The 72,089-nt window shown below is 32.2% G+C and overlaps 1 protein-coding gene and 3 long non-coding RNA genes across 4 annotated transcripts in view; 3 read left to right on the forward strand and 1 right to left on the reverse strand.

Annotated features, from left to right (window-relative positions):
* Nucleotides 1-4,808: 4,808 nt before the first annotated feature.
* Nucleotides 4,809-37,649, forward strand: LOC127718480 (uncharacterized). Its single transcript, XR_007989859.1, has 3 exons — nucleotides 4,809-5,087; nucleotides 12,416-12,622; nucleotides 37,520-37,649. It is a non-coding gene; the product is annotated as an uncharacterized LOC127718480 (long non-coding RNA).
* LOC127718479 (uncharacterized) lies at nucleotides 16,490-28,676 on the reverse strand. Its single transcript, XR_007989858.1, has 3 exons — nucleotides 28,544-28,676; nucleotides 24,456-24,657; nucleotides 16,490-16,837 (listed from the first exon to the last, which is right to left on the reverse strand). It is a non-coding gene; the product is annotated as an uncharacterized LOC127718479 (long non-coding RNA).
* A 19,510-nt stretch (nucleotides 37,650-57,159) lies between the features above and the next one.
* On the forward strand, nucleotides 57,160-65,565 carry LOC127718481 (uncharacterized). Its single transcript, XM_052224525.1, has 4 exons — nucleotides 57,160-58,107; nucleotides 62,576-63,142; nucleotides 64,201-64,367; nucleotides 64,561-65,565. The coding sequence occupies exons 1-4, from the start codon at nucleotides 57,801-57,803 to the stop codon at nucleotides 64,750-64,752; spliced, it is 1,233 nt and encodes a 410-aa protein (XP_052080485.1). The 5' UTR covers nucleotides 57,160-57,800; the 3' UTR covers nucleotides 64,753-65,565.
* A 6,261-nt stretch (nucleotides 65,566-71,826) lies between these two features.
* LOC127718482 (uncharacterized) overlaps nucleotides 71,827-72,089 on the forward strand; it is a 5,946-nt gene continuing 5,683 nt past the window's right edge. Inside the window, exon 1 of the long non-coding RNA XR_007989860.1 lies at nucleotides 71,827-72,089. This exon is cut by the window's right edge and continues 586 nt beyond it. This is a non-coding gene — a long non-coding RNA (uncharacterized LOC127718482).

A 72,089-nucleotide genomic window follows, 5' to 3' on the forward strand; every position in this document is an offset into this window, starting at 1 on the left:
ATTGTCTACATTTTCTTTTTTTCCATATTGTATTTCAATGTAACTTCAATGTAAGTTAAATTCTATTGGTACACAAGTTCTGCTGACAAATGGCTGATAAACCCCTCTTGTATGTAATTATTTGGCATGAAATGAAATATGTTTTTTCTGTATATGGAAATTAGGAATAATCCACCCTCTCTTTATAAAAGACCTGGATCTGCTTAAAAGCTCTTGCTTTTCTCAGAATTTTCCAATTTTTACACCAGGAATAAAGGCTTCCGATAATCATGCTTGACGATCATTTAGATCACACATAAAGAACCCATCTCTTTGCAGATAATAGTAGAAAAACAAAGATACAATGTAGTTGGTAACATAAATGTATTGTTTAAAAATATCAAGAGAAACATTCCCATACAGAATCTCTGTCAATAAGTTATTTTTCCACTCTTAACAGTGAAATCTTAAATATGTAAATTGATCGGCAAGCCTCGCATCTTGAAAAATAAAATGTCTGTAGGAGAGAACTATTGTTTCACAATTGATGCTGTGTTAGAATTTATAATATCACTCTTTTTTCCCCATATGATCAGCATAAAAAGTGACAATCTATAAGTTCTTCAGTCTAAATAACTTTGTTAAATCTCATTTCTGATGGAACATTTTCAGTGCACCAGATTAACAACTTTCTATAGCTATGTTAGATACTTATTTAAATAAAAAAATTCAAGTCTAATTTTAGAGTGAAATTTTAATATATTTAAACAAACTGTTCTATGAACAACCAACATGTACAAACACTGAGTTTATTTTCATATCCTTTCTAAGAATATTGATACGAAGAAAGTAAAACAAAGACTTGTATCATTCCATCTTCCAAAAGGGTGTTTGAGAATATACAAATTAGTCCAAGTTTCAGAGAAAAGTCAGTTATCTAAATTTTCTTCTTAGGAAGTTTTCAAAAACCTGTTTTAGGGTACTTGAAAAAATGCCATATTCAACCATTCCATGACTATTTTAATGTTACAAGAGTAGAGGAACATGAAATATTGAATGGTTATTCAAGAAAGTGTCGAAATATAACTACAATCATTAATTTTACTCGAATTTACTGTTGTGAACTTGCATTTTCCTACGACGCGTGTACGGAGTTATCTCCCTTTGATCTCCACTTCGCCACGATTAAGCTGACACAATTTCGTATCCAGTGAATTTAGGATCGATTATCATCAAAATTTAACGTAAAAAATGGTTTTGCTTCATATTTTATACCCCTCAACACGTTACCATACCTATTTAAGGAATAATTAACGATTTTCAGTGGACCTACGCAAATTTTCAGAAAATAAGTTTCACTTCACTCGTGAATTTATAATACTTTAACAACACTTTTTAATAATAATTATAAAGAATAATGAAGCTTATTCAATCTAGAATTGAACACTTTTATTTTTATTGATGTACGAGTACAAATAAGACGATACGAGTCAAAAAACCACCAGGCATGCACGTTTACCAAAAAACCGTAAACTCTGACCTTTTGTCACGTGACCAATGTCTTGACCTTAGAAGCCATTAAATCGTTTGCCGTCCAACTGTACCTATTCGTGTGTCCATATCGACAGGCATATTTTTATAGTACGAGGTTTCCTCTCGGATTATATATGATGTAGTCGCCAAATGCATTTAATGAAACACCTGAGTACACTTATGTGTGGGTCTCGTTTGGGTAAATAGAGTAGAAATGATTTAGATATAAATCGATTAAGGTAGATAGGGTGTCTTCCTCCATCTTGGATTTTGAAATACCAGAAAACAATCGGTTTAGATCTTTAAGAAAATGTGCAAATTTTGAGAATAGTAGTTAATTCATGTGTAAGAATTTTCATTTCAATATAGAAAATGACATGTTTTATCATATTTATGGTTGTATTTTACAAAAAACAGAATACTTTTGTTTGATTAAATTTTTTCCAACTTTGCCACATAAGGGGAGGCAACTCAAATGTAAGGGCAGATAATTCAGATAAAGTTACTTTTACAATAGAATGTGTTAGGAATTTACCTATTTTATTATGTAGCAAGAAAACGGGTCCCGTGACCCCATTTTTTCTTTTTCTTATCTGAAAGCATAAAAATAGAGCTATCTTCTCATATTTTATCTCAAAATTCTATGGTGTAGTTTTCGTTTTATAGCAGAAAATTGGGTTTTCCATGCATAATCTATACAAAATCTGTCAATTTTGTACAACCTGTAGTGAAAATAAGCCCCGTGACCCATTCTTTTTATTATTTTTTTTAAAAAAGCTTGATATTAACTACATTTTGGCAAATTATTAAAAAATTCTATGGATTATAATTTAGACACCCCATCTACCTTAAGAACTACTGAAGTGAATAAAAATACGACATTCAAAGTATGTGTATAAAGAACCCTCACTTGACTTATTTAATGGAGAGAGATAGATAAGTTTATTTTTGAAAGTGAAAATTTAAATGTATCCGGAAATTCTTTAGAATAGAGAACATTTTGACGGAAGATCAGGTAAGTCATTCATACAATAACATACTAACATGCTGTCGATTGGCTTAACTATAGGATTTGAAAAATCTAAACACACTCCTACAGTGACACATACACATTGAAAAAGGGTAATGACAAAGTAACGTCTTATTAATCAATGAATCAATGAATGTGAAATATGCCTTTTCTGTATACGTTATGAAACTAAATCAATCAATCTAACATCATTCAGTCAGGCAAACAAACCATCCAAGTATTCAATATCAAATTGAATATAATTTCTTCAAATTTGACAGTATACAAAATTTAGATCACTCAAATAAACTACCAATGATTCAAATTAATAAATATATATGAACAACCTGGTGTTTTACACGTATATATATATATATATATAAACAGAACAACTTAGCAGTTATTTTGTTCAAAAAAGTGGAAAGACCTTCAATCATGGAAAGCAATGTTAAAAAAATCAATTGGTGTGTCAGGTAAATTAAAGATGATATCTCATTTAAATGTCCAATCTCTCGACTTTCAATAGTCAAATGCAAATATTTATTACATGTCTACTCAACACACACACACACACATATAAGATAAGGGAATACACGTTTTTCATTATGAAATCGTTCCCGTAATAGAACATTTCTAAAATTAGATAAAATGGAAGAAAATATTGTAAATGATTAATTTTCAAAGGTAGATATATGTCTTGACCTATAATGGTTTACTTTTACAAATTGTGACTTGGATGGAGAATTGTCCCATTGGCACTCATACCACATCTTCTTATATCTGTATAGTTCGAAATAATAAATGTCATCGGTCATGCATCTTTCGAAATTATATTAATTTAGATATTTATTTTTTTGGTTGATTTAATATATATATTCAAACATCTTTAAGGGTCGTTTAACATTAGTTCATAAGTCAATCATCGATTCTTATATCATATATTCAATGCATATGAACAGTATATACATGATATAATGGATAACCCTTTTATATAAGAATTGGTGGTAAATTTCATCAGCATTAATACATGTAATATGTTTTAACATAACAAACGGGAGGCAATCACGCTAGGTTTAGTGTCCATTTTAATCGGTCCGCTTTTTTTAGTGTGGACCGGGGTTCATCGAGTGAAATGAGGAGTTAATGGCCTATTTACACAAAATCCATTTAGATTTGGACGTGAACTGTTTATTATAAATATTTTTAGATACATGGTTTTAGTATGTGTTATTGGCTTTTAATAGCGTTCATTTCAAATGTAAACATAATATTTTCTAGCTACGCCAATGGAAATGGAATGTTTTAGCTAAAATACAGACCTTTCTTCGCAGTATATTATTTTTTTTAAGTTCTAATTATGTAAGCATTTCCTGAATACATCCCCTTATCCATATCATCCAGATCTTAATTAGATTTCTCACAAAATTATGTAAGCTTATTAAAAAAAGAGTTTTACAATATCTTTAATATCTTCAATCAAATCAATCAAATCTGATTTTTCGAAAGAGGTACAACACTAAAGAGGTATTAATACTAATATTTCGAAAAGAACTGACAACGCCATGGTATAAAAATGCAAAACGACAAAAGACAAGCAACAATTCAAGACACACAATAAAAAAACATACTACTGCACCGGACTACTAAACACATCAGATGCTCAGATGAAATAAGCAGATCCTGCTCCACCTGTTGCACCTGTCATGTCGAGTGTGTAAAATAAATCCGTTAATAAATTATTTGCAATCAGAATAATCTATTGTCACTTATACTCACATATCTGATGACCATGTTTAACAGCTAGAATAATTTATAAGTATTTTTCTTTATCCCACTGTTCATTCAATGTTGAAGTCGACTTTGAATAAGCATTATTCGTCTTGCTTCTTTTATAGTAAATTGTATATTAGTTTTCTCAGCTGAAGCGATCAACAACATGTTTACTCTGTTTTCCTTACTCTTGTTGTTTATTAGATTTAGTGATGTATGTCGCAATGACCATTTCATTTATAACCTAGAAATAAAAACTGCCAATCGTGTTATAGATGAATCAATACCAGACATGAAATATACGTTTGGTTCTTAACAAGATTCAAAACAATTAGTCATAAGTTTTAATTATCAGTTTAGATATCGACTTAGTTATTCAATTAATGAATTACTCAATTTAAGGATAATCTGGTTCAGATCGAATTCCAAATGAACCATAATTGTATTAACTGGTATATACAATTATTTTTTTTGTAGGTGAAGCATAGCAATGGAAGAATTCCAATATATCATGGTAGCATCTCTGAATTTTGAAACTACTAAATGCCGGTATACCTTTTCGACGATATCTGAATTTATGGAAGATCCATTAAAAATGCACATCATCGTTGTTTGGAATACAGGTTCTAGAAATTTTATGTCAAAAAGTAATTCCATATGTCTGCTTCTTGATATAAACAAAGACTTCGTAGCTTTTGGTTATGATGCTGAATCTCGGTATAACGACGTTCTTTTGGATGGTTTAAAAGATGATTATTACTTTTTCTGTGGTTTAACGTTACTTCACAGCAACAAGGTACTTATTTCAATAGTGATTACTTTGGTTGATTCACCTTTTACACTCATTATATTTACTGATACTCTGCTTTATGAAACGGGTGGCTATCTTATGATGGGTATGTCTTTTTAATACAGTGTTTTTTAGGCGATATATTTGTTTAAATATGTATCATATTTTAGATACTGAAAAACAAATTTTACAAAAAATTGTCATATGGAAACTGAGTGACAAGAGCATGTTAAAATTCTATCTAATTGTCGTGAATTTTAGCATTAATTTGTAATTCAGTTTCTATATAATAACACTTTTTCTTTATATCTAAAATTTCAGTATCTCAACAAACGTACATTGCAATAAGAATTAACATAAGTAATTGACATAACTACGTGGAAGTACATGGAAATATTGTGGTTGTCAAATTATTGGGAAAATAAATTTGTATGTGCATCTTGAACTAAAGTCTCCAATTGGGCTCGATTTCATGTTATAACTACAATTGATTTGGTCTGAATCTTTCAAAATGTTTTATAATAGAAAAACAAAGGATATGGGGTATTCATCCATGACACAAAATCAGTACATGCACAGAAATTAAACACACAAAAAGCAAAAGAGTAGCGCTTTTATTGCTGTTCTTCATCTCAAAGTCACAGTGAGGCCTTCAACACGGAGCAAAACAACTCTTACTTCACTCCAAGTTTAAGACGGCCCTAGAACTGGAATTCAGTGTAAAAATAATATGGATAGACTTAGTAAGATTTAACATTTGTGTAACCTTTCGACAGGTCTGCTCCAAACTCGACATTTGGAGAGGTCTGCCTTTGACGGGTGGCGATAATAGGTCAGCACATGACAAGAACTTAGAACAGGTTTGCTTTTGACCTGATCATTGATTATATAAACGTTAATGAAATTGTTCTATTTTCCAGAACAATAAAATTCAATACTCTTAAGTGGTTGTAAATATACAAGGCGCTGGCTATGAGTACTCACAAAAAGAAACAAAAAGAATGAATTATTGTTTCTTCCAAGACTAATTGTCGAATATTTCCGTACATGGACCGACTTCATTCCGAGATTGCAAGTAACAATAATATCGTTTTTTTTTGTTTCATACATGTTGAACTCTAAATTGTTGCAGAAAAAAATAAACAGTAAAAATGTGGGCACTCTGAATTTAGCCGACCAAAAATTCAAGTAACTGTACACAAACATTTTCTTTCATTTATCATGTTTCTATCATGTATTAATTGACAGCTAGTTCAAAACCAATAACAATTAATAAAAAAACATGAATCTCAGACTAGATTATCAATCAGTACACATCCAACATCCAATGGATTTAGTGTAAATACGTCATAAACAGTCAGAGAAAAACATGACCTTGTGCAATGCCAAGATACTGGTATCGAAAGATTATAGAGCCATGAATGTGCATATGTATATAACAATAATATTTAGTTTGCTTTTAATATACTGATGACAGAATCAATATTAATTCCAATAAAAATAATATTCAAAGATCTAATTAAAGTGTTGAACTGGTAACCTTTTATAATAAGTTTATTTAAAGGACCGATAAGTTTACCAGGATCGTATCTTAATTTTCGGGCACGGTGAACAGCATCTCCGTAAAAATCAGGATGTGCTATCCCGTTCTAAATAAGTTTTCTACAGGTACAACCAACCTTCAAAGCCAAATCTTTATATCTATGGAAGAATTTAGTAAAGGTTTTACGAGTTGTGATGTATAAACACCGTAAGATGGTGCCAAAGGAAAATCACCATCCAAAAAAGAAAATTAACAATAGGAACGAAAAATCGTCCCTTTTGTCGTAAATCTTAGTGTGGAGTTTCTTGTGTAAAACTGAAATATATAGATCTGGGAAAGGACAGTTATTACCGTTTATATTTGATTTATTTAAAGTAAGTTCCTTTTGATAAATGTCGGCATCATATTTAGAAATTTCAATGGGGACTAAATGTGCAACACTTATTGCGAACCTGTTTCTATATTGTAACGAGTTACAATTTATGACTAAAATCAATAGACCCATCGAAACAACATCTGATACAAAAATTTAATAACACTTTTAAATATTTGGATGCTACATTGACTCTCAATAATGACGACTTCAGTATGTGAACTAAAGAGATTTTTCCGGCGGAACTGACTTTAAATAAAGCTTATACTAACAATGATCACTGCCCTTTCCTGGATCTTGATATCCATATCTTTAACGGGAAGCTTTATACCTAAATTTATGATAAAAGAGATGATTTTTCATTTCCTATTGTTAATTATATATTTTTAAATGGTGACGTTCCCTTGTCACCATCTTATGGTGTTTATATAACTCAACTTGTTCGATTCGTGCGTGTATGTAACAACGTATTTGATTTTAACGAAAGAAATGTCTGTATTACTGAAAAATTATAACACCAGGGTTTTCGATACAACAAACTAGTCAAGACATTAAGTAAATTTTAACATCGGTACAAGGACATCATTCGTAAATATAAATCAACATACAGACATTTTATACGTTCAGGTATTTCACATCAAATCTTTTATTGTAATATTCTTTACAAAGCACAACATTGTCGGCATTCACATTGAAAGCTATAAACAGACTTATTCAGAAGGGATGTAGTTACGATACTGTTGTCAGGTCATTAAATAATACAAAATTTAGTGACTATGTTGAACGAATCTATCCCATCGAACTAGAGATAAAGGATACTACAGATACAGTTAAGTCTGCCTCATATCTTGACTCACATCTAGAAATTGACAATGAGGGTCGGTTGAAAACAAAACTTTACGACAAAGAGATAATTTCAGCTTCCCAATTGTGAACTTTCCAGTTCTATGTAGCAACATTCCAGCAGCGCCTGCATACGGAGTATATATATTCCAATTGAAACGATATTCCAGGGCTTGCATTTCCTATCATGATTTCCTTGATAGAGAATTGCTGCTCACAAGGAAGCTATTAAACCAAGAGTTCCAAATGGTGAAGTTGAAATCATCCCTTCGTAAATTTTACGGACGCCATCACGAGTTGGTTGACAGTTATGAAATAATCGTTTCACAGATGATATCGGATATGTTCCTTATGTCCTAACTACAATACCCTTCCCTTTTCACGACTGTGACCTACCGAATTAGACTATTTACCGGCTTTGTAATAACATAAGCAACACGACGGGTGCCACATGTGGAGCAGGATCTGCTGACCTTTCCGGAGCACCTGAGATCACCCCCAGTTTTTTGTAGGGTTCGTGTTGCTTAGACTTTAGTTTTCTATGTTGTGTCATCTGTACTATTATTTGTCTGTTTGTCTTTTTATTTTTGGCTATGGCGTTGTCAGTTTGTTTTCGATCTATGAGTTTGAATGTCTCTCTGGTATCTTTCGTTCCTCGACTCATCCGATAAGTTTTGTTGATTTTATCAATTTAATGCAATTTAGACGGGTCTTTACTGAGTTTGGTCATAAACTGGGATTCATAACAGAACAAGAACAAGTCTTTTATTAATATAAGGGGCGCAATTATTGCTCATAGGAATACCTACAACATGTCGATAAAATTTGCTGCTGAAACGTACATAAATATTATCAAGGAGAAAGTTAATAGCTTCAATCATCTCATAACACCTCCAGTAAGTATATCTAACATTTTTACCTTTCTCATTAGAGAAGAAGGCTTTAAATGAGTTGCAGCAAATATATTTGGATTCAGATTTACCAAAAAACTATTCAATTAAATAGGACAACTTTTGTTTGATAAGATTGTGTGGAAGTGTAGTGTAAAGAGTTGTAAAGTCAAATATATCAACGGAATCAAAAGGACCATCAAAAGCACGTTATTTATCTAAAACATCCAAAGAAATATTTTACATTCCAAAAATAGTTAATACTACTTTGTCTATATATTTTATTACAAAAGTTAATGATAAGTTCTTTGATAGTAGTTAAAGAACTAGTTAAAAGCACCGAAAGATTAGTTGTAGAACACTTACTAGAGGTCGAAAAGAAACAATATGTTACTGGTTTTTTGTTTAGTTTAGGTTACCAATACAAAGTAGGGAGTTAGAAACGAAAATTGTAAGAAAAATATGTTTATTTTAGTAGTTAGTTGGCGAATAAAAATTGAAAGTGGCGAAAAATATATTGATTTGGCGAAAGAGGTGGCGAAAAAGAAAATTGACCCAGGGGAAACCCTGTTAGGGACCTTCAAATGTTCAGAGGAGGTCTTAAGCTGTGATGTGGTTATGATATGTTTGTTTACTATAAAAAAAAAAGTCTATATAACTCTCTGTGGAGCGCACGGACTTGAATGTATATGACTTTAAAATTTCATTCCTAAGATCGTTCGTGTAGTATTTACAGCATACCACCACCACATAATGGGCTGCTCTGTCGGCCGGTACAAACACAAACCGCTTTGAAATTTCTTGAAATTTATTTCTTATTCTAGAAATAAGCGTATTATGTACTCTTTTATTTATTTCTGAAATATTTTTAAAATGTGATATTCGAATATCCACAACATTCATACATTTATCTAAATAAGAATCAAAAGATTTTTTATCAGATTTTTTCCGTTTCACCATTTTTTACAATACGATGAAAGAGCGTCTTTTGTGACCTGATGACACTGTTTCTAATCTAGTTTAGATGGAGGACGATATGTTTGTCCTTTTGTTAACCTCTCTGTCTAGAACGATATTGAGGTCCCCCGTAATGACATTGCCATAGGGATCATATCTAAAATTCGACGATTCACAGTTTCTAGTTAGAATAGTATTATTTTCTACATTGACGTCTGATGTTACTTACCTATAATTGAAAATTAAACTTCTACTGGGTTTTTGTATGTGTACGAAATAATAGGTGGTTTTGTAATTGGGAGGTATAAAGTTTTGAATGGTAGAGTCATTAAATATACTGGATAAGTTGATAAGTGAGAGGTTTAGCGCTAAAAAACCAGGTTCAACACACCATTTTCTACATAAGAAAATGCCTGTACCAAGTCAGGAATATGACAGTTGTTATCCATTCGTTTGATGTGTTTGTGCTTTTGATTTTGCCATTTGATAAGGTACTTTCCTTTTTGAATTTTCCTCGGAGTTCAGTATTTTAGGGATTTTACTTTTTGATAAAATCAATACCTCTGTTAATATATTAAATTTTCAGAAAGTGCCGTTTATGATCTTCAGACATGTTTTATGCTCATCTAGACTAAATCGCTTTAAATGTTTGTCATCTAACTTGAGGTTTTTGAGAACTGTTGTGTAGAAAACCAGGTACAAGAAAGAACACAGAAAAATATCTATAATCAAATTTCAACACGATCTTGTATTTTTCACGGTTGTAACAGCAGCCACTTTTAAATTTCAAACTATTATTGCAGATATTTTTAGGACAGGTCACATTTTCCGAAGATTCAATCCAGTTTGGAACATTTTGTTTTTCAATTGTTCATCTTAATGGACAACAACATTGCGTTTAAAAAGTTAATGTAAACTCAAGCTTTGGGAGGAAATGTATTGTTTTCATTTTTAAGTTTCCCGTTGGATTTGTGACCATTTTCAAACTTCAATTACAGTTTGCACATTAACACATGAGTCCAATTTAATAGGGTTTGGTCTAATTACTACTAGGGAAATTCATAGGACAATATATATAAGAAGATGTGGTATGAGTGCCAATGAGACAACTATCCATCCAAGTCATGATTTTTAAAAAGTAAACAACTATAGGTCAAAGTACGGCCTTCAACACGGAGCCTTGGCTCACACCGAACAGCAAGTAGTGCAAATAATATCTTAGTAGTAATAACAACAATAATTAAATGACATATCGTCACGTCGTTCTTACACTACTTTTTCATTTTCTAATCAATCAATCAATAAATCAGTTAATGGCCATTTAATTGTGATTGTATTCCATCTACTTTCTAACTTTTTTTATGAACATTGCCTACATTTGCATATGCATTTTTTTTGAAGACCTTTGTAAGTCCTCGATGATCATATTTACACGGAATAACACATGGAGTTTTACCCTTATTTTTACAAACGTTTTACGTGGTAACATGTAAAAAACAACAACCAAAATGTTAAAAGGAATTTCCAAAGTACAACTTAAACTATTCTTTTGAATTGTTTCCTGGTGACTCATAAAATGTTCTTTTTATCGCCGATTTAAGTGTCAACTGGTTTTGAGTATTGTAAATTATTTATAAAACACAAAATGTAATACACATGTAAAATTGGTTTCTGGTCGTTAGTCATAAAAACCAATCATCACAGCGGACACTTTCACAAAGAGATAGACCCGAAGCCGCATCCTCTCTGTCCCCTTCAGCTCTCATTTAATAATAGTATTTGTCATTCGCACATTTTCTATTACTATGAGTTTTTCGTTTTTAAATAACGAGTTATTAGTAACCTCTGATGATATATGAAAATATGACTATTCAAACGTCTTTATATATTATCTTATCTTAATTATCAAGTAGATGTTATCATTTCCTCTTCACCCAATTTTCAATTCAAGTAAGCATAGACTTATTATTCAGATCGCTATGTTACAAACTTATACAACCTTGTCTACCTTTAATTTTACTTTTTTAATTTTAAGATAATAAAAAAACGAAAAATACTTCCGCCTTTTATTTTTCTTTTAAGATATAAAATACTTTTAATTTTTGATTTTTGTATTTTATTTCCGCAAAAAGAAAACTAAAATTGAGGAAGACAAAAATCGGACCGAGATATATGTATAGTGTATTTATAAGTTGTGATGGAACGTATTGTGTATTTAATTTTTTTATGTTATTTGGTAAATGGTAGATCACCCTATTTGAAACCTGTTTCAATAGCCATCACAAATGCAGAGACTTAAGCCATTGTAAACTTACATTGGGATCTTCCTAAAATTTTTTATTGTTTGTAGTAGTTTGTCCAGACGACTGTATTAAATCTGGATCGACGTATTTAAATCGCATGCTAAATCTAAAACGAGTTAAGATCTGTAATCACGTATGTGATTTGAAGAGAGTGGCGATCTTTAATCCTAACTGATTCTGTATTTCGTGTGTATCTTGACAATCTTTAATTATTTCAAGAATTACGTAAATGTCTAGTTATGGTATATAACGTGATCGTGCTCACGTATTATGTGAACACCTTTGACGAGTTGTGATCTTTCATTAGCTCATTAACTGGATTTGGATTTCATATAGACTATTAGCAGTACATACTTACAAATTCAAAAGCAGAAACTCATATTGGAACCAATAACATTCTTATTTTCTACATTTTAACATTTTAGAATGTCACTGGCGACATGATTATTGAAGATGTGACTGGAAAAATTCTACCTGCTTTTGACGTATTAAAATATGCTGTTAAATACTTAGTGAGTCATCTGATGGATATTTTGGAAAATGTCGGGCATAATGAAGTGAAATGGGTTCTGACTGTACCATCATCCTGGACAAAGACTGGCGAAGATATTATGAAATTAAGTGCAGAGTGGGTGAGTTGATAAAATAAGCTGTGAACTCCGAGTAGAACATGTGACCAATTACAGTGATATGTCTTCCTTTCGGCTCTGATCGTCTGACCTAGCACGATTAAATGGTCATTTGTATACAATCATGTAATTAGCAGTGTACCGTCAAATGTATGAAGGCTGAATTTGTCGTTGTATGTTACGCATTCATCAATATAATACTGTACATAAAATATAGTTCTAGGGTAAACATCTATGTAACAGAAAGTTTGGCATTGTAGAAAACAAATATAACTGATCTTCATGCAAATGATATTTTAAGGGAATGATATTTATACTTGATTCCATAGAAATAAAAAAAAATCCTATGATAAGTCAATCAGAGGTATATCTTAAAACCATTTAAAACAGTATAATTAAAAACCAATTGTTCAGAGAACAATTGAAGGTCTTTCCACATCAATTTTCAAAGTTATTGAAAAATAGCTAGTTCCGGTTTACTCAAAGTTAAAATTGGTATCCAATCATAAGTTTCTTCAAACTGATGCGATAAATGAATGGTTTCTATATACTTTTGAGTGAAATAAGGGAGATAATGTGCTACTTCCGGTGAAGTAAACGTCACTTCCAGTCTCATATGATACCTTCTTTTACACTGATTCCAAAAATACATAGTTTCTATATACTTTTGTATGTAAAACAGGAGATAATTGGCCACTTCCGGTTTATCGAAAGTCACTTCTGGTCTAGTGATAAGTTTATGTATTTATATTACAAAATATATTGATTCTGAGTACTTTTCCATGAAAAAAGTGCAAAAAAGGCTACTTCCGATTTTCTCAAGGTCACTTCCGGTTGACATCTTTCAAGGTCATATGTCACCAAACCTTTTGTAAAATGTCATATATATGTCTTTATAATGAACCAAGTTGAAGTAATAATCAATTAACCTTATTATTAGACATTTCAGGGGCAGTCACTCCTATAAGATGCCATTAGATTGTTTCAACCCAAATGTAACATATCTTCATTACAATAATTTTTTCATATATATCTTTAAAAGTGTTGGAGAAAATGCAAAAACAAGGAAAAGTCAAAATTAAGAACTTGACCTTGACCTTTGACCTTGACTTTATTTTCTAAGTTAGGAACTACGGATCTCAAATAAAAAGATTCCAGGGTTATACGGTTAAAGGTTTATGAGTTAAAAAACATACCGACAAATTTATTTGGTAAAGGTAGATAACTCCTTTAAAATTTCATCGAATCGCTTCGATCCAAATTAGCCAAAAATTTCTAAGGATGTAACGAACAATTTAGAAAAAGAATTTTGTCAATATCTTTTTTTGTTACGAAGGAGATGCACACACTTGATAAACAGTGAATAGGGAGATAACTCTTACAAAGATAATTGTTCGGCTTAGCAGGGTGAAATTTAAAGTGCATACACTGAACGATACAATGTAAGAAATATCTAAGCGACATATTGCGAAACAAATATTTATCGCAAGAAAAAAGTTTGGCGGAAGAAAAAAAAAAATTAAAAACCAATTGTTCAAAGAACAATTGAAGGTCTTTCCACATCAATTTTCTAAATAATTGATGAGAAGCTAATTCTGGTTTACTCAAAGCTACTATTGGCGTGCAATCATAGGTTTCTTCATACTGATTCAATAAACCTATGTTTTCTATAGACTTTTGCCTGAAATAAGGGGGATAATTGTCAGTTTCCGGTTAAGAAAATGTCACTTCCGGTCTCATATGATAGCTTTATTTACACTGATTCCAAAAATATATGGTTTATATATACTTTTGCCTGTAAAAAGGGAGATAATTGACTACTTCCGGTTTAGAAAATGTCACTTTTGGTCTCATATGATAGCTTTATTTACACTGATTCCAAAAATATAGGTTTATATATACTTATGCCTGTAATAAGGGAGATAATATGCTACTTTCGGTTTATAAAATATCACTTCCGGTCTCAAATGATAGATTAATGTATGACCATTCAAAAAATATATGGTTTCTAGGTACTTTTCCATGAAATAATTGCAAAAAATACTACTTCCGGTTCACTCAAGGTTACTCTCGGTTTAATTTTTTTCAAGGTCATATGTCAACCAACAGTTGGCAAAAGACCCTATGGCTTTATCATGTACCAAGTTGGAGTAATAATCAATTAACATTATATTGAATCATTTCAGGGACAATAACTCCTATAAGATATCATTGGATTGTTTCAGACCAAATGTATCATATCTTAATCACAATTAAGCAAACATTTTGCACTAGTTCTTTAATTTATAATTTTAAAAGTGACAGAGATCAAATAACAAGGAAAAGTCAAAACTTGGAATATGACCTTGACCTTTGACCTTGGCCTCAATTTCATTTAAATGAACCAAGGAACTCAAATCAATATACCTTAGGTCTCTATGACTTACCATTCATGCTATACATTTATATATCCCTTATGTCAAATACAAAAGGGGAAATAACTCTCATATGGAGTTTACGAATCGCTTCGGTCAAAATTGGACAAAACATCCTGATGATATAACGAGCAATTTGGTAAAATAAATTTGTCGCTTTCTTTTATGGTTACGGAAGAGATGCACACACAAGGAAAACAGTGTTCGAGGAGATAACTCCTACAAAGAAAAGTATTCTGTTAAGCAGGGTCAATTTCAAAGGCGCATAAACTGTTCGATATCATATACGAAACATCTAAGCGACATCTTGCGAAACAAAAGTTTATCGCAAGAACAAAATTTGGCGGAAGAAAAAAAAAAATTAAAAACCAATTGTTCAAAGAACAATTGAAGGTCTTTCCACATCAATTTTCTAAATAATTGATGAGAAGCTAATTCTGGTTTACTCAAAGCTACTATTGGCGTGCAATCATAGGTTTCTTCATACTGATTCAATAAACCTATGTTTTCTATAGACTTTTGCCTGAAATAAGGGGGATAATTGTCAGTTTCCGGTTAAGAAAATGTCACTTCCGGTCTCATATGATAGCTTTATTTACACTGATTCCAAAAATATATGGTTTATATATACTTTTGCCTGTAAAAAGGGAGATAATTGACTACTTCCGGTTTAGAAAATGTCACTTTCGGTCTCATATGATAGCTTTATTTACACTGATTCCAAAAATATAGGTTTATATATACTTATGCCTGTAATAAGGGAGATAATATGCTACTTTCGGTTTATAAAATATCACTTCCGGTCTCAAATGATAGATTAATGTATGACCATTCAAAAAATATATGGTTTCTAGGTACTTTTCCATGAAATAATTGCAAAAAATACTACTTCCGGTTCACTCAAGGTTACTCTCGGTTTAATTTTTTTCAAGGTCATATGTCAACCAACAGTTGGCAAAAGACCCTATGGCTTTATCATGTACCAAGTTGGAGTAATAATCAATTAACATTATATTGAATCATTTCAGGGACAATAACTCCTATAAGATATCATTGGATTGTTTCAGACCAAATGTATCATATCTTAATCACAATTAAGCAAACATTTTGCACTAGTTCTTTAATTTATAATTTTAAAAGTGACAGAGATCAAATAACAAGGAAAAGTCAAAACTTGGAATATGACCTTGACCTTTGACCTTGGCCTCAATTTCATTTAAATGAACCAAGGAACTCAAATCAATATACCTTAGGTCTCTATGACTTACCATTCATGCTATACATTTATATATCCCTTATGTCAAATACAAAAGGGGAAATAACTCTCATATGGAGTTTACGAATCGCTTCGGTCAAAATTGGACAAAACATCCTGATGATATAACGAGCAATTTGGTAAAATAAATTTGTCGCTTTCTTTTATGGTTACGGAAGAGATGCACACACAAGGAAAACAGTGTTCGAGGAGATAACTCCTACAAAGAAAAGTATTCTGTTAAGCAGGGTCAATTTCAAAGGCGCATAAACTGTTCGATATCATATACGAAACATCTAAGCGACATCTTGCGAAACAAAAGTTTATCGCAAGAACAAAATTTGGCGGAAGAAAAAAAAAATTAAAAACCAATTGTTCAAAGAACAATTGAAGGTCTTTCCACATCAATTTTCTAAATAGTTGATGAGAAGCTAATTCTGGTTTACTCAAAGCTATTATTGGCGTCCAATCATAGGTTTCTTCATACTGATTCAATAAACATATGGTTTCTATAGACTTTTGCCTGAAATAAGGGAGATAATTGTCAACCTTCGGTTTAGAAAATGTCACTTCCGGTCTCATATGATAGCTTTATTTACACTGATTCCAAAAATATATGGTTTATATATACTGTTGCCAGTAAAAAAAGAGATAATTGGCTACTTCCGGTTTAGAAAATGTCATTTTTGGTCTCATATGATAGCTTTATTAACACTGATTCCAAAAATATATGGTTTATATATACTTATTCCAGTAATAAGGGAGCTAATATGCTACTTCCAGTTTAGAAAATGTCATTTTTGGTCTCATATGATAGCTTTATTAACACTGATTCCAAAAATATATGGTTTATATATACTTATTCCAGTAATAAGGGAGCTAATATGCTACTTCTGGTTTATAAAATATCATTTCCGGTCTCAAATGATAGATTGATGTATGACCATTCAAAAAATATATGGTTTCTATGTACTTCTACATAAAATAAGTGCAAAAATGACTACTTCCGGTTCACTCAAGGTCACTTCCGGTTGACATTTTTCAAGGTCATATGTCACCTCACATTTTGCAAAAGATCTTATGGCTTTATCATGTACCAATATGAAGTAATTATCAATTTACCTTAAAATAAAAAATTTCAGGGGCAATAACTCCAATAAGATGTCGCTGGATTGTCTCAGACCTAATGTATCATATCTTCATCACAATATAACAAACATTTTGCACTTGTTCTTCAATATATAACTTTAAAAATATCGGAGAAAATGCAAAAACAAGCAAAAGACAAAATTCAGAACATGACCTTGACCTTTGACCTTGACCTCATTTTTGAAGTAAGGAACCGAGGACCTTAAATAAAAAGACTATAGGTTTATACAACTTACAGTTTATGAGTTAAAAAAACATAACGACAAATTTGTTTCATAAAGGTGGATAACTCCTATAAAATTTCATCGTATCGCTTCAATCCAAATTAACCAAAAGTTCCTGAGGATGTAACGAACAATTTAGAAAAAAATTTTGTCGATATCTTTTTTTGTTAAGAAGGAGAGACACACACTTGATAAACAGTGAATAGGGAGATAGCTCTTACAAAGATAATTGTTCGGCTTAGGAGGGTAAAATTTAAAAGCGCATAAACTATACGATACAATATAAGAAATATCTAAGCGACATATTGTGAAACAATCATTTATCGCAAGAACAAAATTTGGCGGAAGAAAAAAAAAAATTTAAAAACCAATTGTTCAAAGAACAATTGAAGGTCTTTCCACATCAATTTTCTAAATAATTGATGAGAAGCTAATTCTGGTTTACTCAAAGCTACTATTGGCGTCCAATCATAGGTTTCTTCATACTGATTCAATAAACATATAGTTTCTATAGACTTTTGCCTGAAATAAGGGAGATAATTGTCAACTTCCGGTTTAGAAAATGTCACTTCCGGTCTGATATGATAGATTTATTTACACTGATTCCAAAAATATATGGTTTATATATATACTTATGCCTGTAAAAAGGGAATTAATTGACTACTTCCGGTTTAGAAAATATCACTTCCGGTCACATATGATAGATTTATTGACACTGATTCCAAAAATATATGGTTTATATATACTTTTGCATGTAATAAGGGAGATAATATGCTACTTCCGATTTATAAAATATCACTTCCGGTCTCAAATGATAGATAAATGTATGACCATTCAAAAAATATATGGTTTCTAGGTACTTTTCCATGAAATAAGTGAAAGAATATGACCTTGACCTTTGACCTTGGCCTCAATTTCATTTAAATGAACCAAGGAACTCAAATCAATATACCTTAGGTCTCTATCACTTACCATTCATGCTATACATTTATATATCCCTTTTGTCAAATACAGAAGGGGAAATAACTCTCATATGGAGTTTACGTATTGCTTCGGTCAAAATTGGACAAAACATCCTGAGGATATAACGAGCAATTTGGTAAAATAAATTTGTCGCCTTCTTTTACGGTTACGGAGGAGATGCACGCACAAGGAAAACAGTGTTCGGGGAGATAACTCCTACAAAGAAAAGTATTCGGTTAAGCAGGGTCAATTTCAAAGGCGCATAAACTGTTCGATATCATATACGAAACATCTAAGCGACATCTTGCGAAACAAAAATTTATCGCAAGAACAAAATTTGGCAGAGGAAAAAAAAATCAGAAGAAAACCAATAGGTCTTTCCACAGAAAAGTGGAAAGACCTAATAATAATAATCAGAACAAATACAATAGGTCTTTCCGCAGAAAAGTGGAAAGACCTAAAAAAATAATCAGAAGAAAACCAATAGGTCTTTCCACAGAAAAGTGGAAAGACCTGAATATAAATAAATTGTTGTAAAAACAATTGTCAAACGGTCTTTCCCCTCCGAAACATGATTAATTGGTTTTTTGGTTGGTTGGTTGGTTGGTTGGTTGGTCGATTGATTGATTGATTGATTGATTGATTGATTTATTGATTGCATAGCACTTTCTCTGTGCGACGCAGCTAACTTAGATAACGCCTATATTATGAACGAACGTGACTGCGTACTTATACATCTCGCACAGCCAAACGGACGCCTGAGATGTCCTCATAAAAACTGATCCTAGCATCATTCGTTTATTAATTTTTCTCTAGTTTCTATGTTACCTCGGACTTCCATTTTTCATCTATTTGTTGTGTATGCATTTTGATTGAATTTGTAGGAAAACGGAGTAAATTTTACCTTGGAAGTTTCATTTTCCTTTTTTGGATATGGAATGTTTTATTCTAAATTTAGGTCCGCGCGTGAGATGGTGTTGTGAAGTCACGTGACCCTCGAATATATATGTCTGGAGTTATCTTAATTTCTTTTCAGGGGAGACCGTTGAACAGAGCACATGTGTACTGATCGGACAAACATGATCACTATTGGTTTTATTATTTACAGGTCATTGATGACGGATCATGCATGCATCTTACGTACACATGTTTACGGGAGCACAGATTTGTATTTTAATGCATGATTAAAAAATAGGATTGTAGGATTTCAGCAATATTTACGATTTTTCTACGTCATTGAATTTTATTTCTCAATCAAGCGGACCGCGTCTAACGGGAACATGAATTGGAGCCGATTTTTGCAGGAATGAATTTCTATTTAAGAAGTTTGTACATCAGAAGGATTGCATTTTTTACAGTAAAATGTACAGGACTGAACTTCAAGGCGAAATGGGATTCCTCAAAGTAGAAGGAAAAAAAAAAGGGGGGAGGTGGAGGATGGTGGACCTTGGTTGATTAATGAAGATAAGATGCATGTATACATCATGATAGCTGCAAAGTTTGAGGCTATAATTAGTTCATTTTGTTCATTTTACTATTTCAGTGACATGGAACCCCTAAAACAGTGACGCATACCATTTTGACAAAAACTTTCCAGTTATATCATGTCACGACTAACATTTTGGTCAAATTTTTTTTATACGGCTTACGGTTTACGTGTTACAAAAACATAACGACAAATTAATTTGGTAAAGGCAGATAACTCCTTTAAGATCTCACTGCATCGCTTCGATCCAAATTAGGCAAAAATTCCTGAGGATGTAACAAACAATTTAGAAAAAGAATTTTGTCGATATCTTTTTTTTTTATGAAGGAGATGCACACAGATGATAAACAGTGAATAGGGAGATAACTCTTGCAAAGAAAATGGTTCGGCTTAGCAGGGTGAAATTTAAAAGCCCATAAACTATACGATACAATATGAGAAATATCTAAGCGACATATTGCGAAACAAAAATTTCAAAAGTTTGCGGAAAAAAAAAAAATAATAATTAAAAACCAATTGTTTAAAGAACAATTGAAGGTCTTTCCACATCAATTTTCTAAATAATTGATAGGAAGCTACTTCTGGTTTACTCAAAGTTATTAATTGCGTCAAAGTATAGATTTCTTCATACTGATTCAATAAATAAATGGTTTCTATAAACTTTTGCCTGAAATAAGGGAGATAATTGTCAACTTCCGGTTTAGAAAATGTCACTTCCGGTCTCATATGATAGCTTTATTCACACTGATTCCAAAAATATATAGTTGGTATATACTTATGCCTGTAATAAGGAAGATAATATGCTACTTCCTGTTTATAAAACGTCACTTCCGGTCTCAAATGATAGGTTAACCTATGATCATTAAAAAAATATATGGTTTCTAGGTACTTTTCCATGAAATAAATGCAAAAAATACTACTTCCGGTTCACGCAAGGTCACTTCCGGTTTTCTTTTTTCAAGGTCATATGTCAACCAACAGTTTGCAAAAGACCCTATGGCTTTATCATGTACCAAGTTGGAGTAATAATCAATTAACCTTAAATTGAATCATTTCAGGGACAATAACTCCTATAAGATATCATTGGATTATTTCAGACCAAATGTGTCATATCTTAATCACAATTAGGCAAACATTTTGCACTAGTTCTTTAATTTGTAATTTTAAAAGTGACAGAGGAGATCAAATAACAAGGAAAAGTCAAAATTTAGAATATGACCTTGACCTTTGACCTTGGCCTCAATTTCATTTAAATGAACCAAGGAACTCAAATCAATATACCTTAAGTCTCTATCACTTACCATTCATGCTATACATTTATATATCCCTTATGTCTAATACAGAAGGGGAAATAACTCTCCTATGGAGTTTACGTATCGCTTCGGTCAAATATGGACAAAACATCCTGAGGATATAACGAGCAATTTGGTAAAATAAATTTGTCGCTTTCTTTTACAGTTACGGAGGAGATGCGTGCACAAGGAAAACAGTATTCGGGGAAATAACTCCTACAAAGAAAATTATTTGGTTACGCAGGGTAAATTTCAAAGGCGCATAAACTGTTCGATATTATATACAAAATATCTAAGCGACATATTGCGAAACAAATATTTATCGGAAGAACAAAATTAGGCGGAAGAAAAAAAAAATTAAAAACCAATTGTTCAGAGAACAATTGAAGGTCTTTCCACATTAATGTTCTAAATTATTGATGAGAAGCTACATCCAGTTTACTCAAAATTACTATTGGCGTCTAAGCTTTGGTTTCTTCATACTGATTCAATTAATATATGGTTTCTATATACTTTTGCCTGAAATAAGGGAGATAATTGCCAACTTTCGGTTTAGAAAATGTCACTTCCGGTCTCATATGATAGCTTTATTTATACTGATTCCAAAAATATATGGTTTATTTATACTTTTGCATGTAAAAAGGGAGATAATTAGCTACTTCATGTTTAGAAAATGTCACTTCCGGTCTCATATGATAGCTTTATTCACACTGATTCCAAAAATATATATAGTTTGTATATACTTATGCCTGTAATAAGGAAGATAATATGCTATTTCCGGTTTATAAAATGTTTCTTCCGGTCTCAAAAGATAGGTTAACCTATGGTCATTCAAAGTTGTAGTAATAATCAATTAACCTTAAATTGAATCATTTCAGGGACAATAACTCCTATAAGATGTCATTGGATTGTTTCAGACCAAATGTATCATATCTTAATCACAATTAGGCAAACATTTTGCACTTGTTCTTTAATTTGTATCTTTAAAAGTGACAGAGGAGATCAAATAACAAGGAAAAGTCAAAATTTAGAATATGACCTTGACCTTTGACCTTGGCCTCAATTTCATTTAAATGGACAAAGGAACTCAAATCAATATACCTTAGGTCTCTATCACTTACCATTCATGCTATACATTTATATATCCCTTATGTCAAATACAGAAGGGGAAATAACTCTCCTATGGAGTTTACGTACCGCCTCGGTCAAAATTGGACAAAACATCCTGAGGATATAACGAGCAATTTGGTAAAATAAATTTGTCGCTTTCTTTTACGGTTACGAAGGAGATGCAATAACAAGGAAAACAGTGTTTTGGGAGATAACTCCTACAAAGAAAATTGTTTGGCTTAGAATTGGTGAAAATAAAAAGCGCATAAACTGTATGATATTATATAAGAAATATCTAAGCGACATCTTGCGAAACAAAAATTTTACGTTAGAACAAAATTAGGCGGAAGAAAAAAAAAAAAATAATAATAATAATTAAAAAACTAATTGTTCAAAGAACAATTGAAGGTCTTTCCACATCAATTTTCTAAATAATTGATGAGAAGCTAACTCTGGTTTACTCAAAGGTACTATTGGCGTCCAATCATAGGTTTCTTCATACTGATTCAATAAACATATGGTTTCTATAGATTTTTGCCTGAAATAAGGGAGATAATTGGCTACTTCCGGTTTAGAAAATGTCACTTCCCGTCTCATATGATAGCTTTATTTACACTGATTCCAAAAATATATGGTTTATATATACTTTTGCCTGTAAAAAGGGAGATAATTGGCTACTTCCGGTTTAGAAAATGTCACTTCCGGTCTCATATGATAGATTTATTTACACTGATTCCAAAAATATATAGTTTATATATACTTTTGCCTGTAAAAAGGGAGATAATTGGCTACTTCTGGTTTAGAAAATGTCACTTTTGGTCTCATATGATAGCTTTATTTACACTGATTCAAAATATATGGTTTATATATACTTATGCCTGTAATAATGGAGATAATATGGTACTTCCGGTTTATAAAATATCACTTCCGGTCTCAAATGATAGATTAATGTATGACCATTCAAAAAATATATGGTTTCTATGTACTTCTACATGAAATAAGTGCAAAAATGACCACTTCCGGTTCACTCAATGTAGTTTCCGGTTGACATTTTTCAAGGTCATATGTCACCCAACATTTTGCAAAAGATCTTATGGCTTTATCATGTACCAATATGAAGTAATAATCAATTTACCTTAAAATAAAAAAATTAAGGGGCAATAACTCCAATAAGATGTCGCTGGATTGTCTCAGACCAAATGTATCATATCTTCATTACAATAAAGCAAACATTTTGCACTTGTTCTTTTATATATATCTTTAAAAGTGTTTGAGAAAATGCAAAAACAAGGAAACGTCAAATTTTCGAACTTGACCTTGACCTTTGACCTTGACTTCATTTTCTAAGTTGGGACCTAGGGGCCTCATATAAAAACATTCCAGGGTTATACGGTTAAAGGTTTATGAGATAAAAAAACATACCGACAAATTTTTTTGGTAAAGGTAGATAACTCCTATAAAATTTCATCGAATCGCTTCGATCCAAATTAGCCAAAAATTCCTGAGGATGTAACAAACAATTTAGAAAAAGAATTTTGTCGATATCTTTTTTTGTTACGAAGGAGATGCACACACTTGATAAACAGTGAATAGGGAGATAACTCTTACAAAGAAAATTGTTCGTCTAAGCAGGGTGAAATTTAAAAGCGCATCAACTATACGATACAATATGAGAAATATCTAAGCGACATATTGCGAAACAAATATTTATCGCAAGAACAAAATTAGGCAGAAGAAAAAAAAAAAATAATAATAATTAAAAACCAATTGTTCAAAGAACAATTGAAGGTCTTTCCACATCAATTTTCTAAATAATTGATGAGAAGCTAATTCTGGTTTACTCAAAGCTACTATTAGCGTCCAATCAAAGGTTTCTTCATACTGATTCAATAAACATATGGTTTCTATAGACTTTTGCTGAAATAAGGGAGATAATTGGCTACTTCCGGTTTAGAAAATGTCACTTCCGGTCTCATATGAAAGATTTATTTACACTGATTCCAAAAATATATGGTTTATATATACTTTTGCCTGTAAAAAGGGAGATAATTGGCTACTTCCGGTTTAGAAAATGTCACTTCCGGTCTCATATGATAGATTTATTTACACTGATTCCAAAAATATATGGTTTATATATACTTTTGCCTGTAAAAAGGGAGATAATTGTCTACTTCTGGTTTAGAAAATGTCACTTTCGGTCTCATATGATACCTTATTTACACTGATTCCAAAAATATATGGTTTATATATACTTATGCCTGTAATAAGGGAGATAATATGCTACTTCCGGTTTATAAAATATCCCTTCCGGTCTCAAATGATAGATGAATGTATGACCATTCAAAAAATATATGGTTTCTATGTACTTCTACATGAAATAAGTGCAAAAATGACTACTTCCGGTTCACGCAAGGTCACTTCCGGTTGACATTTTTCAAGGTCATATGTCACCCATCATTTTGCAAAAGATCTTATGGCTTTATCATGTACCAATATGAAGTAATAATCAATTTACCTTAAAATAAAACATTTCAGGGGCAATAACTCCAATAAGATGTCGCTGGATTGTCTCAGACCAAATGTATCATATCTTCATCACAATATAACAAACATTTTGCACTTGCTCTTTAATAAATAACATTAAAAATATTGGAGAAAATGCAAAAACAAGCAAAAGACAAAATTCAGAACATGACCTTGACCTTTGACCTTGACCTCATTTTCGAAGTTAGGATCCAAGGACCTCAAATAAAAAGACTATAGGTTTATACGGCTTACAGTTTATGAGTAACAAAAACATAACGACAAATTTATTTGGTAAAGGTAGATAACTCCTATAAAATTTCATCGAATCGCTTCGATCCAAATTAGCCAAAAATTCCTGAGAATGTAACGAACAATTTAGAAAAAGAATATTGTCGATATCTTTTTTTGTTACGAAGGAGATGCACACACTTGATAAACAGTGAATAGGGAGATAACTCTTACAAAGATAATTGTTCGGCTTAGCAGGGTAAAATTTAAAAGCGCATAAACTATACGATACAATATGAGAAATATCTAAGCGACATATTGCGAAACAAATATTTATCGCAAGAACAAAATTTGGCGGAAGAAAAAAAAAATAATAATAATAATAATAATAATCAGAACAAATACAATAGGTCTTTCCACCGAAAAGTGGAAAGACCTAATAATCAGAACAAATACAATAGGTCTTTCCACAGAAAAGTGGAAAGACCTAATAATCAGAACAAATACAATAGGTCTTTCCACAGAAAAGTGGAAAGACCTAATAATCAGTAGAAAACCAATAGGTCTTTCCACAGAAAAGTGGAAAGACCTAATTAAAAACCAATTGTTCAGAGAACAATTGAAGGTCTTTCCACATCAATGTTCTAAATTATTGATGAGAAGATACATCCAGTTTACTCAAAATTACTATTGGCGTCCAAGCTTTGGTTTCTTCATACTGATTCAATTAATATATGGTTTCTATATACTTTTGCCTGAAATAAGGGAGATAATTTGCCAACTTCCGGTTCATAAAATGTCACTTCCGGTCTCTTATGATAGCTTTATTTAAACTGATTCCAAAAATATATGGTTTATATATACTTTTGCATGTAAAAAGTGAAATAATTAGCTACTTCCGGTTTAGAAAATGTCACTTCCGGTCTCATATGATAGCTTTATTTATACTGATTCCAAAAATATATGGTTTATATATACTTTTGCATGTAAAAAGGGAAATAATTAGCTACTTCCGGTTTAGAAAATGTCACTTCCGGTCTCAAATGAAAGGTAAATGTATGTTCATTCAAAAAATATGTGGTTTCTAGGTACTTTTCCATGAAATAAATGCAAAAATTGCTACGTCCGGTTTACTCGAGGTCACTTCCGGTTTACTTTTTTCAAGGTCATATGTCAACTAACAGTTTCCAAAAGACCCTATGACGTTATCATGTACCAAGTTGGAGTAATAATCAATTAACCTTAAATTGCATCATTTCAGGGACAATAATTCTTAAAAGATATCTTTGGATTGTTTCAGACCAAATGTATCATATCTTTATCACAATTAAGCAAACATTTTGCACTAGTTCTTTAATTTGTAATTTTAAAAGTGACAGAGGAGATCAAATAACAAGGAAAAGTCAAAACTTGGAATATGACCTTGACCTTTGACCTTTGCTTCAATTTCATTTAAATGAACCAAGGAACTCAAATCAATATACCTTAGGTCTCTATGACTTACCATTCATGCTATACATTTATATATCCCTTATGTCAAATACAGAAGGGGAAATAACACTCATATGGAGTTTATGTATCGCTTCGGTCAAAATTGGACAAAACATCCTTAGGATATAACGAGCAATTTGGTAAAATAAATTTGTTGCTTTCTTTTATGGTTATGGAGGAGATGCCCGCACAAGGAAAACAGTGTTCGGGGAGATAACTCCTAGAAAGAAAAGTATTCGGTTAAGCAGGGTCAATTTCAAAAGCGCATAGACTGTTCGATATCATATACAAAACATCTAAGCGACATCTTGCGAAACAAAAATTTATCGCAAGAACAAAATTTGGCGGAAGAAAAAAAAAAATTAAAAACCAATTGTTCAAAGAACAATTGAAGGTCTTTCCACATCAATTTTCTAAATAATTGATAGGAAGCTACTTCTGGTTTACTCAAAGTTATTAATAGCGTCAAAGTATAGATTTCTTCATACTGATTCAATAAATAAATGGTTTCTATATACTTTTGCCTGAAATAAGGGAGATAATTGCCACCTTCCGGTTTAGAAAATGTCACTTCCGGTCTCATATGATAGCTTTATTCACACTGATTCCAAAAATATATAGTTTGTATATACTTATGCCTGTAATAAGGAAGATAATATGCTACTTCCGGTTTATAAAATGTCACTTCCGGTCTCAAATGATAGGTTAACCTATGATCATTCAAAAAATATATGGTTTCAAGGTACTTTTCCGAGAAATAAGTGCAAAAAATACTACTTCCGGTTCACTCAAGGTCACTTCCGGTTTACTTTTTTCAAGGTCATATGTCAACCAACAGTTTGCAAAAGACCCTATGGCTTTATCATGTACCAAGTTGGAGTAATAATCAATTAACCTTAAATTTAATCATTTCAGGGACAATAACTCCTATAAGATATCATTGGATTGTTTCAGACCAAATGTATCATATCTTAATCACAATTTAGCAAACATTTTGCACTAGTTCTTTAATTTGTAATTTTAAAAGTGACAGAGGAGATGAAATAACAAGGAAAAGTCAAAATTTAGAATATGACCTTGACCTTTGACCTTGGCCTCAATTTCATTTAAATGAACCAAGGAACTCAAATCAATATACCTTAGGTCTCTATCACTTACCATTCATGCTATACATTTATATATCCCTTATGTCAAATACAGAAGGGGAAATAGCTCTCATATGGAGTTTACGTATCGCTTCAGTCAAAATTGGACAAAACATCCTGAGGATATAACGAGCAATTTGGTAAAATAAATTTGTCGCTTTCTTTGACGGTAACGGAGGAGATGCTTGCACAAGGAAAACAGTGTTCGGGGAGATAACTCCTACAAAGAAAATTATTTGGTTACGCAGGGTAAATTTCAAAGGCGCATAAACTGTTCGATATCATATACCAAATATCTAAGCGACATATTGCGAAACAAATATTTATCGCAAGAACAAAATTAGGCGGAAGAAAAAAAAAATAATAATTAAAAACCAATTGTTCAAAGAACAATTGAAGGTCTTTCCACATAAATTTTCTAAATAATTGGTGAGAAGATAATTCTGGTTTACTCAAAGCTACTATTGGCGTCCAATCATAGGTTTCTTTACAATGATTCAATAAGCATGGTTTCTATAGACTTTTGCCTGAAATAAGGGAGATAATTGTCAACATCCGGTTTAGAAAATGTCACTTCCGGTCTCATATGATAGCTTTATTTACACTGATTCCAAAAATATATGGTTTATATATACTTTTACCTGTAAAAAGGGAGATAATTGGCTACTTCCGGTTTAGAAAATGTCACTTCCGGTCTCATATGATAGATTTATTTACACTGATTCCAAAAATATATGGTTTATATATACTTTTGCCTGTAAAAAATGAGATAATATGCTACTTGCGGTTTATTAAATATCACTTCCGGTCTCAAATGATCGATAAATGTATGACATTCAAAAAATATATGGTTTTTATGTACTTCTACATGAAATAAGTGCAAAAATGACTACTTCCGATTCACTCAAGGTCACTTCCGGTTGACATTTTTCAAGGTCATATGTCACCCAACATTTTGCAAAAGATCTTATGGCTTTATCATGTACCAATATGAAGTAATTATCAATTTACCTTAAAATAAAACATTTCAGGGGCAATAACTCCAATAAGATGTCGCTGGATTGTCTCAGACCAAATGTATCATATCTTTATCACAATATAACAAACATTTTGCACTTGTTCTTTAATATATAACATTAAAAATATCGGAGAAAATGCAAAAACAAGCAAAAGACAAAATTCAGAACATGACCTTGACCTTTGACCTTAACCTCATTTTCGAAGTTAGGATCCAAGGACCTTAAACAAAAAGACTATAGGTTTATACGGCTTACAGTTTATGAGTAACAAAAACATAACGACAAATTTATTTGATAAAGGTAGATAACTCCTATAAAATTTCGTCGAATCGCTTCGATCCAAATTAGCCAAAAATTCCTGAGGATGTAACGAACAATTTAGAAAAAGAATTTTGTCGATATCTTTTTTTGTTACGAAGGAGATGCACACACTTGATAAACAGTGAATAGGGAGATAACTCTTACAAAGATAATTGTTCGGCTTAGCAGGGTGAAATTTAAAAGCGCATAAACTATACGATACAATATGAGAAATATCTAAGCGACATATTGCGAAACAAAAATTTCAAAAGTTGGCGGAAAAAAAAAAATAATAATAATAATAATAATAATCAGAACAAATACAATAGGTCTTTCCACAGAAAAGTGGAAAGACCTAATAATAATCAGAACAAATACAATAGGTCTTTCCACAGAAAAGTGGAAAGGCCTTATAATAATAATAATAAATATAAATCAATTGTTTTAAAAACAATTGTTAACGGTCTTTCTCCTCCGAAACATGATTGATTGATTGATTAATGGATGGATGGATGGATTGATTGATTGATTGATTGATTGATTGATTGATTGATTGATTGACTTATTACACCCGTGAGATAGGGTCGCTTGAAACAAGCAAACACGAAACAAATGAGATCTTGGACCTGTATAAAACACAAGGGACCACAACAAGCATGTAATGGTTGGTTGGTTGGTAGGTAGGAGGTTTGGTTGGTTGGTTAAACACATGGGGCCGATCCACTAGGACAACGCGAAAAGGGAATTGAGAGTCTAGTGCCCGTGTTTAAACACGGAACACGTGAAAAATGCATTGAGAGCCTAGTGCCCGTGTTTAAACACTCGAAACCTAGCCTCTAGGAACACGTGAAAAAGGCATTGAGAGCCTAGTGCCCGTGTTTAAACACTCGAGACCTAGCCTCTAGGAACACGTGAAAAAGGCATTGAGAGCCTTGTGCCGGTGTTTAAACACTCGAGACCTAGCCTCTAGGAACACGTGAAAAAGGCATTGAGAGCCTAGTGCCCGTGTTTAAACACTCGAGACCTAGCCTCTAGGAACACGTGAAAAAGGCATTTAGAGCCAAGTGCTCGTGTTTAAACACTTGAGACCTAGCCTCTAGGAACACGTGCAAAAGGCATTGAGAGCCTAGTGCCCGTGTTTAAACACTCGAGACCTAGCCTCTAGGAACATGTGAAAAAGGCATTGAGAGCCTAGTGCCCGTGTTCAAACACTTGAGACCTAGGCTCTAGGAGCACACGAAAACGGGTCCGTGCAACATTTTAGCTATATTCAAGTTATGATATTTGTAGGAACATGCAAGGATTTAAACAGGCCTTCAAAAATATCCTTGCTTCTTCCTTTATAAATGTTCTTTTTTTTTTATAGTGCTTCCCGGAATTTGTGACTTATTTTTTACTTATTGATCTTATTGTGTGTGCATTGTATTCCATTTTGTATTTAAAATGGCCCGACCTGACCTGCATGGATCTTTTGTATCTAACCTATGTGATTAATTCTTTCCGAAAAGGGGGAAACCCCTATTTTATTTTAGGTAGCAGGCGTTGCACCGGATAGTTGACATGATTGTGACGTCACCAAGCTGATTGATATACACAGAAAGATTATTTAATTCAGTTGCAGAGAGAGACGTCGTTCTGACAACACCTATGTATAAAGAATGTGCAAACGGATTTAAATTTCTTTCATTTACAGGTCATTGAAGTCTGATCATGCATGCTTTTTTCGTACACATATTTACGGGAACACAGATTTCATTTTAATGCATGTTTAGACATTTGATTCTAGGATTTTACTACTATTTACGAATTTTGGAGAGAATTCTACGTAATTGATTTTAATTTCTCAATCCAGATTGGAACGTTAAGCGGACTGCACGTGATTTATACTGCTAACGGAAAATATATTTTTTCGATTTTTTTACAGGTAAACTATTGTCCAATCGCTGACCACTGGTCGACTCATTCATTGCATGCACACAAAAATAATGCTGGTGTTATAGTACTTTAAAAAACGTTTATCGATTAATTTTCAGAAATACATGTACATGATTTGGAGCAGATATTTTATTTTGCAGGAATATATTTGTATTTCAGAAAGAAATTTATTCATAAAAAAAGAAGGATTAGCATTTTTATAATAAAATAGAAATGGGATTCCTAAAAAAAAGGGGGGGGGGGCTAGATGGGTAGTTGTGGGCATTGGATGATTTACAAAGATAAATTGCATGTACGCATCATGAGAGCTGTGAAGTTTGAGGCTATAATTAGTCAATTTGTTGATTTTTCCATTTCAGTGGCATGAAAACCCCCAAAATACTACGCGTATTATTTCGACAAATATTCACGACATAAATAATGTCGCGACTAACATTTTGCTCACATTTTTTTCAATTTTACCCCTAACTTTTTTCTGAGTAAAAGCAGTTTGAAGTGAATGTCAAAATTTAGAACATGACCTTGACCTTTGACCTTGACCTTATTTTCTAAGTTGGGACCCAAGGACCTTCAATAAAGCGACTCTAGGTTTATACGGCTTACGGTTTATGAGTTTATATGCATATCACTTATATCAAATGCATAAGGGGTAATAACTCTCATATGGAGACTCCGGAGAACTTTGGTGCAAACCGACTCATCATCTTGAAGATATAGGAAGCATTTTGGTAAAATAAATTTGTCGTAACCTTTTACGGTTGCGAAGGAGTAGTGGACACAAGAAAAACAGTGTTCGGGGAGATAACTCTTACAACGTAAAGTGTACAGTTTTACAGGGTCAGTTCCAAAAGCGCAATAACTGTTCGATATCATATGCGAAAAATCTAAGCGACATCTTGCAAAACCACAATACTACGCAAGAACAAAATGTGGCGGAAGAAAAAAAAAAATCTCAGAACAAAACCAATAGGTCTTTCCACGGACAAGTGGAAAGACCTAATAATAATCAGAACAAATACAATAGGTCTTTCCACAGAAAAGTGCAAAGACCTAAATAATCAGAAGAAAACCAATAGGTCTTTCCACAGAAAAATGGAAAGACCTAATAATAATCAGAACAAATACAATAGGTCTTTCCACAGAAAAGTGGAAAGACCTAAAAAATAATAATAAATATAAATCAATTGTTTTAAAAACAATTGTTAACGGTCTTTTCCCTCCGAAACATGATTGATTGATTGATTGATTGATGGATTGATGGATGGATGGATTGATTGATTAATTGATTGATTGATTGATTGATTGATTGATTGACTTATTACACACGTGAGATAGGGTCGCTTGAAACAAGCAAACACGAAACAAATGAGATCTTGGACCCGTATTAAACACAAAGGACCGAAACATACATGTAAAAGTTGGTTGGTTGTTAGGTAGGTAGGTTGGTTGGTTGGTTGGTTGGTTAAACACATGGGGCCGAGCCACTAGGACAACGCGAAAAGGGAATTGAGAGTCTAGTGCCCGTGTTTAAACACGTGAGACCTAGCCTCTAGGAATACGCGAAAAAGGAATTGAGAGCCTAATAGCTGTTTTTAAACACTTGAGACCTAGCCTCTAGGAATACGCAAAAAAGGAATTGAGAGCCTAGTGGCCGTGTTTAAACACGTGAGACCTAGCCTGTAGGAATACGCAAAAAAGGAATTGAGAGCCTAGTGGCCGTTTTTAAACACTTGGGACCTAGGCTTAAGGAATACGCGAAAAAGGAATTGAGAGCCTAGTTCCCGTGTTTAAACACTTGGGACCTAGGCTTAAGGAATACGCGAAAAAGGAATTGAGAGCTTAGTTCCCGTGTTTAAACACTTGGGACCTAGGATTAAGGAATACGCGATAAAGGAATTGAGAGCCTAGTGGTCGTGTTTAAACACTTGGGACCTAGGCTTAAGGAATACGCGAAAAAGGAATTGAGAGCTTAGTTCCCGTGTTTAAACACTTGGGACCTATGCTTAAGGAATACGCGATAAAGGAACTGAGAGCCTAGTGGTCGTGTTTAAACACTTGGGACCTAAGCTTAAGGAATACGCGAAAAAGGAATTGAGAGCCTTGTTCCCGTGTTTAAACACTTAGGACCTAGGCTTAAGGAATACGCGAAAAAGGAATTGAGAGCCTAGTTCCCGTGTTTAAACACTTGGGACCTAGGCTCTAGGAACCGCGAAAACGGGTCCTTGCAACATGTTTATTTATATTCAAATTATGACATTTGTAGGAACATGCAAGGATTTAAACACACTTACAAAAAGTATCCTTGCATTTTCCTTTATAAATGTTCTCTTTTTTTATAAGGCTTCCCAGTACTTGTGTCTTATTTACTTATTGTGTGTGCATTGTTTTCAATTTTATAATTAAAGGACATCGGACCTAACCTGCATGGATCTTTTGTATTTAACCCTGTACGTGCACATGCATTTTAATTCTTTTCGAAAAGGGGAAAACCCCTATTTTATTTTAGGTAGCACGCGCTGCACCGGATGGATGGTGTGATTGTGACATCACCAAGCTGATCGATATACACAGAAAGAATGTTTTTAAAATTTAGTTGCAGAGGGATTGTCGTCAAGACCAGACCTGTGTATAAAGATTGTCAGCTAACGGATTTAAATTTTCTTTCATTTACAGGTCATTGATGTCGGATCATGCATGCTTTTTTCGTACACATATTTACGGGAACACAGATTTCATTTTAATGCATGTTTAGACATTTGATTCTAGGATTTTACTACTATTTACGAACTTTGGAGGGAATTCTACGTAATTGATTTTAATTTCTCAATTCAGATTGGAACGTTAAGCGGACTGCACGTGATTTATACTGCTAACGGAAAATATATTTTTTCGATTGTTTTTTACAGGTAAACTATTGTCCAATCGCTGACCACTGGTCGACTCATTCATTGCATTCATACAACAACAATGCTGGTGTTATAGTACTTTAACAAAACGTTTATCGACTAATTTTCAGAAATACATGTACATGATTTGTAGCAGATAATTTATTTTGCAGGAATATATTTGTATTATTGTATTTCAGAAAGAAATTTATTCCTGAAAAAAGAAGGATTAGCATTTTTATAATAAAATAGAAATGGGATTCCTAAAAAAAAAGGGGGGGGGGGGCTAAATGGGTAGTTGTGGGCATTGGATGATTTGCAGAGATAAATTGCATGTACGCATCATGAGAGCTGTAAAGTTTGAAGCTATAATTAGTCAATTTGTTGATTTTTCCATTTCAGTGGCATGAAAACTCCCAAAATACTACGCGTATTATTTCGACAAATATTCACGACATAAATAATGTCGCGACTAACATTTTGCTCACATTTTTTTCAATTTTACCCCTAACTTTTTTCTGAGTAAAAGCAGTTTGAAGTGAATGTCAAAATTTAGAACATGACCTTGACCTTTGACCTTGACCTTATTTTCTAAGTTGGGACCCAAGGACCTTCAATAAAGCGACTCTAGTTTTATACGGCTTACGGTTTATGAGTTTATATGCATATCACTTATATCAAATGCATAAGGGGAAATAACTCTCATATGGAGACTCCGGAGAACTTTGGTGCAAACCGACTCATCATCTTGAAGATAAAGGAAGCACTTTGGTAAAATAAATTTGTCGTAATCTTTTACGGTTGCGAAGGAGTAGTGGACACAAGAAAAACAGTGTTCGGGGAGATAACTCTTACAACGTAAAGTGTACGTTTTAACAGGGTCAGTTCCAAAAGCGCAATAACTGTTCAATATCATATGCCAAATATCTAAGCGACATCTTGCAAAACCACAATACTACGCAAGAACAAAATGTGGCGGAAGAAAAAAATAAAATCTCAAAACAAAACCAATAGGTCTTTCCACGGAAAAGTGGAAAGACCTAATAATAATAATAATAATAATCAGAGCAAATACAATAGGTCTTTCCACGGAAAAGTGGAAAGACCTAATTAAGAAAAGCGAGAAAAAAAACAAGGGACATTCAAACTGATAAGTCGAAACCAAACTGACAATGCCAGAACAAAAAAACAAAAGACAACCAAAAGACAAAAGACAAATAACTGTACATAAAAACGAAAGACCAAGCAACATTAACCCCACTGACAAGTTAAATTCGAGGAAAAGAGGACGGGGTTGTGATTACGACAATTGGAACGTCAATATTCGTCGTTATCTGTGAAACAGATACTAGTATTCAGTAATGGTCAACCAACGTATGGTGGTGTTTGTCAACGTTTCTAATGGTCGATTCCAAATTTACCACTTGCAAGTCTTAGTTTATTGGATGTCTTGTCAGCAGCAACCCCCTATACATGAAAATATAAGGAATGTAAGCTCTGATATATCGTATAAACTGGGAGATATATTCTCTTTATGCAGGCCTGCTGGAATGTGCTACATAAAAATTGAAAATTCACAACAGGAAGCTGAAATTATCTCATGTGTCGGAAAGTTTGCAATTAAATATGAATAGTATGTAAGAATGTCAATTTTCCTTTTTGTAATTCCACACTATATACATATAAACAGATGTAGTTTGATTGCCAATGAGTCATCGATCCACAAAAGTTTAAATGCCAAATAACTACGAATAAAGCATACCGTAAGAAGGGGCCAAAGGAACCTTATTGTCCGAAACATTTAAAATGAATATATTACTGTAGCTCTTGAAAGTAAAGTTCCTTGGGTAAATTCCACAGAAAATTAGTCTTTAATTAATCAAAATATAGCTAAAACAAACTCGTTCAATTCGTTACAAGGTTTTAACAACATCTTGGCGTATTATCGAAAAATATACAATATTATAAACTCCTTTAGATGACCAACATTTGTAATTTTGAAAATATTTGCCTTTTTGTAAACATTTAAAAAAAAGGAAACAAAAGGAAATTCCTAACCAACAATTACAATCCATGCTTCCGTTGTAAAGCTTATTCTGTCTTGTCCATTGATTACAAATACATTCAATTTTCTAGCAAGCCTTTTGTGACTGAAAAATTTCTTTGAAATAACAATATAAAAAATAACTCACCACTGTAAAAATAAGTACCTATCACAATGTATCAATTTACGCTCTCCAATTTCGTATATTATTTGGACTTAAGCTTTTTTTCTTAATTCGAGCGTAAATGGATGAGACTTTTGCAAACGAAACGCACGACTGGCGTACAAATGTATAAGCCTGGTTTCCTACACTTAAGGCATATAAATGTGGCAACTCTTCCGCACAGACTTTGCAAAACAACAAGGGAGTGATATTCCTATTTAAGAATATGATTTGTTATAAACTTCATAGTGAACGTGGTACAAGTTTAGGCGTAAAAGGAATTCCTTTTGGAAAATTATAATGTCTTCATTAACAGAATTGAAACCTTAATCTTCTGAACTTTACATTGTTGTATTTCTGTTCGTGGCAGAATTTTGTTTCCTGTTGTTTGAATAAATGTGAATATCTATGTATCTATGTTTTGTTTTAATAGATTCTAAATCGGGAAACATATATCAAACTAATTGCAATTTAAATTATGACCTCGTTTCAGCCGATCTACTAGCCCCCCTTTCAGGCTAGCCAAGTATATTTGTCCTGGTGACGTGATTGATTAATTGTCGTGAGATGGAAACACACCTTTAGAATACTAATTGATTCAGTTCATGATTATTAGTCAATAGGATTAACATAAAACATCGTGTGCTTTACAAAGTTATAATTCAGGATTTACCATCTGCTCCACGTAACATCATCCCAAATTATCAAAATCAATTTTTATCACATGTTGAAAAAAGTAAAATCACAAAAATACTAAACTCCGAGGAAATTTCAAAAAGGAAAGTACCTAATCAAATGGCAAAATCAAAAGCTCAAACACATCAAACGAATGGATAACAACTGTCATATTCCTGACTTGGTACAGGCATTTTCTTATGTAGAAAATGGTGGATTGAACCTGGTTTTATAGCTAGCTAAACCTCTCACTTGTATGACAGTCGCATCGAATTGAAGCTATCCTTCAGAGTCTCCGTGACTGTGAATCTCATTTTAAGTATATCTATGGTGTTTACATTGCTGTTTATTCTTATATTACTATTCTTGTTAAGTGGGAATAAAAAAAAAACTCATCACATATCCACCCTTTTTTTGTATGACACATCATTTCATAAAGTAGAACTAAATTAAACCGAGTTTTATTAATTGTGAGAAACGAGCTCTTCCAACGCCGTTATACAGGCAAATTGATAACCTTAATGTCTAACAAAAATTTTTTTGGTCTTAGAGTTCAACACTGTAATATTTTGCAGCATATTGTTTTCTTTTTTAAGGCAGGCATCAAACCTGATCACTTGGTGTTGGTACCTAAAAGCGTATCTGCATTTGTTTATTGTCAGACTTTACTGCTACGAGACAATACACAAAAAACACAAGACGGAGAAGAATATATGGTTGTTGATCTTGGAGGTAATTGTGATGTTTGATATGAACGAATCCATACTTAAGTACAGCTATTTGTAATTTCCAGACAGAGGGTGATTGGTCCGTGTATATTTGCGTCCATTCGTCTTTCATTTTGAAATTTCAAAAACAAAAAACAAAAAACGAGAGTGTTTTCATTTTTCGTTTTTGATTTCTCTAAAACCAAAACGGAAAACAAAAGTGTTTTCATTTTTTGTTTTTGATTTCTCTAAAACCAAAATGAAAATAAAAAGTGTTTCCGTTTTTCGTTTTTGATTTTACTAAAGATGAATTTTGAATGTAATTTTAATTATTCTCGTTTTATAATGTACAATGTTTTCCTTTCTTGTTTCACAGTCATTGATAGTAAATAATGCCAATGTAAACACCCCGGTGTTCTTTCAACATAATGTAGACAAAATAGACCCGCCTGACTTATGAATTGAACTACGGTGATAAATGAATCAAAGCCTTTCAAATTACCTTGTTTATATCTTTACTAAAAAAAAAAATATTATATTTAAATATTAAAGGAATCATAAATTTAAATTGTACAATATAATATTATATAAGTGTGGTACAAATAGATAGACAGTTGAACGGCAAACGATTTAATGGCGTCTAAGTTCAAGACATTGGTCACGTGATAAAAGGTCAGAGTTAACCGTTTTCTTGTGAACGTGTACACCTCTTGGTTTTTTTACCTCGTATCGTCTAATTGTAACTCGTACATAAATAAAACTTGTAGGGTCCAAATCTTGAGTGAATAAGCTTCATTATTATGTATACTTATTTATGAAAGGTGTTATAAAAGTATTCTAAAACAACGATGGAAGTTGAAATTTTTTTTGGAAAATTTGCGTAGGTCTACGGAAAATCCCAAATCATTTCTTAAATGGGTTTGGTAGCGTATGGAGGGGTATAAAATATGAAGTAAAACCATTTTCTGGATCTTATATATTAATTATAGATCATAAATTCCCCGGATACGCAATTGTGTCAGCTTATTCGTGGCGAAGCGGAGATCAACGGGAGATAACTCCGTACACGCGTCGTAGGAAACTGCAAGTTCACAACAGTAAATTCGAGTAAAATTAATGATTGTAGTTATATTTCGACACTTTCTTGAATAACCATTCAATATTTAATGTTCCTCTACTCTTGTAACATTAAAATAGTCATGGAATGTTTGAATATGGCATTTTTTCAAGTACCCTAAAACAGGTTTTTGAAAACTTCCAAAGAAGAAAATTATAGATAACTGACTTTTCTCTGAAACTTATTTGTATATTCTCAAACACCCTTTTGGTAGATGGAATGATACAAGTCTTTGTTTTACTTTCTTTGTATCAATATTCTTAGAAAGAATGTTACCAACTACATTGTATCTTTGTTTTTCTACTATGATCTGCAAAGAGATGGGTTCTTTATGTGTGACCTCAATGATTGTCAAGCATGATTTTTGGTAGCCTTTATTCCTGATGTAACAATGGAAAATTCTGAGAAAAGCAAGAAATTTAAGCAGATCCATGTCTTTTATAAAGAGAGGGTGGATTATTCCTAATTTCCATATACAGAAAAAACATATTTCATTTCATGCCAAATAATTACATACGAGAGGGGTTTATCAGCCATTTGTCAGCAGAACTTGTGTTACAATAGAATTTAACTTTGCATTACATTCAAATACAATATGGAAAAAAAGAAAATGTAGACAATACATGCCCCCTCCTCTTTGAAAATTGGCTTGATCCACCCCCGAGATAAGAAACTATATAAGATGTACAAGTTTCGTTGCTCGCTCTTAATCAAGAGAAAAAATCTGATCATCCAAAAAGCCAGAAAGGGATTTAAAACATTATAATCAACACGAAGAAAACTGAACAAAAAGCTGTATTGCAATCTGATATCATGCAGTTCTCATAATTCCTATTACATGTATTACTTCAAGTTTTTTTTTCCTTATATTTGATTTCATAAGTCCTACAAACAACTGTTGAGTCCTTTAATTAAATTATTGATTGAATAATGAATGATTAGCTAAGCTGGTCCGTAAATAAAGTCTGAAAATGCTTTGTTTATATAAAAGAGTGTTATTATGTCATAAAATATACTGAATCAACTTCGAATTTAATCCAAATTCATATTTAACTGCTCTAAAATGCATAGTCGATTGAACTACAAAACAAAAACCTGAGACTACAATAACAATTAACATAGAGATTGGTCACTTCCCATGTTATAGTAGTCTCAGACAAAAACAAACCTGACTTAAATACATGTACAGTATGTTCATAAATTTTTTGAAGAATGGACAACAATGAGATATTTATTTTTCTGATATCAGAAAAAATCTCATAGTATCAAATCAGAATGAGAGTTCTTTTTATTGAGATAATCAATTTAATCGCATTATTTACTTTAATAAAAACCTCATGATAATATCTGAATTTACAGTCATGACTTAGCTTGTCAACCTCTACACTTAAAAATGTAAGGTTCCTAGGCCTAAATGTGGTTGAAATACAGACAATTGTGGTAACTTTTACAAAAAATCCCTTTTTTATGACATACCTTACAATTTCAGAATAAGCTGCACTACATTTGTAAGTTATATATGTATCACATATAAGAATGCTAGTTTGTATTTTAATATCATGATTATCATGATTATTGCAATAAGTTGTTATTATTCAAGTAATTAAAAAAAACATCAATTATTTTTGAATTGATAGATCTGGAACCATTTGTTTTTTTAAACATCTATATACTATTCATTAGAGAACTTATTCAAACATATTTTGTACAAGACAGTCATGGCAGTTCACAATTACAGTGGTCATTATAAACATAATGACACAATTTATACAACCAAATTTTATTGTTGATATATGTAAACTGAAATCATTGCAGAATTTTTCTTTCAAATGATTTAATGTTTGTTAGTCACTTACTTTAAATACTTAACCTGTACTAAAATAAAGAGATGTGGTATGATTGTCATTGAGATAACAGTATAGAAACTATCCACCAGAGTCCAAATGTCTGTTAGCAGTTAAATTATAAGTCACTTTACAGACATCAACAATGAATACATTTCATTGTTATTAGGCAGATGAGGAAAAAGAGTAATGATAGCGTTTTAGCTTACTACATCAACAAGAGAATATAAGAAATATAATAATATAAATAAGGAAATAATAGAGACAAAAAAGACAGGACTTAGCCACTGGACTATATGTAAAGTGTTCCCTTACTAATCCTTAAAGGAGCTGCTGTATACTTAGAAAAAAGGATGTTGAGGACTTGGCCACATCAATCAGCATTTTTAAACACTACATTATGGTCAATTGCAATCTGCCCTATTTGCTCCAACCTCTAATGAGTATTGAAATTAATACCTAGGGTAGGAATTAAACCCATGTATGTTCATTTACTCTATTGTTCTCTATGTACATACATGTACATGTATATGAAATATATCAAATGCAAAAAAATGCTGGAATGTAAATATGGTAATTTACATCATGTACATTATTACAGCCTCTTTTTTTAAGGACCTAGTAAAGGAGGTCCCTGGACCTAGCTAGACCTATTTCTCAGGCAAGGTGTATTATATAACTCTTGAAAGTAGTTAAATGCAATTGTAAAATTAATTGTATCTGCTGTTAAACAATAATAACACGATAATGGTTATTTCTAAGTATTTAGTAACAACAGCGTGCAATTTAGGTAAACAAACATCAATAATCTACCACGTGTTTGTCTGCTGTGCTTGAATATTTAAACATTTTACATACGGGTACTTTTTTTGTCGACAAATTGACCTCTATCTGTCAGATTCAGGCGTTTGCCGTTCAACTGAGATTGATTACAACATCACATTATCAAGGGAGGTTACTACTTTTAAAACTGATAAGAAAACTAGCCCAGTCCTTAAAGTATACATGCACAGCGGTTATCAGATCTATAGTATTTAAATCGAAGTTAATGTCGACGGATGCAAAAGACTTTATCAATCTGAACAAAAAGGGGGCGTGATCTTTACGTTTAAGTTTAGAAAGGTTGATATAAGATGATTAGTATTGATGACCAAGGTCCATCTGCCGGTATTATACGAACATTCAGGACGATAATGTGTTTTGCTTGATCAATTGATTGAAAAACAAATTTGCGCAGTTTCACAATTCAAACCGGGATTAGCATTCAATCATTTTGCCATTTGGAGCCTATTCGGTATTAGTTTTTCTTATTTGTGAAATTATATGGTGACCTTAACTGGAGGGTGTGGATGGGGGTTTACGGAATAGAGAATAGTGGGCAAAAAATATAAACAAAAGAGACAATGAACCAAGACATAAAAAAATAGAATAATGAGGTGTTTAAATATGAATAGAACAAAATAATTGGCAAAAAGTAAAAAGAAATAAAGAATAGAGATAAATGGCCTATAACACTAATTAAAGAATAGAGAAAAATGGTATAACATATCAAAGAATACAGAAATGAAGAACCCCGCATCCAGACCCTCGTACTAGTTGCCTAAACCAACGTTATTTTGTCTCCAGTAGATTGTTATTGGTTATCATACGTTTTCTTTTAATTCTGTGCCTATCAATTAAGACGTGAGCTTTCATAATTTGCCAGCTTATTACATTATAAAAAAAATCTAAGCCGAACATCACCCTGGATTTTTTCTCAAGTAGACCTCAGCTACCCACCCTACCACACCATTACCGAAAAGTTAATAAAAAAATGTGTATAGCAATACTTTTGTCCGCACTAGGTGCAAAGGGAAGCTGGGTAGCTGAGGTTTACAGTAGAAAAAATCCAGGGTGTTGTTCGGCTTAGTTTTTTTCTCTAAAGTAGGTCCAAAGTTTAGGTCGGATACCCTACCCAACCCTTCCCGAAAAGATAATAAAAAAAATTCTACGGCAATACTTTTGTCCACACTAGGTGCAAACGTAAGCTAGAGATCTAGCGCATACTTGATCAACATTCCTAGTTTAGGTATATCACGGATTATTTTTTTTAAAGCTAATAAATGATTTTCTTGTCCACCATACTTTGAATACAAAAAATGAACCTTTCGTCCAATCATAAGTAAGCGAAATCCACTGGTTCAGAAGTAGAATGTTTTGTCAAAACAGTTTTGTGTGGAAAAAAAAAAGTTAAAGCACGAATGAAACTTTCCTTTCTTCTAATGCAGAACAATAGTTACTTTTCGTGAACTATTTGACAGGATGCCGAGAATATGGAAAGCTATTTCACACAATAGTGCAATTTTGCCATCATTTAAAATAATTTCATAATTATTTACGATTCCATATACACTCAAAAGTGTTGACTATTTAAAATGTAAAGCGTGCAGCACGCTGTGTGATATATTGAAAGCGATTTCTATTGCATTTATATAATTAATGAACAAGAAATGAAATTTTAAAATTCATCGAATAATGTCTTTGACTGCTTAATTATTTATTCAAAACTGATAATATAGTGGTTATATATTAATAAAAACATCTGAAGAACGTTTGAATCTTATGCAACATTTGGGTTTATATAAATATCTGAAAACTGGCTGCTAGCGAGTGGCTGCTTGCTTGAGCCTGGTCTTACAAACTCCGTATTTTCATTCATGTCTTCACATTACAGGTTGCAACACCTTGCCAAATTATTTGGTTCCAATAAACGTTTAGCAAATTATGCCGATGTGCTTTCCCATGGGATTTTCTGCAGAACAATTACCGGAAATCTATGGTAGTTTGCAAAATAATTGTCAAAATCGAAATTTTACTGAACAAAGTAGATACCCACATTAAAAAAGGTTGAGGCATTGAAGGCCAAATAAGTTTTCATATTTCACATTCTTGCGTGTCTAATTGAAATCAGACGGTCATTGTAGAGTTCCAAAGGTTTACAAATCAATTTAATACAAAGGCAAAAAATAATGTAAAGTTTCATTGGTGAAATAATAAATTAATTAAGACTGAGAATGGAAATGAAGAATGTGTTAAAGAGACAACAACCCAACCAAAGAGTAGAAAACAGCCGAAGGCCACCAAATGAATGGGTCTTTAACACAACAAGAAAATCCCGCAACCAGAGGCGGGCTTCAGCTGGCCCCTAAATAAAAATGTTTACTAGTTCAGTAAAAATGGACGTCACACTAAACTAAAAATAAAAAAAAAACATACAAGACTAACAAAGGCCAGAGTCTCCTGACTTGGGACAGGCGCAAAAAATGAGGTGGGGTTAAACATGTTTTGTGAGATCTCAACCCTCCCCCTATACCACTATAGCTAGCCAATGTAGAGTAAACAAACACACAGCAATACGCACAGTAAAACTCAGTTTAAAAGAAGTCCGAGTCCGATGTCAGAATAGGTAACAAAAGAAACTAAGCAAAATGACAATGATTCATAACTTAACAAAGGATTACTAGCAGTAACTGACATGCCAGCTCCAGACCTCAATTAAACCGATTGAAAGATTATGTCTTCATCACATGAAAATCAAGCACAATCCCTCCTGTGAGGGGTTTGGTATCATACTGTCATTAAATATATGAGAAGAAAATGACTCGTATAATGCCAACAACTGGTTTTAGAATTAATGTGGTTATTATTGATGCAAAAACCCTAGAGGTGAATCAATATTAATACCAAAATATGTCATCTTTAATGAGCCTCCTCGTGGAGTTTTTGATTATGTGATTACTTGGCTGTTTTTTTTTCTGTGTGATTATTTGATTACTAGACCAAATATTTCATGATTATTTGATTATCTAGGACTGTATTTTAGATTAATTAATTACCAAGTTTAGAAAATAAATTTGTGTGTATAGCAAACATATAAAATTTGGCTTAAAAGACGTCAATGTTTTTCGCCTCGCTCCGCTCGGAAAAATTGTTAAGAATTAAATCCAAAGATTGAACGCGTTTGTCCAGTTATCTTATTAAATTCATACATATATTAACGTGCTCATACATATAAGTATAACGAAATCAGAGGTATATCTTGTAATTATATTGGTTCGTCTAATTAAGTATTTTTATCTGAAGTAAATTTACTAACTTCTTTTATAGAGGATTTGAACAAGAATGTGTCCATAGTACATGAATGCCCCACTCGCACTATCATTTTCTATGTCCAGTTGACCGATTATTTGCGTTCAGAACTTTAACTTGGCATTAAAATTAGAAAGATCATAATATTATCATATGGAACATGTGTTTAGAGCCAACCAGAGCTTACTGCCTGATGGGTAGTTGAAGACCGTATTGTGAGCTCTATGTGTCTTTTCTGTGTATTGCATATGGTGATTTGGTGGTGTCTTCATGTCATTGTCTCTTTACTTTGTATAGACAGTTTATAAGTCAACCTTATCTATCAAAGACGACAAATGATGGCCAAAGCTCTCCTGGGCTTTTGTATAGTCAGGCGAGAAACAAGATATAAACTGACTTGGCTTGGTATAAACATGTATATTTAGTAAACTCGAATAAATTCTAGTCAAATTAATATTTTAAGACAACAAAAAATATAAAAGTGTAAAAAAAAATGTTTTTAATAAATGTGGAAAATATTATTAGGGCCCAGCCGAATGGCAGCGCTCTATAGTGATCAGTCCGTCCGTCCGTCCGTCTGTTCGTCCGTCCCTAACAAATTGTGTCCACTCTATATCTAGAGAACCGTTACAATTTCAAAGTTTATACTTGACATGTATATTAACCAACACCAATGGGTGTGTCATAATGTATGTACAAATTCCTAGGTCAAAGGTCAAAGTCAAAAACTTTGGTTTCAGTTGAGAACCCCATGTCCTATGGTAAAGATCGTGTCCGCTCTATATCTTGAGAACCGTTATGATTTCAAAGTTTATACTTGACATGTATATAAACCAACACCAGAGGATGTGTCATAATTTATGTACAACTTCCTAGGTCAAAGGTCAAGGTCAAAAACTTTGGTTTCAGTTAACAACCCCATGTCCTATAGTAAAGATACAATTTTTTTAATGCACATTATTCACAGCGGGGCCCACAGAGATGGCTCCCATCTCAATGATATCTAGTTGTGTTTGTGATTGGCCGTGGATAAAGGCATGTTTTATGGTCTGGGTTAAAAAAAAGTATTAACTTCGGGTACAAATCCCTGCCCCACCCCAGAGAATCAAATGGTTGCTTCCTTGGGAACAATAGAGATTGGAGATGTTGAGAATGAATATCAGATAATATTTTTTCGTTCTGCGGCGACGTTAAAGGAACACCAATCAGTCAATCGATCTTTATGACTATGGCTTCAGTTGTGTATTATTCCTTGTTGTAAAAGTTCATTTTCTTCATTGTGTAGACTTGGAATAGATCTACGAAAACTAATGAACGGTCATGTGTGGTTTTACAATTGTATATGCCTACCGATGTCTAGATATGATACGATGCTACCGGACATAGAAAAAAACTTTTTCATGGAAAATTAAACTGTTACAGTATATTAAAGAATACAAAACTAGCTCTCTTTTCTGTAAATACAAATAAAAAGCTGACATGGGTTAAACTAAAGCTAGAAATCCTAATCTCCCGACAACAATTCATTTAAAAAGACCATATATAGATGTAAGAAGATGTGGTATGAGTGCCAGCGAGACAACTCTCCATCCAAGTCACAATTTGTAAAAGAAAAACCATTAAAGGTCAAAGTACGGTCTTTAACACGGAGTTTTGGCTCACACCGAACAGCAAACTACAAAGGGCCCCAAACTGACCATTGCAAAACCATTCTAACGGGAAAACCAACGGTCTAATCTATATACTTAACGAGAAACGAGAACACTTATGAACCACATCAACAAACGACAACTACTGAACATCAGGTTCCTGACTTAGGACAGGTGCAAACAAATGCAGCGGGTTTAAACGTTTTAATAGGTACCAAATTCACCCTTACCCGAAACAATAGTGTAACATATGACATTTAAATTTAACGTTGAAGGGCTAAACTTGCATTGAGCCTTGTTTAGGCCCTAACATAGAAAATAAAGAGTTGTGGAGTAAATGTGCATGGGACAACATCGCACACAATACATAGAAAAAATGAAAATTATCAATGAATAGGGCTTTTATTCCTGTTCTTCATCTTGAAAGTAGCCGGAGGGTCTTCAACGAGGCAACGAACCATTCATACCCTAAAAACAACAGCCACACACCTGACTATGTGGATTACAATGTTTTGCGTTATCCTACATATGCCTTTTGATGTTGTCCCTAAATACTAAAAGTCTTACACTGAATCTATATATTTTGATATATTGTCGAAAAAATAAATAAAACAAAATTTGCGTTTTAGATTAAGAAAGGGTCCGAAAGAAACGTTCAGAATGCACGATTTTGCGTCATTTTTTCCAGATCTTTTGGGGGCCTTGAGCCCTAGACCCCTCGCCCAAAATATATTTTGCTTCACTTGTAATAGAGGCTAGTTACGGCCCTGTCTGATCACCTTAGATCAACCTTTCTAAACTTAAAAGTAAAGATCACGCACCCTTATTGTTCAAATTGATAAAGACTTTTGCATCCGTCGACATTAACTTCGATTTAAATACTATAGATCTGATAACCGCTGTGCATGTATACTTTAAGGACTGGGCTAGTTTTCTTTTCAGTTTTAAAAGTAGTAACCTCCCTTGTTAATGTGATGTTGTAATCAATCTATCTATTTGTACCATACTTATATAATATTAAATTGTACAATTTAAATTTATGATTCCTTTAATATTTAAATATAATTTTTTTTTTAGTAAAGATATAAAGAAGGTAATTTGAAAGGCTTTGATTCATTTATCACCGTAGTTCAATTCATAAGTCAGGCGGTCTATTTTGTCTACATTATGTTGAAAGAACACCGAGGTGTTTACATTGGCATTATTTACTACAACAAGAAAGGAAAACATTGTACATTATAAAACGAGAATAATTAAAATTACATCCAAAATTCATCTGAAGTGAAATCAAAAACGAAAAACGGAAACACTTTTTATTTTCATTTTGGTTTTAGAGAAAACAAAAAATGAAAACACTTTCGTTTTCCGTTTTGGTTTTAGAGAAATCAAAAACGAAAAACGAAATTGAGAAAACCAAAACGAAAAATGAAAATACTCTCGTTTTTTGTTTTTTTATTTTGATATTTCAAAATGAAAAACGAATAGACGCAAATATACACGGACCGTGATTCATGTATATTTCAATTGTTTTTCTGCTTTGATATTGTGGACAGCTAACTTTAAAATAAAGGGATTTATCATGATATCGTAAATGAAAAAAAGGAAAATGCATGCGTGCTACAGAGTTTTAGGGTCCATTTATACTCTAATAATCAGGATAGCATAAATATTCTTTTCATTACATAATTTATCATTATTTGAATTTTGATTTTTTTTTTTTTTTTTTGGCTTGATTTAAAAAAAAAACATTTGAAACAATTGCAAAAATTTGTATTTTCACACTTTTTAAAAATGGCTTAAAATGACATTTTAAATCAAGCAAAATAGACATTGAGCAGATATTTTTTTTTCAAATATGATTTGATCCTAAAATCCATATATTGAATATAATGGAACTCAAAATCAATAGGTTCTTCTTCGTCTTCATAAAATATTGTCCGGAAACAAACAAAAAATATGGACAGACGGACAGACGGGAAGCCAAATACTGAGGTCCAAAATTATAATTGCAAAATGCATATATTTATTCCAATCAGGGAACCCATGTAATTCAAAGATCAAATTCATAAGAAAAAAACAATTCTGCTCTTTGGTCGGGTTGTTGTCTCTTTGACATATTCCCCATTTCCATTCTCAATTTCATATTTCAACTTATACATTTGTTATAGTTCCTGAGATAAAATTTGATGAAGTGTACAATATAGGTCACAGTCATATGCTATTACCTAGATGATGAACTTCTATGCCTGCTGCATCGATACAATGGACTCTATCATCATACCATTCATAGGTTCTGAATTATAGACATGAACTCATTCCTAATTCCATAAACAGTAAACCCCCAATAGGCCACAGTGAATTGTTCTTGTCGAGATGCTGACTTTCAAACCTAAATGAATCTTTATACAAGATTACATCAGTCTAACACTCAAATTTTCTGAGATACGAACTCGGATGTAAACTTTAATCATGAGATTATCATAACTAAATATGGTCCAGACTTTTCAAGAAATAAAATACAGATTTACAGGTTAAATAACATGATCAAAGATATCTTCTATAAATACGTATCACAGTTATGAATTGGTAAAATTGTGCATTCACTAACTGAAGTTGCAACAAGAATCCTCATTTCCTCTTCCTCATTTTGTGTTTGCCTGCTGTATTTTATTGATTATTTGTTGATATATATTCCTCTACAATAACTACCAAAAGCTGATACTACGTTCTATTATATTTTTTTTCGATTCACGACTAAGGCATTGCATATTCAGTAACAACGTTGATATATATTCATTGTTTGTGTTATTTTGTAAACCTGTTGTGCCTGTATTTCATTCAACCGCTGCAATGGATTTGTAGGCATCAAACTAATTGACGTGATAACATAGAATTGTTAGTTTAATCTAGTAGCAATGAAAAGTAATAACTTTCATAAGTTCGAATAGAATCAGAATACGTTGTTATATTAGGATGACATACTTTTCAATTTTGTATGTATTTTCCCTACTCAGGGTGTCTGTCAAGTACATGATAGAACTCATATATGCCACATCTATATGCCATATGTATGTGTTACCACGTTATACATTCCATCGGACATAGCGTACATATAAGATTTATTTCCCCATATTTTCATTGGTGGATTTGAATTTTTGAATACAAAGCCATATAAATAATGATATTTCGGTATACATGTATGAGACATCAACACATCGTCCTAGAAAATTAAATCGAATATGGAGATTAACATCTGATGATAAATAATGAATACGTATATGCACAATATGTTAAGATTTTAATCGACTAATATAAGTTGTAGATAAATTAAACAGAGACTATTGAAAATCAACAATTAAAATCAAATTATCATATAGACATAAGTTATGATTGACCTACCACACACCAAAATCAAAAATTACTTTATCGAACTCATATGGGAATATGTAAATATAATTTAAGATTAGAAGCATTCAGAATCATATCTTCTTTTATAATTAAAACGACGAAAGTGTAAGGGTCTTGATATGATGAATATTTCCTGCTTTGAAATCACAACTTGCCTAACGTTGATATTCAAATTGAAGCTGCTTGTTTTCGTTCTATAGCTGACTTAAAACAACGTTGTTTTTTTAATGAATTTCAACCAGAACTTTATAATTCAAATAAGTATGCTTACCAGTTAAACAGATTTTATCTAATTCTCAACCTTCTTTAAAAACAACATGAAGAAATCATTTTACTCAGTTCGACATTAGACCAACTTATTACATACCAGCAGGAGTGTGCATACAATTAAATGACCAGTACGATGTATACAGATATACGAAAGTTGAAATCAGCAAATAGTTCAAACACAATAGTATAATCCAACTTTTTATTTGAATTTATTAAGTGACGATGTCTTTTATGATTATTTGTAAACATAATTTATTTTAAATAGTCTGAATTATTTTTTCTTGATTTAAGATCTTGCTGCTGACATAACAGTCTTCGAGAGCAAACATGACCAAATAATAGAAAACTATCACGCAACAGGTGATGATTGCAGAGACACGTTAGTAGATAAACAGTTTTTCGAAGTTTTAGATGAAGTTTTAGGCATGTCTGTAAGGACACGTCTAAGAGAAAAAGATTTCTTGAGCTATTTAGATTTGAAAGAGAATTTGAAGCAAATAAAAGAAAAGTTGACAATACAACAAAAAGTCAAATCTACATGACTGTTCCAATAGTGTCTCTAGACAAAGTTTGCCGTGAACTTCATGATAATGATTTTAAGTCGTTAGTAGAGATGTTCAAGTTTGCTAGAAAAATCAAGATAGTACATGATAAAATGCGCATTGACGCCGATACTTTCAGAAACATGTTCAAAGCAACCATTGACAATGTTATATCCCTAATGGAAAAAATCTTTATAGAATACACAGATTCACATAGGGTCACGCATATCTTCATGGTAGGCGGTTTTTCAGAATGCATTTTAGTTCATGATGCTGTTAAACAAAAATTTTCCTCAAACCACATTATCATAATGAAAGATGCATCAAATGCAGCTGGGAATGGAGCTGTATTATGCGGACATAAGCCTCGTCAGTACATAAAATGTCGATCGCATGAGGTAAGAATATGTTTGTTTGGATAATAAAAATTGCCCAGCTTCATTCTTAATATATACTTACAAGACATTTACATGTCTCTGCCATCTTTCTTGTCTTACAGAGTGTGTATTTATATTTAACCATCATATAATATGAAATATACAACATTGACCATTTACTAGCAATGGAAGAAATATGTGAAGGCGACAAGGTATGAACGACACAAAAACGAAATCAAACAGATATTTAGATATCAATCTCAAGTTCACTAGAATATATGAGATGTAAACACTCACTGAGATGGGAGCTATTGAGTGACATAACATTATCAATATACATGTATCTTAAAATGAATGTAAAGAAAGAATTTTGCAAGAGATTTCTTTTTATTTTTTTCTTTTACATAGTTCTGGATTAATTCTGCTACAAATGAGTACAACACTAAGTAGGCCAGTAGTCGGGCACAATTAGTACTCATTGGAATACCGCCTGTCTGCTCAAACATATATCAATTAAACCTAACAATTTTGTTTTTGATTATTTTATCATTAAGGTCTTTCCTTTTCCAAAAGGGAAAGACCTCACTGTATTTCTTCTGATTATTATTATTATTATTAAGGTCTTTCCTTTTCCAAAAGGGAAAGACCTTACTGTATTTCTTCTTCTGATTATTATTATTATTATTATTATTATTATTATTCTTTCTGTTCCGCCAAACTTTGACAAAATTTCCCTCCGTAACCGTAAGCCATGTCGCTTTCAGGTTCACACTTTGTATTGGTGTCACAAATACCTATCCGGAACTCACCCTGTGAGTAGTAAAATTTTGTCGGTCCGGAGTTATCCCTCCGAAACCTAAAAACCTTGTTATCATTCAAACACCGTAACCGTAATAGGTAGAAAAAAAAGCAAAGGGTGAAATTTGTTCAGGACCAGACCCCGGTTCTTCGTTACATTTGGATCGAAAAGATTCAACGACTCATTGGTAGGGTTATGCCCCTTTGAAAATTAACAGGTGTCGGTTGGCCACCAAAACTCAGAAACCGTAAGTCGTAGCCACCTAGGATCTTCACCAATGATCATCAATTCATGTGACTTTTAAAATGCCTCAAGGTCAAAATTGTATGTTGACCTTGACCTTTGACCTTACACCTTGTTATGGAATAATCTCAGAAACCATTATACTTACAGAAGTTTTGAATAGTGGAAAATGTTTTGGTCATTAACGCGCAAATTTGTTACATTTTGACCGAAGAGATTTGACCTTTATGTAAGGGGCATAACCCCTGTTTTAGGTTTCTGAAAAGACAAATTCAGCTTTTACTATATAACCAAAGGTCCTAGATCCATGGGGTCTTCAACAATGACATTTGGGACCAATGACCTTGACAAAGTTCACAAGGTTAAAGGTCAAGGTCATGTCCCAGATAGTGAATTATGTGTTTTTGACCTTATTTAAGGGATTTTTAGTGTCTTTTAAAGCTTTTTAAGGTTGACCTTGACCTTTGACCTTACAACTTTATATTCGATATCTCAAAAACGATTATACTTACAAAAATAGTAAATAGTGAAAAACGTTTAAGTGACTAAGGCGCAACTTTTTTACATTTTGACCGAAGAGATTTGACCTATCTGTAAGGGGCATAACCCCTGTTTACTGTTTTAGAAAAGACAAAATAAACTTTAACTCATGAACCAAAGGTCCTAGACCCATGGGGTCTTTTGTTACGACATTGTGGACCAATGACCTTGACAAAGGTCATAAGGTCAAAAGTCAAGGTCATGACCCAAATTCCGAATTATGTGTTTTTGACCATATTTTAAGGGTTTTGTGTGTGTTTTAGAGCTTTTCAATGCATTCTACGCCTATCGAAACATATATTTTATATAATGAAAAGGAAAGACCTCTCAATTGTTCAAGAACAATTGACATTTTTATTGGTTTTTCATTTGTTGTCATGAGCTAAAACTTGTATCTACTTTTCGCATTTCACCGAAAAGCACATTTTTCAATTTAACATAGGTAAACTCAAAATCAAAGGTTTTGAGATTTCTGCAAAATTGTAAAGATTGTAACTGAACATTCTTGAATAGATCATTAAAAGAATCCAGGTCTGATTGACAACGTAGGTTGTATCTATCTCATCAAAATATTTCATCATTTAGATATAAAACCACTAATTCATAGCTCCATTGCTTTCTATGTAATATTATGCAATTTCAAGCAATAATGGCTACTTTGTCTTCAGTTCAAGTACAGTGGCAGTTATTTCATGTCAAAACTATACCTTTTCCTGATTTGTGCTGAAAAATTCAACATACCTGTACGTTCATATTAGAGCGTACTGGTTCCCGGAAGTTTGATAGTACAAACACAGGTACTTCTGATCTGAACAACAGGCCAAATGTACCCTCTCATTAAAATTTCATATACTTCTTTATTATTCAAAAGAAACTTTCAACAAGGGTTCTACAGTGATCCCAAGTCCCCAAGCTTTCATGTCATACTACAACTACCCAAATATTTAAGCTATTGACAAAAATACACTATGAGTAGGAACTATTTTGTTTCACATATGTACCACTTTCTTGTATGTTCTTTTCGGGCCTGAGTTAGTGGTTCTACACCTATAACAATACCAAACTTGTTATATTGACTTCTGCTTGACTTAATTTCCTTCTATGGTCTATTTCTAGCATAGAAAAACCTATTAAGCTGTTGTCTCAACACTATATCACTGAATTTAAGCTCAAATTGGACTGGAAGTTTCATATGCGTTATTCAAAGAAAACTCCATATGGATACTAATAGTGACAGATATGACACTTTTTCAATGTTTACCAGTTCTTATTTGTTAATATCTACAACAATAACAGCGTTCATATCTATATGTCTTATTTTTATTAGAGATTCTTCTTTAAATATAAATACAGTGGTCCAAACACAAAATTTAATTGATACTTATGCCCCCCCCCCTTTTTTTTTCTACATGTTGAAAAAGAAGAGTGATTTGGTAAAAACCATACTTTTATGCATCAACAGGGATCAACAAGAGCAATTTATGTATCTCCCAGCTAGACAACTTGCTCAACTGGTTATAAAATGCATTTCAAGTGAAAATTTGGAATTCCTATATAAGTTTACAACAAATTCCTTTTAAATAAATGATACACTAAGAAACCAAATGAAATATGAACACTCACTTTATTTATACTATAGACCAGTCATAATATACAGGTTTCATTGGTTTCAGTCTTAGATAATGCAAAAATTTAAACTTCAGGTAAAATCTTAACTGTGTGCATGCTAAATGACAAAAAATAGGCTGAAATACCTTATTGTAGCAATTTGAGGGCTGTTATTTGACACCAACAAAATTGCTTCATAAACAAAAATAATGTTACATGATTTCTGACAACAAATGTGACCAATTTTCATTGTAATGGGTATGATTTCTAAAAATTGAATTTCACATGCCTTTCAGTAATAGGTATGAAACCACCAATTCATAGCCCAATTGCTTTCTATGTTAAATTTTGTAATTTCAAGCATTTATGGCTACTTTGTCTTAAGGTCAAATAAAGCGGTAGTTATTTCATGTCAAAACTATACCCTTTCCAGACTTGTGCTGAAAATTCAACCTATTTTTAAGTTCATATTAGAGCGTACTGGTTCCCGGAAGATTTATAGTATAAAATAGGTACTTCTGATCTGAACAACAGGGCAAATGTACCCTTTCATTAAAATTTCATAAACCTTTTTATTGTAAGACACTGTTTTTCTTGTTATTGTATCTCCTCCGTAACCTAAAAAGATAACGACATTTTTTCCTTTTCGTTCGTTACATCCTCAGAAATTTTGGCTGATTTTCATCGAAGCGATCCAGTATCATGTTCAAGGAGTCATCTTCCTTTACCAATTAAATTTGTCGTTATGTTTTTTTTTTAACTCATAAACCGCAAGCCGTATAAATCTAGACTCCTTTTATTGGAGGTCCTTATGTACCTACTTAGAAAATGAGGCCAAGGTCAAGGTCATGTTCTTAATTTTCACTTCATATTGCTTCTTCTCAGAAAAAGTTATAGTTATCGAAAAATAAATTAACCAGTCTATGAAATGAATATTGCCTTCAGTCCCCTACATTTAACTTTAAACACACAATCATTCTAATGTACAAACTTTTGAAATAGAAATCCATCCCTGCAAAAATCTGCTCCAATTAGTGTATTTTCTGAAATTAATCGATAAACGTTTTGTCAAAGTAATATAACAACAGCATTATTTTTCTGTCAATGCAGTGAAAGAAGACTCGAGATCAGCGATTCGAAATTAGTTTATCTGTAAAATGAATAAAGAAAATATATTCCTCTTAGCACTATAAATACACGAGCGGGTCCGCTTGACGACCTGACCCTAATTGAGAAATTAAAATTATCCAGTCAACAAACCAACTAATCAATCAATCAATGATGTTTTGGAGGTGAAAGACCGTTTACATTTTTTTTTTAAACAATTCATTTATATTCAAAATAACGGTTTATATCTAAAACAATCCTATTGTAAATTATTTGCAGTGCACAGTCACGTTTTTAAGTTTCGATTTTCATAAGACAGTAACGAACGTATCTCACTATTAAAAAGTTGGAATATTTGTTATCAACTTACAGTTTAAAATGATTTTTCCATGGGCCTATACTTAAAATTAAAATAATGCAATTTATATTACATGTATTAGTTCAGAACATTTTCACTTTTGTATACGCCTTCTCTAGATTTAAGTCAGCATATGATATTGGTCTTTGTGTATGTGTCAGTATTGACGACTTCTCCGAAAATGTCTACTGGCACATGATTTTAATCATGTCAGTAGACATTTTCGAAGAAGTCGTGAAAAGGTGAAAAATAAAGGCAACAGTAGTATACCGCTTGGATTATATAAAATTATATAAGTACAAGGCACTGTGGTCTAACAGAAGCATGGGCCAGGTTTACGAATGGCTACTCATACAGATTCAAATTATCGTGGTAACATTAAAAGCGATATTAAATAAACAATTTCAATATTCAAATCATAGTTTATTCGAAAACAGGATTAAAAATGTTTCAAACAATATTTTCTTGTTTAAACTATATTTCAAAGTGTACTTATATGGAAAACAAATACAAATGAAGCAAACTAATATTCCAGAGCACTAGATCTTAGATAAATTATATGCAGTACATGATTTTCACTGTTGTAGACTGTCATGTCAAAACAGGCTGAAGATGCCAAACCGACAACCTTTGGACAGATGCAATACACGCCTACAGTTGAAGCTTGTACTTATTTATTATTTTTGAATTCAAGTTTCACTATCCTTACTTGGTAAACATTTGATGTGTTTTACAAAGTTTTCTTTTTTGTGTTGATACTGATAATGACATAGAGGTGAAGTTCAATATTGACGATTTTTTCTTCAACTAACAGGAGTTATAGTCCTTGATGAATTGGTAAATGACACCTTATGTGTTTTCCTTGCAATAACTTATGAAACCGTCTACATGTGCCAACGGTTTTCAAATAATAATGTGTTGTTACTGAAGACAATTTAAAAGTCAAGTGCAACATTGAAGATTTTCACTTTTACCGTTGAGGGTTAGGGTTCATGGTATTTTTGGAAAATGGCATGCAATGTCATTTTCATGCAATGACTAACGAACCACTCAACCAATGCTTTTAAAATTTTAATAAGTTGCTACTGATAACAACATAGTGTTCAAGTTCGATTTTGGCGTTTAGTAATTGTCCTTGATATATTGAAAATTACAAAAAAAAAAATGCGGCAGTTCAAACAAGTCAGAAAACTAAATCAAAATAAAGCAAACTCGGGTTTTTATCCATGTGACAGTTCATTCCTTGTTATTCATATACGATAAAAACAGAGAGAAAAAGACAATTGTACATATTCAACTAACTAAGCTGTTATAGATATAAGAAGAAGTGGTATGAGTGCCAATGAGACAACTCTTCATCCAAGTCACAATTGTTATATTTGTTTACCAAATAACCTATTATTGAGTGCCAATGAAACAACTCTCCATCAAAGTCACAACTGTTATATTTGTTTACCAAATAACCCATTATTTTTTTATTAACAAATGCACATCTATCCTTTTAATTTTCTTCCTTTAAAGTCATGTGAAACTTTAAATATAAAAAACAAGTTAAAAGCATTTTATATACGTGAATTGGTAAGTTTCACTATAAAACCTTGTTACATGGACATTTTTGTAAAAATACCTAATCTTATCAAAATCTTCAAACGTGTACTGCTATTGAATTATTGTCTTCCCGTTCCTTTTATCGCCGCCCGTTAGAACTTCGACCACCGCACAACACAAGTGCAAGGGGAAGCCGTGATATAAAGAATGTAAACAAACAAGCACTGGAAGGTAAATACTTTCAATTTATTCTGAACAAACAATTTCACACAGTAACTTATATTGAACAACTGTTTTGGCAAAGTCAAAATAACAACTGAAAAGAATGGATAATACACATATATATGCTCCATGATGCTTTATAGATTGATAATCAAGGTCACACTCCGGAGAACTTATACACAAAACTGAAAATTGATTTGTTTGCGATCAAGTATCACTGAATGAAATATTATTTGTCGATTAAACGTTACGGTTTCCTGAAAAATGTATAAAAAACTTCCTACATGACCAGTTTAGTATATATGCATGCATTGAATACATTGATTCAATAATTTCCTATACATCATAATTACAAGAAACCCGTTTCAAACGACATTAAAAAATAAACATATAACATTTCGTCTGTCTTTATGGAGATATTTCTATATTATATGAAATTACTATTTGTAGATGACATAGTCCCTATTGAAATCAAACTAATGTCAAACAAAAAGTCTATTCCTTTATATCTGAAACTACTTGAGTCAGGCTCTGAGAAAAAAAGGGACATTCGTTTGGTAATTGTCGGAAAGAAAGGTACTGGGAAAACATCATTATGTAAGAGGTTATTTGAAGAAGAAGTCAGCAAAGAAGAGGTGAAGAGTACCAACGGGATTGAAATTCATAGAATAAAATGTAATGCAAACTATGATGATGGCATATGGTATAAATTAAATGGTAAGACATTAAAACTTTTAAACTTTAGCATAACTGTTTGTTTATGATGTAGACAAAACAAATTTTGCATCCATGAATGGAAAAACAAAACCAATCACTTGTGTTGTCTGTTTGACCTAGGTCATTAATGACAAATATCCTAAACCCGAACATGAACATGCACAGTTTAAACCTCAAACAAAAAAACACATCTTAATACAAGTAAAGTTTTTATATTTCAGTTGCACATTAATTTATGATATTGTGAAACTGAGATATTGAGTAAAAGTCTGCTAAATCTATCGGAAGCATTTTTACATATTTTGTCATGTGCTTATGGCTGGGTACCGACAAGTTTGATGAACTATACACTTTTTTTAATATATCATGCAGGATAATACATTTTTATTTATTTATTCAGTATCACTGAATAAAATATTAGTTGTCGATTAAACGATATGATTATGAAAAAAAATGTTTTTTTCATAATCATATACAGTAATATTTTTTTCAACAATCATCAGACTTTGATAGACGTCTTACACTAATTCAAGTTTGAAGCCAAGTCAAACTGGGCTTTTCAAATGTTGTATTACGTCCAGGCATCTAGAAATATAACTGTCGGTTTCCAGACAATTTAATTTTTTATTTAATAGATTAAAGATCAACAGCAAATGATAAACTAAAATTTGAACGACATTCTGGTTCCAAAATATATTAATATAGGGAAATCTTTCAGGTAACTTACGCAGAAAATCCTTCTTGTAAAGAAGTAGACCCTTTTTGAATTTTGGATCAGCAAGTCAAATGTCATGTTAACAGTGACAGACATAATTTGAAACTCTAGAGAATGTTTTGTATCGAGAAAATGAAAGGTCACAACAGTTATCATTAGACTGAAATTGGGGTTTCCGGATTCTATCTTTTGAACTTGATATCATGTATTGCGCAAGCTTATAATCTCTGGCTAACCACCAAAACCACACATGGAAAAAAAAGCAAGAGCCATATTGGGTCATTAGATCGACAGAAAAGGTCAAAGAGGCTATAAAAGATAAACAATTTCTTTGGAGCATTGAATCACATTTTTACAAACATTAGATGTGCGTATGGGTAAAACATATCTCTAATGACATCTCTAGATCAAAATGAACCGTCACAGAGGTAATTAATACACTGAAACTGTGACAAATCTATATTTTCAGATATCAAATTCAAACCTTATATTCAACCATATCAAACTTTGTTTTGTAATGTCATTGGGTTCTAAGGGCCAGTGGTAGCAAATGTCGTAGTTTGCAATTCTTCTTCCATAATCGAATATTTTCCTCTCAATTTATCTAGACTCTTATTTATACGGTCACATTTCCCAAAACATTCATAGGACTGAAATGCGAGGAATCGTAAAAACAATCTCAAAAACGGTCATAGATTTTATGACAGCAGTTAAATACTCAAATGTCAAGATTGATCAACTGTCGCTAAAACTGAATGTCAGCTACTCCTTTTTGGAACAAATCGTGAACCAGTAATCAGCAAATAATTACTACAAAATATTTCAGAAGTCATAAGACACAATTGGTCCTTATCTGGAACTCCTTAATCAAATTATATATCTTTTAAGGTTTTATGATCTTAATTGCCAAAATTTTTATCGAAACCATGGGATGACCCTTTATGAGTTTTTGTTTGTAGATGAAGATTTTCGACTTATCTCAGTGTGTTGTCTCGAAATCTATATCACATATATTTGGTAAAAATTGAATACAACAAAAATAATCCGAAATTCAAGATTGACAAAAATATAAATTCAAATGACACAATTTGATGACCCCTTCAGGAGACTTAAATGACAATTCGTGTCCAATTGTAATGTCAATGGTATACTTTTTCACAGTTCTTTTACTGAAATTTTGAAACTTTCTGGAAATGATCCTTTGAGTGTGATGTATGTTGAATAAAGCTTGTGGTGTGTTTGTTTTTGTTGGCAGTAACATGTAAGCTGCCATATGATAACAGAAAAGATTTGCTTTTAGCCTCAAGAATACTTGAATATGTGACAATACTATTATCTAACAGGCTGGTAGTTTATAACTAATTGGGCAATGTGTTCATACATTATTCTGGAGACCAAACAAAACATGTCTAGAATTGACTTAAATAATCGTCGAAAAACACAGAATTCATGACGTTGCACATTTGAAATCCTTACATGTACATTGTTTTTTATCTTCAATGTTTTGATAACGATGTTGAAGAACATTTTTATTATGTATATTTTCGCCGAAACTTTATATAGACAAGTCATTTGCATCTGCAAAATGGCAAACACATAATAAATGAATGATGGTGTTTATTTTAACCTCATAGACAAATGGTAAATTTCAAGGATCCTTGTCCTTGTAAGTTTGAAGGATTCGGATGATATAAAGGTTAATATTTGTAATCATTAACTTCTTCTTGTTTGTTTGTTTAGATATGATTGTGATTATTTAATTGAGTTAATTACCTTTATGCATATATATATTTATTTAATTACAACTTATCATAAAGCTCTATCTGTGCTTTCAATCTTTTCCTTTTTGCTGTAATACTTTATTGAATGCAACTTTGTTTTTATGACGCATACCTTTACTATCCGAGAGGTAGAAACAAAAACAGCAAAATATGATGAACCGACTTTCTGGAACATTCGATTTTTATTACAAGAAAATTCGGTTCTTTTAACTTTTGCGGTGTTTGGTTTGTGTTTGATTTGTAGATTTATTTTTACACCTGCCGCAATAATTGAATCCGTGTCATATCGGTTAGAATGTTATCTTGTTTTATCATTAATATACGATATTTTGGGAAACCAATGAGCTCGAAAAAGGTAAGTATTTGTATTGGTACAAATGTAACGGGAGGGTTTTTATGTTGTTTTTGTTTTGTTTTGTTGTTTTAACATTTCATCCAACTCTACCCCTGTCTGCATAAAGTGTTTCAGTCCAGATCCTTCATGTTTGGCTTAAAGTTTGTACTTTGTTTTTGTAATTAAATGATTGAAATTTTTAGTATTCATAGAATATGAAATAATGATTATGGTTTGGCATGAAAAAAAAGAATAACATAAATCAGACAGGTACAAGTACCCGGCCACGTCCACTTGTATTTGTAGTATTTGTATTTTTTTCCATCTGATGAGTTAAGCCGCTTTCAACTGATTTTTATAGTTCGTTCTTATGTTGTACTGTTACACCACTGTCCCAGGCTAGGGGGAGGGTTAGGATCCCGCTAACATGTTTAAACCCGCCACATTCTGTATGTGTGTGCCTGTCCCAAGTCAGGAGCCTGTATTTCAGTGGTTGTCGTTTGTTTATGTGTTACATATTTGTCTTTCGTTCATTTTTTGTACATAAATTAGGCTATTAGTTTACTCGTTTGAATTGTTTTACATTGTCATTTCGGGGCCTTTTATAGCTGACTGTGCGGTATGGGCTTTGCTCATTGTTGAAGGCCGTACGGTGACCTATAGTTGTTAATTATTTCTGTGTCATTTGGTCTCTTGTGGAGAGTTGTCTCATGGGCAATCATACCACATCTTCTTTTTTATAGGTCTTAATAGACCACATGTTTCAGTTGGGACCGAGTGTAAATGTTCATACCAAGACTTATTTAACAACAGCTAATGCATTAGAAAACTACTAAAACAAATTCATGGTTTCAAATTTATCACAATCTTTATTAATATTCAATTAATTATTGATCTATTAAATTGATAACACATGTTGACATTTAAAATAATAATTTGTGTTAAAAATTTGTTAATTTTACGATACTAGAAGTCAATTTTGAATGAAATTAATAATGTTGACAAAAATAGGATCTCAGTGACATACACTTTCAAGCCATCTGTTCAAAGGTACAAAGTGTGATGAGTATCTGCAAACTGTTCGTAGTATATCTTAGTTGTAATGTCTAGTTGTTTGAATTTTGCAGATTCATACTTATTTTATAACGACTGCAAACTAAATTTGTGGAGTATACATCAATCACCGTGTTAGCTGTAAAACTTAAGTACCATTGAACTTAGTTTTATATATATAGATAACTTTATGAAACTTTGTACGCATATTCATTATGGACCAGGGATGTGTAATATACCGAAGTCATGTCACTCTGACTTTGTCTCTCACATTTGACTCCATTACACATGTTTAAGTATATCCTTTTCCAAATCATGTCCTAAGCTTATAACGTTCGAGCCATACAAGTGAGTTTTACCAATCTTTATATTAAGTGACATCATGGGCTGTCATATATATTTACCAAATGTAGGCCAATCTGACCTTTCTTTTGACCCTATGATAGTACGACATTGTTTGATTTGGTTCTTGCACATAATGTTTGTACTTTAAAACATACGTCAATCTTATTGACATTTGTCATATTTTTAAACAAAATATAAGGAGAAAAAAATGAATATAGTACTTTTATTTTCTAATAATAGCCAACAATCAAGAAACTGAGCTGAATGCAAGACTATTAAAACCATACGAGGAAACCCTTGTTGACCAAGGTAAAGGAACCAATAAAGCATCAGTCACAATGTCAGTAGAAGCAGAAGTTTCCAAAACATTTATGAACGCATCTGCAACAAGTTTAGATGAATCAGAGGAAACAGCATCTCTGCAGCCTGAAAAACCAAAACCTCCTTTAATCACTAATTGTGACATCAAACCTCATGTAGCCTCTGAACCTCATGTTAAACCTTCTGACGCCACTAAAGTTCAAGTGAAATCTTCTATTACCACTGAACCACTTGATGTTCCATTTGACACTGATATTTATCATAAGCATCAGCCAAACCTTTCATTAAAACAAGCACATAGAGATGTTGAAAACATGCTCAAGTCTGAAGTGAATCTTCATGACAAAGAGGAGTATGCCACATTATTATTATGGGATTTTGCTGGAGATGAAGAATTTTACCACATACATCAAACTTTTTTGTCTCCAGATGCAATTTATATTGTTGTTACAAAACTCAATGAGGCTTTCGACAAAGAGGCACAAGGTAATGAACTATTTTTTATAGTCTGAAAATAGTGGAGAACTAAAAAGGTTCAGAGTGCTATGTTTGAAACTGAGATTATACAATGTATTATTTGATATAGATACTCTGTAACATTAAGCCAATTCATAAAGTGTTCCAAATTTATTTCAACACTCCTTTTCAATTGGTTCAAAAGCTTCCTTTCAAGCAGAAGATCTTTATACAAATAACTAAATGAAATACAAGCTATGCCGGAATAGTGTTTCCACTGAGAGAAATTAAGTCTATATACACAATTAATTACTCTTGTAATATGCAAAAAAAAAACAAAAGAAAGGTAATAATGGGGACATTCAAATATTTTTTACTGACCCATTATTACAGCTTTGTTTGAAAGGACGCATTCATAATAAGTTATTTAGAAGGTGACAATTCTTCAAAGAAACATAATTATATATGTTATACGCATTTAAGATTATCCAATTAGTAATTACCGGATTGTATCTAAGTGAAATGTCAAAACCTGAGAGGGATGTACTATATAATATTCTTTGAATGTTTAAATACTTATGATTTTCTACCCCAGGAATAGATTTCCTTATCTTTGTTTGGCAAAACCTTTTAAAATTTGGGGATGTAAATGCTTTTCAATTTAAATTTATTCTTTAAACGTTATTAATAGCATCGCGGATGATGTTTTTGTAGACGAAACGTTCGTCTGGATTAAAAAATTATAAGCCTGGTATCTTTGAATAGTTTTGTCAAAGGTACACATTATAAGGAGTTTTATGTTGCTTAAAATTGCATCATCATCATCATCATCATCATCATCATAGTTGAAATAAAGCAACATCGAGCAATAATAATGTTTGAATTAGCAAACATGATTTCAACTGTATATTGAACATTCTAAATTGTATATAGAGAACACATCGTATTCTTTAAGCTTGATACCGCTGTCTGCACTTAATACAGATACCGTTGTCTGCACGTAATACAAATAATACAAATTAAAGTTTTCGATGCAATTAACATGATTAAATAAACCTGGTGTAAAATATTGTACTAATACTTTGTAGATTTATTTCGATTATGGATGGACTCAATACATTGTTATGGTAGAATTGAAGAGGAGAAAAATAAATATGATGACAACATGACATTTTTGGATGATCTTGATCCATCTGTGGTTATTGTTGGTACTTGGAAAGATGCTTGCACCTCAGAATCAGCAGATGCATACATGGTATAGAACATTTACACATTAATGTGTCGCTTCTCAACCAATTAACACTGTGCAAAGATTTCTGTCAAATGAAATAAAATGACAATATGATTATCATTATTAACATGTTTTTAAAAGAATTTGCCAAGAATACTTCAACAATTCATATTGAACACACTAAGCAAACTTACAAGTATTTCATAATTTTTTTCAGGTTGAAGATGCATGTCGAGAAAATCTTTTAGCATATACTAGAAATATGGCAGATGATGAGCGCGGACATATAAGGGATAAATTTTTCATTTCTAACACAGAAGATGATAACAGTGTATTTCAGAAAATACGACAAGATATATTAAAGTTAGCCAAAAAAAAAACAGAACATGGAATAAAGAATATCCGTTAAAATTTATTCAGCTGGAAAAACGTCTTCAAGAGAAGAAAAAAGAGTTGCCAATAGTTGCCTTTCGTGAACTTAAGTTTATCTCAACAGAAACACCCAAGCCATTGAATGATGAAGAACTAATATTGTATTTGAAATTTCATCATGAAATTAGAGATTTGGTTTACTTAAAGATCTCCCAGATTATATTATTTTAGATACACATTGGTTGTCCGATGCTTTCAAGTGCATAGTAATAGCAAAGTAATTTCGATCTATTAGTATCAAGAATCAAAAACGTTGGGAGGAGTTCCACAGTACAGGGAAATTGTATATGGAAATTTTAGAAGATATTTTCAAAGAACAAAACATTTTGTACAAACACAAGGACCATATTCTGAATGTTATGGAGAAATTTGATATCATTATACGTCCAATTCAATCAGAGAAATATTCTGCAATTGAAAAAACTTGCTACTATGTACCTTGTATGATTAAATCAGAACCTGAGTGTTACATACACAAAATGTTTAATGTGACAGAAAAAACATGTAAAAAATCTACTTGGTTATGTTTTAAGTTTAGATTTTTGCCACCACATTTAATGAATCACTTGATTGCTTCACTGTGCCGGGAGTATGAAGTAGCAGAGGTAAGTGTCACTGAAAATGAAGAAAGAAGAAATACCACGCAAAGCGTTATTGCTCTTTTTAGAGGAACAGCTGTCTTTGAATTAAAGAAAACAACAAAATTACATAACGACATGCCCAAATGTTATTCTGGTTCAGATTTTAGAATTTGGAAGAAGAGTTATCATAGAGAAAGGTATGTACAAACACATTGAAATTAAGTACAGCTTTTTATAAGAACCAGGCAGAGTGTGATATATGAGGGTTTCAGATTTTTTCTATAAATTGCCTGATAGAAGCAGTAAATGAATAATGCGCAAAAAATTAAATTTGAGTGGGAAAATATTAGAGGTTGCCATGGTAACAGACACTCTATTTTTTGGTAGATAAGCGTGGTAAAATCTTTCAAAAATCAGCTAAATCACTACAATTCAGAGCCTGATTATGAATAGTATTATACTATTTTTATAAATTTTCATATATAACATTGATATAACTTGGTTTAAGCTTCATTTCAGTTAAGATTGCATGTCAACCAAATTTGTGATTTTTTTGTAAAAATTTACCAAAAAATGCATATTTTCAACTTTTCTGAATTGTGGTTTTTTGTGAAATTATCAAATTTTGTCGTGTGTGTTTAAGAAAAGTGCAAACGTGTACAGCATAGTTAGCATTGTAGTTATTAAGTTTGAATACTATTTTACCAATTTAGATAAAATAATGTGTGGGACTCTCTTTAATTTTGTCACCATAGCAACCCATTTTTGCCTTGGAAACGGAGTTATAATTTGCAGAATATTGCAGTTTAAGAACTTAAATGTCCTTAATTGCTTCATTACCGATAAGAAAATACATAAAAGCATAGGCTAACTCTACGAAACCATCGTTAAGTGTTGCTGACCTCAATAGTTACCATGGAAACAAATATAATCCATAGCAACATCCATTCAAAAGATGTATAAATGGAAATTTATGTAAAAAAATACATATATAGAGTGTGTTTATTTTCGAATTGGAATATGATTGCATGCTTTGCTTCACTCACCATCTTGTCTTTTCTTTTTCAGAAGGTTAAAAAAATGTAATATATAATGTAACATTATGGTTGGAGGGATGGGAAAAAAGGGGGAGGTATGTTTAATTTTTAATACATGTAGATCCTTGAAAAGATAACTGTTGCAACGTTTGGTCGGATTTTGTTCAGAGTTCTTCATCTAATAAACAAGTTATGAAAGTTTAACAAATGAAGAACTTCATGGGAATGCAATAGCCCAACCTGGTTTATAGTAAGGCAAGATAAATATTGTCCCTTACCAGTTGTAAGAAAATTCTTAATTTCTCAGGGCACACACAAGCCTGAGATGTTATCCCACCAGCAAAAATCACAAACTTGACCTGTAACATAATAATAAGCTTACAAACCAAAAATAGAATCAATTGGCGAAATCATTTCCAAACTGAAACTGAAGTATGAAGGACGGACGGATAGACGGACAGACCAATTGAACATATATTAAGTCGGAAGGGACTTAAAAAAATGAATAGTCAATTGGAGATCGTTGATATAAGAAGTCCAGTGATTGAATTCTGTTGATATATAGCTATTAACATATCATTAATAACTCGTGTTGTACTACTATTCCGCAATTGGAATTCTGGATCTGCGAGATAGCCCAATAGATACATCTGCTAAGTTAGAATTGTGCTAATCCCGGTAAAATAATTATGCTATTAACGGCAAAAATGTATCAAAACAAAGTGATTGTACAAAATGATTAATATATAAATTGTGCATCATTCTTAACTATGCACCGTACTACATATATCTCATAATTTCATGATTCCGGTAACATTAGATCTTTTTTTGCGGGGGAGGAGGGGATTTAGCTAAAGCACAATCCTTTTGAAATCCCCCTCCTCTACTTTTTGATAGTAAACATGTAATAAACAGCTGCGCCATGAGCGCATGATACGCCCGTCGCATTTTCAAAGAATAAAGTTCAATTACTTATCATATCAGAAATTTATAAAAATCGAAAGAGAGCTTACGTCTTTAGATATAAACAATTCACCAAAGTTTCATGAGAACTGCTGAAAGCATTTTTGTGTTATTGTCCGAATACTGGAAAATCCCCCCTTTTCTAATGAATATAAAACCCCATTACTCGGAAACGTAAAAATTTATAAAAACTGAAATGGAACTTACGTCAATAGATATAAACTATTCATCAAAGTTTCATTAGACCTACTGAAAGCATTTTTGAGTTCTTGACCGTATATCCGTCTCTGTAACCTTTATAAAAGACTGTGAATTAATCTCGAGATTTGGAATCAAACCACTAAGCTGAGAAGGTGTGCATAAATACAAAATTAACAGTTTATTCGACGACAAATTACAAACATGGTCTTATTTCTTAACTGCAACACTAGAAACAGCGCAGTACATACCAATCTTAAATTGCTTTGTAATTGTTAATGCTTTCTAGTCCCATCAAGCTGTAATCGTTCATGAAAACAAAACCTAATAAAAGAACAAATATCCAATGTCCCCTGCGTTGCACATATTTTATCTATCCAAGGTACAAGGGCAATAACTAAAATAAAGGCTTTTTATGCCCGTGCCGCAATGAAGGGGGGAGGGGGAGTACGTTTTACCCTTGTCAGTCTGTATGTTAGTACGTCCCAAAGTTGGTTTCCATTTTCTAACTTTAGTTTGTCCAACCAAATGTTATGAAACATATACACAATGCTTATTACCACAAAACAGAGGTCAAGTTTGAATTTTGGTGGCGACACTTTAACCCGAGTTATGCCCGTTTTGCTTTACTTTGCTTTGTTTGATACTTTAGAAATGTTTAAAACCGAAAACCAGATCAGTTTAGAACTGTATAGTTTGCCTAAAATGACCTGGTTAACTGAAAAAATTTCTGAAAGTGACCATTCGATCTTAGGATAACCCTTCTGGAGCCCTTTCTTTTCCTCTAATACATACCATATAATATGTTCATCTTTTCATGTTCTATTTTATTTTCTAAACTAACGCAGCAAAAGCAAATATCTCACCTTTTCTCCTATAATGTCAATTACTGTTCCATTCTGTCAATCACTCTGTATCTTTAAAGGAGTTCGGGTTAAAGGGTCTTCCAAACCATGCATAGAAAATAGTATATACCGATTCGATTGGCCAATAACTGTTTTAACACATGACGCTACCCATTTACCATGATATCATGAAATATTGTTTGTCCTAGTTTAAGGAATGAGAACACTTTCTATTTCATATTTTGACACTAAAATCATCAAAATTTGTTTTTAGTCTCGCTACACTCGGTGATATTTTTTTAATTTTATGGAACTACACCCCTTTCAAAATCCAGGATCCGCCCCTAAAGGTAAGAATACTTTTGAACTTGAACTGTGCAGTATATCGGAGGTCGTTAATGCATACCTTATATGTGCATTATCCAGATTGTAGCACAATAAGAACAAAGAGATTTGACCTATGTTATGTGTTAAGTGTTCTTGAACACCATGACTTTATAAGTTTTCTTTTGGTCTGTCTGTCCATCTGTCTATCCTTGTCACTAAAGTTTCAGTTTGAGATGTTTCTATTTTTAATTTGGTTTGTAAGCTTATATTTATAAGTGAGATTTCAAGTTGAGTCTCTTGTTGTTATTAAATTTGTGAGAGTTATTGCGCTAGGAAATTGAGAATTTTGCCAAAATTTCTTAATTTCTTACAAGTGGTAAAGGACGTCATATTGCCAGAGCACTACTTTCACTAATATTATGGACCTTGACAAAAGCTAGAATGGGCTTTGCAAACCCAATGAAGTCCATCATCTGTTTCATGAATAATTATTTACCAGATTGAAAACTCTGAACAAAACATAACCAAATGTTGTAGCAAAAAGTAAAATAAAAATTTTAATATGACGACCTATTATCGTCAACCAGTATAATCACAATATATCTACCTTTAGCGCAAACGCAGTCATACACATAAACTATAATGGTTTACTTGTATAAACTTTGACTTGGATGGAGAGTTGTCTCGTTGGCACTCATACCACATCTTCTTATACCTATACACATAAACGGCTGTTCCGCGTTACGACCAACTTATTTATACTGCCAGATATTCTCAATTTTCGACATCAAAATCCCCAGTTTACGAAGGCCAAGCTTAAGATACAATATATTTATCTCTATTCTACAGCAAAATAAACAAATCAGTCCATTTCAATTTATTTTTCATGGTAAAATTTCATAAAACGAAAATTCCGCGAAATGATGTTATTGTCTCGACATGGCAACGAAACAAGGTGACGTCACAAATATGTTTCCGTAAACAAAAAATCAAATGTAAATACCGGGAGTTTTAAAGCTTTTTGTACGCCTCAGAACGAATAAAATTAGATTGGAAGAAAATATATAAGTGAAAAATGCGATTAGAAAAATAATCATTGAATTATATAATATTACTTATATTATCAAAATTGGGTAAAACGGAACAGCCAAAACAGTATCGTATGTATAGGGCTTTCACGGTTAACAAAATTACCGAATTTGTCCTATTAGAATCGAAATAATTTATGGCAGCCGTAGATTTGTTTTCATTTAACCATGGGTTGGGCTTTTATATTCGTATTTTACCCCTCACTAACACGCAGGGTACAATAATCGAATATAAATGCCCAACCCATGGTTAAATGAATACAAATCTACGGCTGCCATGAATTATTTCTTAAATATACCGAACACTGAGGAAAATTCTAAACGGAAAGTTCCTAAGCAAATGGCAAAATCAAAAGCTCAAACACATAAAACGAATGGATAACAACTGTCATATATTCCTGACTTTGTACAGGCATTTTCTTTTTGTAGAAAATGGTAGATTAAACCTGGTTTTATAGCTAGCTAAACCTCTCAACTTTCCTTATAAGGATCAATGAAAGCTTTAAACAAAAACTACCCATCCTCCTCCCCTCCCCCAAAATGCCACATTGTATATATTCAAGTTTGTTGAACCTTCTCAAGGAGAAAAGACAGGACTGGAGGGAAACAAAGCATAGCATGCCGTTATATTTCCATTAGAAAACTGAACATTATTTACATAATTATATGTAATTTTTTACATAAAATTATATAATATATCTTTTGATTGGATGTTGTTATGGGTGATATTTGTTACAATGGCAACTATTGTTAACAATACTTAACGATGGTAGTTTAGAATTAGAGTATATATATGCTTCTATGTATTTTCCTAAAGGTTTGGAAACAGTTGAGAACATTGAAGTCCCTATACTACAAATAATAACTCTGTTTCCAAGGGGAAAATACGTTATTATGGTGATAAAATTAAAGAGAGTCCCATGCAATATTTTATTTATTTTTGTAAAGTAGTATTCAAACTTAGGTACTATAATGCTAGCTATGCTTAACATATTTGCACTTTTCGGAAAAACACTCGAAAAAATTTGATAATCTCACAAAACTCCATGATTCAGAAAAATTAAAAATATGTGTTTTAAGTGTATTTTAACAAAAAATTTAAAAGTTGGGTTGAACTGCAATCTTATCTAAAGTGAAGCTTTAACCAAGTTATATCAATGTTATATATGAAAATTCCTGACTAAAGTTTGATTCTATTCAAAATTAGGCTCTGAATTGTAGTGATTTAGCTCATTTTTTAAAGGTTTTACTACGCTTAACTACCAAAAAAAAATAGAGTGTCCGTTATCATGGCAACCACTCATAAATTGATTATCAGATGAAAAACTAAAATAACTACAATGTTAAGTATGCTGTACACATTTGCACTTTTCTGAAAAACACACGACAAAATTTGATAATTTCACAAAAATCCACATTTCAGAAAAAATGAAAATATGAGAATAAAAACTCTGAAATAACAAAATTATAAACATTAATGATAGTTCATGTAACATAGAATATATTATACACATATTATATCACAGACAATCTTAATTCAGTTTAAACAACTTCTAATATAATAGTGTTACTATAAACAGTAGATACACATTTACTATGGAATGTTCATTCATTCAATTGTGTAGTGAAATGCACATCACATGTCACATGTGCTTTAATAAACCGGTTTCTGTGACCGATATTTAAATATAACGCTTAGCAGTTTTATTGCGTTTACAACCAAATAGAATAAAATGTATTAAAATTACTTCTCGCAAGTACATGAAAGTTTACAATTAAACTTTACCAATATTACAACTTTCAAAAAGTATTTACTATGTCTAAATATCGACATATAAATTCTAAACAACTGATTTGATAAAAACACGCAAATCGTCAAAGGAAATAATCCATGACTTAATATTATTTCTATGTATAAACTAATACAAAAACTACAAATTATGCGCCTACCATTTTAGAGCGAGTTCTCCAGGAAATAAGGAACTTGGCACAAAGTATAAAAAGTAATCTACATCAGAGTCCTGAAAACCAAAATACAATAATAAGAACGGACTCTTAGTAATTATAAAAAATACTAAACACATGACAATTGACAATCTCAGGGAGAACAAACATTTCAAGAACACATAAATGGCTATCGAGTCTGAATCCAATTGTCATCTGCTGCATGTGTTCATTTTCTGAAAATCAAATATAGTATCACGCCACTATTTGATTGACATATTGAAAAGTAAAGTTTTATTGGTTAGCATTTAACCTTTGACATGTGTCATAG

The sequence above is a fragment of the Mytilus californianus genome, unplaced genomic scaffold (genome assembly GCF_021869535.1).
Source record: "Mytilus californianus isolate M0D057914Y unplaced genomic scaffold, xbMytCali1.0.p SCAF_10, whole genome shotgun sequence".
NCBI classification, from domain to species: domain Eukaryota; kingdom Metazoa; phylum Mollusca; class Bivalvia; order Mytilida; family Mytilidae; genus Mytilus; species Mytilus californianus.

Bases quoted from the DNA above. Each gene is read 5' to 3' on its own strand.
- LOC127718481 (XM_052224525.1), top strand. From the start codon at position 57,801: ATGGAGATATTTCTATATTATATGAAATTACTATTTGTAGATGACATA. The intron at 58,108-62,575 runs GTAAGACATTAA...TTCTAATAATAG, and splicing joins CATATGGTATAAATTAAATG to CCAACAATCAAGAAACTGAG. The intron at 63,143-64,200 runs GTAATGAACTAT...AATACTTTGTAG, and splicing joins TTTCGACAAAGAGGCACAAG to ATTTATTTCGATTATGGATG.